General features: G+C 42.1%; 7 protein-coding genes across 7 annotated transcripts; 3 read left to right on the forward strand and 4 right to left on the reverse strand.

Moving 5' to 3' along the window:
* Positions 1-1392: 1392 nt before the first annotated feature.
* On the reverse strand, positions 1393-5070 carry LOC102702576 (leucine-rich repeat receptor-like serine/threonine-protein kinase BAM1). The gene is made up of 2 exons (XM_006657366.2): positions 2389-5070; positions 1393-2257 (listed from the first exon to the last, which is right to left on the reverse strand). The coding sequence occupies exons 1-2, from the start codon at positions 4991-4993 to the stop codon at positions 1773-1775; spliced, it is 3090 nt and encodes a 1029-aa protein (XP_006657429.2). The 5' UTR covers positions 4994-5070; the 3' UTR covers positions 1393-1772.
* A 9859-nt stretch (positions 5071-14929) lies between these two features.
* Positions 14930-17637, reverse strand: LOC102703792 (probable UDP-3-O-acylglucosamine N-acyltransferase 2, mitochondrial). The gene is made up of 10 exons (XM_015839517.2): positions 17484-17637; positions 17174-17375; positions 16992-17068; positions 16645-16694; positions 16203-16267; positions 15876-15927; positions 15735-15805; positions 15593-15659; positions 15329-15400; positions 14930-15232 (listed from the first exon to the last, which is right to left on the reverse strand). Exons 1-10 carry the CDS (start codon positions 17602-17604, stop codon positions 15158-15160), a joined length of 852 nt encoding a protein of 283 aa, XP_015695003.2. The 5' UTR covers positions 17605-17637; the 3' UTR covers positions 14930-15157.
* A 6528-nt stretch (positions 17638-24165) lies between these two features.
* Positions 24166-32177, forward strand: LOC102702861. Its single transcript, XM_006657367.3, has 16 exons — positions 24166-24348; positions 25291-25704; positions 25784-26009; positions 26123-26374; positions 26449-26558; positions 27029-27124; positions 27206-27293; positions 27545-27774; positions 28004-28188; positions 28394-28593; positions 28856-29188; positions 29313-29414; positions 30239-30536; positions 31004-31152; positions 31235-31519; positions 31731-32177. The coding sequence occupies exons 2-16, from the start codon at positions 25394-25396 to the stop codon at positions 31929-31931; spliced, it is 3066 nt and encodes a 1021-aa protein (XP_006657430.1). The 5' UTR covers positions 24166-24348; positions 25291-25393; the 3' UTR covers positions 31932-32177.
* Positions 32178-33910: 1733 nt separating this feature from the next.
* On the forward strand, positions 33911-38450 carry LOC102703135 (probable LRR receptor-like serine/threonine-protein kinase At2g16250). The gene is made up of 4 exons (XM_006657368.3): positions 33911-35632; positions 36584-36712; positions 37553-37575; positions 37838-38450. The coding sequence occupies exons 1-4, from the start codon at positions 34053-34055 to the stop codon at positions 38404-38406; spliced, it is 2301 nt and encodes a 766-aa protein (XP_006657431.2). The 5' UTR covers positions 33911-34052; the 3' UTR covers positions 38407-38450.
* A 1238-nt stretch (positions 38451-39688) lies between these two features.
* Positions 39689-43819, forward strand: LOC102704073 (transcription termination factor MTERF2, chloroplastic). Its single transcript, XM_006658196.3, has 6 exons — positions 39689-40265; positions 40994-41399; positions 41875-42090; positions 42345-42452; positions 42978-43252; positions 43368-43819. Exons 1-6 carry the CDS (start codon positions 39721-39723, stop codon positions 43621-43623), a joined length of 1806 nt encoding a protein of 601 aa, XP_006658259.2. The 5' UTR covers positions 39689-39720; the 3' UTR covers positions 43624-43819.
* LOC102704350 (succinate dehydrogenase [ubiquinone] flavoprotein subunit, mitochondrial) lies at positions 43695-48995 on the reverse strand. Its single transcript, XM_006658197.2, has 16 exons — positions 48755-48995; positions 48385-48540; positions 47420-47507; positions 47091-47237; positions 46866-47006; positions 46454-46539; positions 46272-46364; positions 46124-46187; positions 45819-45962; positions 45547-45734; positions 45284-45458; positions 45030-45200; positions 44668-44737; positions 44456-44576; positions 44321-44358; positions 43695-44075 (listed from the first exon to the last, which is right to left on the reverse strand). The coding sequence occupies exons 1-16, from the start codon at positions 48872-48874 to the stop codon at positions 43973-43975; spliced, it is 1905 nt and encodes a 634-aa protein (XP_006658260.1). The 5' UTR covers positions 48875-48995; the 3' UTR covers positions 43695-43972.
* A 5323-nt stretch (positions 48996-54318) lies between these two features.
* On the reverse strand, positions 54319-56091 carry LOC102704629 (proline-rich receptor-like protein kinase PERK1). Its single transcript, XM_040525832.1, has 4 exons — positions 55491-56091; positions 55354-55424; positions 54884-55267; positions 54319-54820 (listed from the first exon to the last, which is right to left on the reverse strand). The coding sequence occupies exons 1-4, from the start codon at positions 56089-56091 to the stop codon at positions 54527-54529; spliced, it is 1350 nt and encodes a 449-aa protein (XP_040381766.1). The 3' UTR covers positions 54319-54526.
* Positions 56092-61175: the final 5084 nt, after the last annotated feature.

A 61175-nucleotide genomic window follows, 5' to 3' on the forward strand; every position in this document is an offset into this window, starting at 1 on the left:
TGATGTCTTACCTCCTAGGAGATAAGATAAACATCAATCCTAGGATTGGTGGGAAATGGATGGTGTGTTGCCAACATAGGCTTTTTCTGAAGATGACAACATAGCTTAGGCATATTGGTTAGATTTCTTGTCACCTTACAGTAGGAGTGCCATGTTTTCTTCTTAGGACGACAAGAGCATCAACTTGGAAAGGACCATGATAATTGTGCAACTACAGATACTATCAGGAACCCACTTAACAAGAGGACCCTCAAGTTGTTGGTCTGCATATATTTTTGTCTGAATGATTGAGTGATGGATAAGATTAGAGCAGTTGTACGGGGCTAAACACATGCTGCTGCTTCCTTGAGACTGTTCCCGGGAAGATCTGATGCTGATGAAATTGTGTTGGTGACCAATGTGGGTGTCATCATCTTTAGATCATCCCAAAATTTTCCAAACAAATGGTTGCAGAAAAAACTGAATTCATCTCAATGTTCAGCACTGATGCTTTGCTGAAGGATTTTCACCAACTGGAGTATTGTTTGATTTGTTTCTGTTGAAGCATGATAGTTCAAGGATGTGTTCATGGACTTTATGGCCCGGGAGGCAAATGCCAAATGGGCAATTAGTAGGGTTTAGGTAGAGTTGCAGTTGGAGCCTCCTAGGCTTCTCTGAAGAAACAGCAGAGCTGCTGTCCACTATGAAAAGTCAATGACATGTGGGCCCACTTTGGAGGGAGAGAAGGCTGGCATCAACCATGTTATCATGACTCATGCACATCCTTCACAGCTCACACATTTTGACCTATTAACAGATCAAGTCAAGATGCTGAGTGTGCTACTCTGGAGAAAAAATCCTCTCGCTTTCACTTCACTTTTAAGTTTTGCTCCCATGCTGCTGTGCTGACCTGATCCTGACTTGCAAGTATACAACCACAGGTTGGTAGGTAGTTGTCAGTTTGTTACTAAACAAAATACACCTGTTTGCCTCTAGTAAAGTTTCACTGTGAATTTGGCCCCAGGTCCTTGTGCAGTTATTGCTACTGGAGTCATTCATGTTGATGATCCATCGGAATGAATGGCATGTGATTTACTTGGTAAAAATGTAGAATGGTATGAATTTAGCAAGAGAATGAACATAGTATAATCTTCAGTAAGTTAAGTTAACAAAGCAAAGTCATTTTAAGGACAGAAGCATTTATATCAGCAGGGTACCTATGAACAGTTGATGGGAAGCATCCTATACAGTATGGAGCAAGGATCAAGGGATGATATGCATTTACTGGCCATATCTGAATGAGTGGTGCTTGTTCACCAGATGTGAGAGTACCTTTGTTCTTTGCCTTAAGGCTTGAGGTTAAGTACAACTCTTGAATGCAACACCTGCTCACTTCAGCAGTTTAAACTCAAGTACAGATAACAGAACACCTTAACAATCATAATTCCACAGTTAAAGGTTATGCTGTCACATTGGATGGAGGTAGCATTTGACATTTTGGTGCTCACATTGAAAGGGAAAAAAAAAAGAGAAAGAACTAAAAAAGCTGGGCATAACTAAGCTCTTAACTCCCTACAGAGTTTCTTGATTGTAACAGGAAACTGGAGGTTAAGGAGCTTATATTTACAACACAAATACCTGAAGATACATGCCACACAAGAAATTCAGTGGCCTACAATTCCACACTCTAAATGCAAAGGCCTACATACCACACACCCTAAGCATTCCAGATTAAACACCCAAATCTCACCAAAACAAACTGAAGTACTGTAACACTTCAGTTTGACAGTTCTTCATATGCTGATGAGATCAGGAGGTGGCGAAGACGGTGAATTCAGCTGCTCCTGCTGCTGCTGCTGCTGTTGATGTTCTTTGGCTTCATTGGCCTCTGCAGATTCAGCTGGTACTACAAGATCAGGCACAGCGCCTTCACCACTGGGAGGCTCCTCTCCTTGCTTTGATGCCGGCTTGGGAAGTTCACTGAGGATCTGCACCACCTCCCTCATCGTCGGTCGCTGCATGCTCTGCTCCTCGACACAAAGCAACGCGACATAGAAGACGTGCATGACCTCATGCACTGGAACAGTTGAGAGCCTAGGGTCCAAGATCTTGATCACCTGTTCCTTGTTCGAGTCCGTCATCGTCTTGACCCACTGAACAATGTCGACACCGTCCCCAAACTCCCCTACTGGCTTCTTTCCAGTGATCAGCTCGAGGAGCACAACACCGAAGCTGTAGACATCACTCTTCTCATCGACCTTAAGTGTATATGCATACTCTGTAAATCCACAGTTCTTAACAAGTTAAAACAAGACTACAACAGATGCAACATATAGTGGTATATCAAAATCAACAGAATTTAGTTCATATATGCAGGCAGCAGAAATGAATCAAAGATTAATCTTTTACCTGGAGCAATATAACCATAAGAGCCAGCAATTGCAGACATACATTCTGATGTGCCAGAGTCCTGCAAGAACTTGGCTAGACCGAAATCCGCAACATGCGCTTCGAAATCGGAATCAAGGAGAATGTTGTTTGATTTGACGTCACGGTGCAGAATCGACGGTGAGCAATCATGGTGCAGATAGCAGAGCCCCTTGGCAGCCTCAACAGCAATCTTGTACCGAGTGTCCCAGTGTAGATGGCCACCCTTCTTGCCATGGAGTAGCTCCCCCAGGCTGCCATTGGGCATGTACTCGTAAACCAGTAGGTTCGTCTCATTGTTCGAGCAGAAACCGAGCAATCGCACAATGTAGCGATGTCGGATCCTCCCAAGCGTCTGAATCTCTGCAGAGAACCCATGGTCATGAGAAGAACCACGGCTCATCGCAGGAAGCCGCTTCACCGCAACATGCTCACCATCTGGCATTGTCCCCTTGTACACAGTCCCAGCTCCACCTTTGCCAATAATGTTCTCCTCCTTCAGACTATCAAGCACATCGTCGCAGGTGAATTCGAGGCGCTGGAAGGCGGTTAGCTTCCAAGCACGCGCCTCGCTGGCTTTCTTCAGTGACCGCGCCTTCAAGATCGCCATGGCAGCAAATGCAATGGACAATGCAAGCAAGCCAAGGACAATCAGCAGCTTCAAGCTATTGGACAGTCCACCATGGCTGCGGCCACCATGGTCAGTGCCAGCAGCACCAGGATGGCATGGCCCGAGGTACGGGCCGCACAATCCCGGGTTGCCGACGAAGGACGTCGCATTGAAGTAGCTGAATTGCCCCGTCGCCGGCACGAGGCCAGACAGGTTGTTGTATGAGAAATCCACGGCGGTGAGGCTCTGCATTGCAGCGATGGTGGCCGGAATCTCGCCGTCGAGCTGGTTCCTTGACAGGTTCAGATAGTTCAGTATCCGCATGCCGGAGATGGCCGGCGGTATCTCCCCAGAGAGATTGTTTCTACTGAGGTCCAGGTAGGTGAGCAGCCGGCATTTCCCAATCTCCGGCGGCACGCCGCCGTCGAACAAATTGCCACGAAGGTCAGCCTTGGAGAGCTGCTGCAGCCGCCCAATCTCCGGCGGGATTGCGCCGGTGAACGCGTTCTGATCAAGAAGCAGTTTCTGTACCCCGGAGAAGCTCCCGATGAACGCCGGCAATGCTCCGGTGAGCTGGTTGTTGGAGAGGCTAATCTGTCCAAGGTTGGGCGCGCCGGTGCCGGACACCGCCGGGAAGCCGCCGGAGAGGAGGTTGTCCTGCAGCTCCACCTGCGTGAGGTTCGGGAGCTCGAAGAGACCCTCCGGGATGGAGCCGTTGAGGTAGTTGTCGCCGAGGCGGACGCGCGTGAGCGACTTGCATTTGCCGAGGGAGTCCGGGATGGCGCCGAAGAGGGAGTTGCCGAGCGCGATGAGCGTCTCCAGCTTGCCGCCGGCGCAGAGGTCCGGCGGGAGCGTGCCGGTGAGCCTGTTCGACGAGAGGTCGAGCAGCTGGAAGCGGCCGTTGCGTCCGAGGCGGCGCGGGATGCCGCCGGTGAAGTTGTTCTCCCACAGCTGAAGCACCTCGAGGCTGGGCAGGTCGCCGACGAGCTCGGGGATGTCCCCCCTCAGCTTGTTGCGGAAGAGGTTGAGCAGGGTGAGGTTCTTGAGCCCCGCGAACGTCGCCGGGATCTCGCCGGTGAGCGCGTTGTTCGACAGGTCCAGCGAGCTGAGGCTCACGAGCCTCCCCAGCTCCGGCGGGATGCCGCCGGTGAGGCCGTTCACCTGCAAGAACAGGGTGTCAAGGTTCGCGAGATTCCCCAGCTCCGGCGGGATCTCGCCGGAGAGGCCGCAGTTGGCCGCGTCGAGGCGGACGAGGTCAGTCATGTTGCCGAGCTCAGGCGGTATCCCGCCGGAGTAGCTGTTGAAGTAGCCGATGTAAAGCTCCCTGAGGCTCGTCAGGTTGCCCAACTCCGGCGGTATCTTCCCGGACAGCTCGTTGCCGGAGAGGGCGAGGTACTGCAGCCTCCCCCACGTGCCGTACTCGGGCGGAATCCCCCCGGAGAAGAAGTTGCCACCGAGGTGGAGGTGGCGGAGCTGCGGCATCGCCACCACCTCGAGCGGGAGCGGGCCGGTGAGGTTGTTGTTGTAGAGATCGAGCACCCGGAGCGCGCGGAGGCGCGAGAGCTGCGGCGGGAAGCTGCCGTTGAGGCCATTGTTGGAGAGGTTGAGGTGGGTGAGGAACGGCGCGAGGCGGGCGAGCGACGCCGGGATGGGACCCGACAGCGCGTTCGCGGCGAGGTCGAGCCGCGCCAGGTGCTGGAGCCTGGACAGCGACGGCGGCACGCCGCCGGAGAGGTTGCGCCCGGACACGTCCAGCCCCACCACCGCGCCGCGGGAGTTGCACGTCACGCCCGACCACGCGCACGCGCCGCCGCCGCTGGTGGCGGTGGTGTTCGTCCACGACGCGAGCGCGCCGGTCGGGTCGTCGAGCGCCGCCTTCGCCGCGAGGAGCGCGTCCGCGTCGCCGGCCTCCGCCGCCGTCCCTGCCGCGGCGAGGAGGACGGCGGCGGCGGCGAGGAGGAGGTGGTGGAGGCGCATTGCGCGGCGCGGCGAGTGGAGACAAGAGAGTGCGACGAGTGTGAGCAGCAAAGGCGAGACCTTTAGCTCCCTTCGCAATGGAGGCTACTGCTATTATAATAAACTCATGTGATTCCCCCTTTTTTTAATTTATTTTTTTGCTAGGAAAAAAACATGTGATGCTTTGTTGGATTTTATGCTTGAATTTTACTCAGTTTTATGGATTTTCTCTCTCTTTTATTTCTATATAAAAAACATGTGATGTCTTGTTGGATTTTATGCTTGAATTTTGCTCCCTTTTTGATGGATTTTCCCTCTTTTCTTGCATAAAGTTTGTATCTTTTCTTTTTGAGGTTTTGGGCTGTGGATGGATGGTGTGTTGCTGTTGAAATAGTGTCTGGTGTCTTTGGGTGAATTGGGGTGTTGTTAACTTTTTAGGATGGGACAAGTGTGGATTTGTAGTTCAAGTGGATTTTTATTTATAAAAGTTGCTTTCTGAGGTGACACTATTTCTCTCTCTTTCTGTTTCTTGGATATATATTTTGCTGCCAAGTTTCAAAAAGCTAGGTAGGATTATTGTTTTTTTTATATATAAAAGGCTTATTCAGCCCAGCTTTTTCATTAAAGCCAGATGGTAATGAAAAGTTTTAACCGGGGTTACCGGCTTATGAACACAGTCCAAAAGCCTCATTAAGTTTCATAATCCTACCTTGTTAGGTAGGATTATTGTCATGTACTCATGTTTTATGCATCAATGATAATCTTGATTTAGCTTGATTGGGACCAATCAAAAGCATAACTTTTCTGTTAGAACATTGTAAGGGTTGTTTTGTTGCTATTGTATTTTTTATTAGGATTAATTCCTTCCCAATGAGCTTTGTTAAGCCTCCGTGGTCATGTTATACGTGTCATTTTGCCCACAATTTCCCCTGACAAATGTTGATTACCTTTCTCTGCAGGGACTGAAAAATCAAATACCATGAACAAGACATCACTTTCTAAACTAACAAGACATCATTCCATAATCATCATTAGAATCCACACTTAAGAGACAACTGCATACTTAGCAGTACAAGCCATTTTCAGAGGCGGATATCCATTTAAACCCTGTCAAATTCACACAACGGCCTGGTCTGGTAAGACCTCACATCCAATACCAGCTTTCATCAGCAATTCAGCATAACCAATTTTGGAGGGGTCTCTCCGATCCATGGTTAGTATTATACTACCAGTAAACTAATCTCAGACATTAATTAAAAATAATATTTTTATACTTTATTAATTAATTGATTAGTAGTATTTGTAATTTTGTTTTTTAGGCGATAAAAATCACAATAAAAGGACGATATTATCCTTTAAATTTCTACTATGCCTAATATTATTAGTAATATAATTTAATTATAGTTGTCCGATAAAAATAAATGAACGGTATCGATTAAATTTTACTGTTAGTAGAATACATCGGAGACGGATTGTTTTTTTAGTATGTTGGTTCAGGTTCTAAGGCTTGGCCATTGTTACAAGCTGAGAATCCGATGTGGTCCATTTCTGATCGTGTTGGTAGCTGCTAATTGCTATAGCCATGATGCAACCTTTGGTACTTTGACAGCTCTGTCGGCTAACTCCATACAGATTCATGTATATACACATCTTGTTCATTCGAGTTTTTATATCTCTACCAACATCTTTGACTCAGCAGAAAAATAGATGATCACTGTACGTATACCAGCTAGCTATGTTCCATGTATTCCTCCAAAAGAAACAGTACTGTATTATGGTGCTACATCTCTGTACCAAAGAACAGTATTGTAGAGAACATGGTAACAAAAGCAAAAGAATTGTGGTGTTGTTTAGATGCTGCATTGGAAAAATGTTGGACTTGGTAAGACTGATATATACAAGAAGGATTTTTATCTTCATGATTTCTACAAGTTGAACTATTTTAAAGGAATTATTTGACATATACATATTTGTTTGTTTAAAAGGAGATAGAGAAATATCTGTATGGCTCTGCTTGGTTGAGCTATGGATAATAAACCATAGAAATATGAATGAAGCAACTGGAAGTAATTTGTGGGTAAAAAAACATATATGTATTTATTGCAGTTTAAAAAGACAATGCTAGAAAAACATAATATAGTGGAAAACCATCAAAATCAATTCTAAAATTATATTTCAAAATTGTTATTTTTGGTTAGGTAATCCAATGAGCAAACGATGAGAATCTAATACCCATAATAAATTCATCCATCTAATTTTCTTTTGTTTCAAAGAGAGCCATAATCTTCTATATTTAAGCTTTTGCTCGGAACACTGAAATTGCACACTGATTTTAAGAGAATATTGAATCCCCCACAATCACTTTGAAATGAATAAATAAGCAAGAATTTCTTACTTGATACCGAACAATGCTGACAAGCTAGTCAAAAGTTATACAACCGAAAAGAACACAAACTGTGTTTGGAAGCATAACAAAGGCCATCATTGGAAAGTAGCTTTGCTTAGTTTATGTGTTGTTACTCCTAAACAAAATATACTTTATGTGCCTTTTGCAGGTTCTTTACTTCACAGAGCATGCACGCTTGATACCTTGCAAAATGTAGCGTCGTTTTCTGCTGACATCTTGACCATTGTTAGCTGCTCCCGTCTGATCTCTTTCTCAGTAAATTTACATGTAATGCTATTAATATAGTCAGCAAGCCTACTATAAAATTCTTTACAGTTTTCTCTTACCACATATATAGTAATCTCTTAACACACATATATTAGTTAGCTCTTCGTCATTAATACAAGGCTCAAAGAGTTTTTTGGTTTTTATACCAAACCGACTAGCTATAAGCTTATAACATGTTTATCCTCTCTTCTCTCATCTTTTCTTCACTTCAGTATTTAATCGGCTTACAACCTATTGTTACACAGGCTCGTAGAACGGTCATTTTTGCTAAGGAGAGATCAATCCTTCCCATGGTTAGATTTGCAAACAAGTCCAAGCTATGTCTACGTACACGTACTGTTGCCCACCAACCAGCAATTAAGCGTACGTTACGGCTGTTTCACCAATTTAGATGCCTGACGAAACCTGATAAATACAAGCTCTCCACATGCAGTTATAAATATTAGGAAAAAGTATGAATTACCTCCTGAACTATTATGGTCGGTCGAATTACCCCCTAAACCCGAAAACCAGACATTCCTCACCCTAAACTTTTAATACTGGGCAAATTACCCTCTTGACCCAATCCAAGGCGGTTTTGTCCTACCGGACACGTGGGAGCTCAGTCAGCATTTTCTTCTTTTTTATAACCATGGGACCCACATGTCATAACCCTCTCTCTCCCTCTCCTTCTCCCTCTCCCCCTCTCTCTGGCAAACTAGGCGACGGCGGCGGGCGCACGGGGACAGCCGGACGACGGGCGGATGCCTGCGCTGCGTGGGGACGACTGGACGGCGAGTGGACACCCGCGTCGCGACGAGTAGCAAAATGGGGAGGAGGAAGGCGGCCACAGCAGGTGGGGATGGCCGGACGGCGGGAGGGCGCGAGCGAGCGGACGACGGGCAGAGGATGTTGGCGGTGACGAAGCGGAGGACTCATCGCCAGCGGTGGCGGAGGATGGCAGCGGCGGGCGGCGCCATCAGTCTCGGCCTGTGGGGATGAGGGCGAGGGCGGCGGATGGCGGCGCACGGGAGAGAGGACGGCGACACCGCTGACACCGGAGCCGACCCGTTGCCCCCGAGCGACGCCGACTACCTGCCACTCGCCTGCTTTCCTCCGCTTCACCGCCGTCACCATCCTGCTGCTCCACCTCATTGTCGCGGCGTGGCCGTCCTCCCGTTGCTCGCACGCCCGCGCTTGCCCACCGTCTGGCCATCCCCGCGCAGCCGAGCGCCCGCCGCCGTCGCCATGTTGTTTGCCAGAGAGAGTGAGAGGGAGAAGGAGAGGGGGAGGGAGAAGGAGGGTTATGACATGTGGGCCCCACGGTAAAAAAATAAAATGTTGTCTGGGCTGCCACGTGTACGCCACGTAGGACAAAACCGTCTTGGATTAGGTCGAGGGGGGTAATTTGCCCAGTATTGAAAGTTTAGGGTGAAGGATGTCTGGTTTTCGGGTTTATGAGGTAATTCGGCCGACTGCGATAGTTCAGGAGGGTAATTCATACTTTTTCCTAAATATTATTCCCACCATCCTAAACTAAATACATTCTTCTTCAAGACTCCATATGTATGGAAAGAACTTTTATGAAGGTGTTTGTAAATTGCTATGATATGATAGATTGTTTAGGAAAAAACATAACTTAGCATGGATGCCCAGCAGATTAGTCCCCACATATTTTTATTTGAAGGACCCCTAAAAATATTCCCCCACATATATGTTTGTACTCTACCAAATCATCCATATCACACCTAACTATATTTTTTTAATATATATCAACCATCCATTTCTCTTTAAGCATATATTGTCTAAGAAATAGTCTTGCTTTGGAGTAAGAAGAGAGAAACCATATATAAATGATGGCTAAAAATAGAGAATTTATTGGCTAGACCATTAATTTTTATCTTTTGTTGTTTATTTTGTATGACCTTCATTTCATACTGTAAGACTTTCTAACTATATCTAAATTTATTAATTAATAAATATTATATATATATATAGAGTCCTTCTACACGTACGACGGTAGATGTACGAGTCGTACGACCTAACGACGCGCGCCTGCTCGCTCCATTCGTCCTCCGTCTGCATGCACGCAGAGTACGTCGTGATCATACGTGTGCGTCCTACTGGTGCGGTTGTACGCGAAGCAATTCCATATATGTTTATATTTATTAGCATTCATATAATTTTTAATAAGATTATAAAGTTACAGTAAAACGAAGGGAGCAGATCCATGAAATATTAGCAGCACGGTCGGTTGAATTGGTTTGAAATGGGACATAGGAAGTACGTGTCCAATTTGTCGAGATCCGAGATTGGCCGTGCAACGGGTGCAAGACAGCCAGCAATTAATCGATGAGACATGGCATGTGAGACAAAAAATTTGGACACGAGTTTTTGTGGCCAAGCGCGACTAATCAGGTGTCTTTACCCTGTAGATCTCATGGCTCGATTAGATTAGATTAGTGTGCAAATTACACCTACAATATAAACAAATGACCATAGTGAAGTGAGCTACTATACATACTCCACTAGCACTAGTAGCTATGCCTAAAACTTGGGTTACGTAGTGATCGATTTTAATTAATTTGTAGGAGTTGTACTGCCTCGAGCCAGCCGTATCTTGTCCCCTCTTCCAACAACCACATGCCCGGCCTGCATCGCAGCCTTGAACCCTTATTAATTTGTTGTTTTAGATAATACTAAAATCAAAGATTTAGACATTTCTATACTATTTTAAATATTTCTAAGAGCAGGTACAATAGCAAGATATAAGCTAGCTACAAAGAGATAAGAAGATAGAGAAGAGAGATGGACTACTAATTTATAGCCAGCTGCACACAGGCTCCAAGACAAAATGTGTATATGACATGTGGGACCATATATTTATGTTTTGCAGGTAACTACTATATGAATTGACTATTAGATTGACTATAGATGAATTGAAACTAGTAGTTGGCTATGCTATTGAACTTGCTCTAATGGTGGGAGTGAATGTACCACCACGCTTATTTCTACCGTTCTTTTGCAAATTAGCTTATAGAGTTTCTTGATACTGTGGAATAGTACATATACAAACAAGTGATATTAGTATAGTTGATAAAAAATTTCTATAATATTTTGTAATACATTTTTATAGCAAAGCATGGGTATATGCTGGTGTATATAAATAACTTAAAATATTTGAATACTATATGTATAGTTTAATATTGAAAGATACTACAAAATCATATGTTTAGTGATACTTTTTATATACTGTCGTAGAAAATACTGGTCAAAATTATTTTTTGAGGATCATATTTTTAATCTAAAATGGAACAGTAGGAGTACAAGGTTTTGTTCTCATTATTTGATGATCACTAGCTACTAAACACGTCGGATTGATTTATTCTAAGCCTAATTAGTGTTTAGACACTATAGTACAGTTTGGACTAAAACGGACTGATTGTCGAACAAATCTTTTAATGCTACGGACCTGAATATCACTATCTGCCGGAATAATATTATGAGCATGATTAATCATGTTCATGAAATTAAAGACTTGACATATTTAACTACAAGAGTACTAAAGGCATGTTTAGAGAACTATCTTAGCTTGCAGGTTGTGTGTGTATATATATAATAATATTTAGCTTCTTAAATAGTCTACATTTTTATTTAGAATATTTTGAGAATAATATCACTTCTTAAATGAAAGTAGTGGTGGTGATGATAAGTTGTCTATCTATCACCTACCATTTCACGATCAACTCCCAAAAATTCTGACACGTGAGACCATTGTGTGATCTATTCTCTTTCTCAACTATAAACTCGGCAACAAAACACCTCAAATTAACTTTAAATTAATCTCTAAAGTTTAAAATATGTTTTCTTTGTAATACACAGATGTGACTTTTTTTAATTCTGCAACAACAAATAGACATTTTGCTAGTGGGCAACTCTCCAGTGTATTTTACTTGTATTATTATACTACCAGTAGAAAAAGAGTATTTTTTTATTTTTTTAATTACTTGATTAGCAGTATTTCGTGATTTTGTTTTTTTTGCAAAAAAGATCACAATAAAAAAGACAATATTACCCCTTCAAATTTCCATTATACATAATATTATTGGTAGTATAATTTAATCACAGTCATCCGATAAAAATAGATCCACGATATGAATTAAACTTTACTACCAGTAAAATACACCGGAGTCGGTCCCTTTACTAGTAAACTAAAAGCTAATAAACCTAGCTTCTTCAGATTCTCGCTGGCTGCTCCTCAAATCTTATCCCAAACATGGTATCAAGTAACTGCCAAATACTTCCTTCTGTCCCAAAAATAAGCCCACTTTTCAGTTTTTAATACAATATTTAACTATTCGTCTTATTTAAATTTTGTTATTAATATTTTTATTATTATTTTATGATAAAACATGAGTAGTTACTAATTTTTAAGTCTTTTTTATAAATGTGTCAAATAAGATGATGTTCAAGCGCTGAACACAGTTAAAAAAAGGTCTTTTTTACGGAGGTACTACTAATAATTCGTGATCTATTACTACGACCACGACGCCTGTCGTCGCAGCACGTACTACTGGTGGCGATATGTCAGCATCTATGATCTTGTTCATATCATCCCATCGATCAGAGCCACTATATTCGATCATCAACTACTACTCCATAATTAATAAATCGAGCCCTAATTAAGCTAGTGGTACTAATTATATGTTTGATTGCATAGGAGTATGTACAAGTAGAACTCTACTGTTCCAATCCACGGGACGATGCGTGCTAGCTGCTCTTTGGTAGGAGTAAAATACTCTGAATCTTGCACGGTCTTTGACGCATGCTTGCAGGTCTTCAGAAACCACAAGTTCAGAACCCCATCTCATCATCTCTTCCAATATTCCGTACGCTGTCAAAGAGAAGAAGAAGAAGGAGAAGAACAGTCGAACAATGCTGTACAGCTCGATCGACAGAATCGATCAGACTCATCAGAGTGTTGTTTGGCTAGCTGGGATTAATCAACATACTTAACTTTGCTCACACAAACTTTATAAATACTTGAAAGTATGTAGTGATATGAATATAACTATACAATTTTCAGTCATGATAACATAATTATCTCATTAATTTGGGATCAAAGTGAGACTAATTCAATAGTGCCAATTATTCGAGAACAGGGAAAGTACTGCAAGTTTCAGAGGAAGACAATGTAGTACAATTTGGCAGGTATGCACTGGCAGATTAATTCAACAAAGCTAGCTGATAGCCTAATACATACGGTATGCTCCTAATAATGATGATGATTGCCATGATCATAATAATAAAATCTGAATTGTTTCCATTCAGTTGCTGCTCCTTGGCGAAGTCTTTAGCTAGTTTGGCTGTTTATATCAGGGCCTACATAGCTAAATTCATGAAAATGATTGTCCTTTTTATCTGAAGAAGTATACTGTTGCATTGCATGCAATGAACACGCAGTCGGTAGCGGATGGGAGAGTAGATGGATCTGAAAGAAACTACTGATCATCCAGCCTTGCATATGTTGCATCTCAAAGGACAAGACAGGCAGACAAGAAACAATCAATCAGACGAGAAGATTTGCAAGCTTCCAAATAATCGCCGCGGTGATCTCGATCGTTTGGTTCTCAAACCGCGCTTTAATTTTGATTCATCTGCTCTCCAATATCTGAATCTGTACTACTCACTGTTTGCTTTTTCAATCTTCAGTATATACTGCTCCAACCCACTGTTTGTTTTCTTAATTTTCAGTACTTTTCAGATCGCTTTAGAGCACAGTTCATCTATCTTATATTTCATCTATAAAATAGAGATTGAGAGGTAAAAAGATATGGTTTAGTGGTTCATTAACACATCCTCTATTTTTAAGTCATGATCGGATGAGAGATACTTTAACTGGTGATGTAAGATTATTTCTTGAGTAGCATATATACTTAAGAGGAAAATGTGTTGTAAGTGATATGGATAATTTGCTAGAGTATAAATAAATATAGATAAGGAATTATTTTAGATGACCATTTAAATGGAGATATGAAAAATCAAATTTCATATTAGCTCCATTTCGTCGAAGACTAGGGTCATCTGTTGGCATATTAAAAGAAAAAGGTAAACGATAAATTTACAATGAAAAAATTATAAATACAACTTGTATATACGTGTTCATAGCGATAAAAAGCCAAAGCTAAAAAATAAACTCAAAAAAACTCAAAATCATCTTTAAATTTAAAATTCAAAATTTTAGCTTATAAACATAAGCGGAAGTCAAACCAGATTGGCCTTTTGTGCCGCTAGCGATCCACTAACGTTTGCATTTGATGGATTTTTATCGGCCGAGGAGCAGCAGGAATTGAGGCGAAAGTTGGCTATGCATCATCCGTTTCAACGAGATGGCCGGCAGTGCTGAGCCAATGGTGATGCATATCAATATGTGTGCGTAAAAGGCCGGATTGGCGCAGGGCGGTCGGCCGGCCGGATTCGCGCGTCGGAGCATGGGCCATTACTGTACCCACTTTTCCGCGCATGCATGCATGCGATGCGCCATTCTCTGCAAATCCATCTGCATCCATGTTCTGTGGCCTTCTCCCCTGCTCCATATATCCACGAGAGCAAGTTCAATAGTCCAGCCAACTGCTTAATTATAGTTAATCTAATAATCAATTCATATAATAGTTTATATATAAAATATCAATACATGGTCACACATGTCATACACATATTATGTATAGTAGCCTGTGCTACAGCTGGCTATAAATGAGTAGTTCACCTCTTTTCTCTCTCTTCTTATCTCTTTAAAATATGCTTATAGATGGTTTATAGCTTGCTATTGTACCTGCTCTGAATATTCAGAGCTTTGCACATCCGTAGCAGGAGGTATTCCAGGTGAAGTTGATGAGAAAAGATGAACAGGTTACTTCCACCTCGTAAGAGCAAGTTTAATGGTATAGTGATTTTAAAAAAAAGTTCAATAGCATAGTTAATTAATAGCTACAATTTATTTATAGTCAATCTAATAATCAATTCATACAATAGGTATCTATAAACCATTAATACATGGTTTCATATGTCATACACACACCGTGTATTAGAGCTCATGTTGTAGTTAGCTATAAATTAGTAACTCACTGCTCTCTCTTCCCTATTATCTCTTAATCCCTATTATCTCTTATCTCTTAATCCCTATTATCTCTTAAAAATATATTTATAGTTTGCTTATAATTACTATTGTACCTACTCTAAGAGAAGTACCTACTCTAAGAGAAGTGGGTAGTACGTGAAGTTACTTCCAGAAACGTTGTTGATACAACCAGAAGATATCAAACCAAATTTTAAATACTTCTCAAATGATTGAATATGCATGTATATTCTCAAGGACTATAAAAAGCCTCTTGAAGTAAAAGATATATTGATTCCCCTAGACAAAGAGGTATTACATCAGCCAGCTTCAGTGGGCAAACTACAAGCCTAGATTACCAACAAAAAAAAATTGGACTATAACATTCTGTTTCGGCGTCGCAGGATTTGTGCACATACTATCTTCTGTCACCATTTTTCTTCGAAAACATGCGCAGGTTTGCAGTTTGCCTGCGCCATTCATTTATAGGGACCTAAATTCAACAAGCATAGCAAACATTTGTAAGGGAGTGAAAGGAGAAACAAGTGTTAAAACATGCAAGGTCATAGTTATAAAATGAAAGACTTACTGCTGGAAATCCACCATAGTCACCGGGCTTCTGTATATCCTTTGTCACTGAACTGTTTGCTGCAAGTCGAACCTGTAAAAGGATTGAGGAAAAATGAATTTCTTATTAGCGAAGAACCTCTTAAGTCTGTCCAGGCTCAAAATAATACACCGAGCAACCTAGTTAAACTTTTAGCACATCGACACAAAACTGGAGAGCCTGAAGTAATATTGAATCATGCGAACTGGAAGCTATTCCAAAAGAACAGAGCTGGGAGAACAGAACCTTTGAAGCAATGGACACATGATCCCGAATTGCCACCCTTCCGCCCAATGTTACATAGTCCCCCAACCTGTAGAAAAATGCTCATGGTAGGATGGATTTTCAAAACACAGGCATCTGATAAATGAGGTCAAGGTATACATACGTCGCAGAACCAGCGATTCCTACTTGTCCGCAAATCATGCAGCATTTTCCAATAACCACATTGTGACCTATCTGCAACAGGAACTTTCAATTTGCAGGAAAGGGAGGGGTGTGCAATCACATAAAGCACGAAACGCAATACCTGAACCAGATTGTCAATCTTGGTTTCATCTCCAATCACCGTGTCTCTCCAACTGCAATTAATAAATATTAATCAAAATTTTCAGCAAGAGTTATGTGCAACCAAATGTATAAACATAGAATCAGATAGAAAGAGCTGATATTCCTTAATGTTGGGCATATCAAAATCAATCATGGACTGGCTTAAAGGAACATTTGCCTTCACCAAGCTACACATTCTCTGGTTATCTGTACACTAACTGACAGCATAGGAATATAGGATTGCCCAAAATATGAAACAGAGTACTAGAACTTGTGGGCAAGATTATACAGCTGACAAATTAATTACCTGCCTCTGTCAATGCATGTATTTGCGCCTATCTCCACATGATCTCCAATTCTTGCATGCAACATCTGGAGAAATAAAAAGCTTTCACAATGTGCCTATTTGATACCAATTGAATCCATAACAAAATATCTAAATAACACCATTTGCGAGAGTGAATGTATAGTCATTAAACATCAGTTATTCTGTTATGGCAAGTACTTTGCACATGTCACAGGCATTTTCTCACTTTTCTTTATTGTTTATCAGATGTCACGTAAGCCCATTGGGTAGACATGACAAATGACAGACCGAGATTTTCCTTATCGTTGCAATAAAAAACGAATCTTCTCTATGATCTTAGAATACTTCACTTAACCATTTCACTGCCCTTAAATTTGAAAACTAGTATCCCGTCATGTGCACAGAAAGTTTACTAAGAAAAGGATTATTACAGAACACTAACCTGTGGTTTCTTCTTGACCTGTCCATCCTCCCCCACAAAGAAACCAAAACCTGCAATAGATACATCATACATAAGAAAAAATAGCATCAGGATGCAAGTTGTAATAAAAAAATAAATGAAACTAAATGGGTTAAAATAGATGGGCTGGAGCCTGGAGGTACAACCCGAAACTATTATGTAATTAGGCAAAAGTACTAAAACTCCGATTTTTGTACCCAGTACTAGTATCACATGTGCAAGTAGCAGAAAGAATACAAGATTGCAGCAGTCTTACTAATACCCTCACCAATTTGTTCATGAATCACAATATGTAAATCTTTCAGAACTGAAGATAGATCTAAGCTCACCGTCTTGCCCAATGCAGGAGCCGTTGTGGATGGTGCAGAACTCGCCCACCGAACAATTGCTCAAAACAACATTGTACCTGCACATACCACCAACAACAAGAAGCAGAAAGCTCACTACCAGCAAAATCAAATAACTAAATCGAAGAGAGTTTTAAGCTTTATTTTGAGATCAAACACCATACCAAATCTTGGTGGACTGCCCGACGGACACCGAGGGCCCGACGACGGCACCTGACGCGACGACGACGTCCTTACCAAGAACAGCACCGGAGTGCACGACGGCGCCGGCCTCCACCACCGCCGTGGGGTCAACGGACGCGGCCCTGTGCAGGATTCCGCCGCCGTTGTGCCACGCGACGAACTCCCCCGAGCCAATCCCAGCATCTGAACATCCAAGAAGCTCACAACCCCATCGCCAAAGCAGAGATTTTCAAGGGAACGGAAGCTAGATTAAGATGGGCGCCAGCGTCGGAGCTTAAAAGCGGTTACTACCGGAGGAAGCAGCGGAGGCGCCGCCCAGGAACCACGCGAGGCGACCGGCGGCGTTGCGCGGTGGCACGGAGCGTAGAAAAGATGACGCCGCCGCCGCCGCCGCTGGCGTCCGGGCGGCCATCGCAAATCAGTGGATTTGCTGGAATTTCATTGTTCATGGCCCTTTTGAATCACACGAACAAAACAGACAAATAAAAAAAATATAGGATTCTGATAGAAAAGTAGATACAAAATAGAGAATTATAAAACATAGGAAAATATAGGAATAACCATTTGATTGTACCACAGGAAAAACACAGGAATTTGAGGAAAATTTTTTTCTATGAGGTTCAACCTCTTACTAAATTTTCTCCAAAACTTGTAATGAAATATGCATTCCATACAAATTTCATAGGATTTATTCCTTTAATTCAAAGGGTTTTGTAGAAAAAAATCCTATAGAAATAAAATCATCTAAAATCCCTATGAAATTCCTTTGAATCAAAGGGGCCTTAAATTGGTTTCGATAAAGCACACCACTCCCAACCAGGATGTATTATGCTAACAAGCATCCCCAACATCTCATCTAAATTTGGTCATCCATATTTTTATTTAGATGATCATCTAAAACACTTTCATCTTTCATATCCCTTTGTACTCCAGCAGATCATCTATACATGACATCCCTTATATATATTTAGAGGATTGGAGAGAAAATATCTAAAAATAGAGTTTCTCTCTTCTAATATGGATGACATCGAAAAATAGATGATATGATAGATATTCTGCTGGAGCTTAACTTTTACTCTTCATCCTCTATTTCTAGGATAAAGGATGGGATAGATGAGCCGTTGGGGATGCTCTAAGAAACTTTATCAGTAAGCTTTCTTTTTCTTCGTATAATACTAAGCTAAGGGCCCATTCGTTTTAAATGATTTGTAGAAAAAATACATAAATATAAATTTTGTTGGGAACAAATACTCTACCAACGTTTTAAAGTTTGTTTAAAGGAATATACCAAAGGAAAACTATAAAAAAAATTCCTATCACTCCACTTTCGGTAGCAAAACATGATGAAAATAAGCCACTCCAATCTTAGTTTCTCAATCCTTTGGTTAACTTGTAAAGCATCTAGATAATTTTCATGTGTTTTTCAATCCTATATGTGTGCACATACATTCTTATTCTATTCTAATGTTTCTACTATTCCTATATTTCTATGGTTTAGAAATCCTATGAATTGAATATGTCCCAGAAAAACTCGTCGACCGTCATTCGTCATAGCAAGAGGGGAGCTCTGGTGATGGAGGAGAGGTGGTCAGCAGCAGCAACAACCATAACATATAAAGAGTTAAGAGCGGTGGACTTGGAGTTAGTAGTGACAAGTGATGCAGCTTAGGCGAAATCGGAGAAGAACTGAAGATCAATCTATGGTCCCATAGACGGCGTGATGAGGAGTCGATCCCCGACGATGGCTCTTGTCTCTCGTAATCTCCAACGAGAGGGAGTAAGGACACAGGGCTCCAAGCGACGACCATGAGAGAAGGTCGGCTGGCAACGGATTATGGGCATGAAGGGAGTCAGTTGATGGCCTAGAGTTGGAGAGGTTGAGATAGACTGTGAGAGTGTTGGAAGTGGAGCCAACGTCGTCATGGCCGTGACAAAGAAGCAATTGTGCAAAGTGGAGGTTGGGGGCAGCAACCTCCCGCTACATTGGAGGGCGGTGGCGTCTATGAAGAAGCAAAGGGTGACAAAGAGGTTGACCGATCCCGCTACATTGGAGGGCGGTGGCGTCTATGAAGAAGCAAAGGGTGACAAAGAGGTTGACCGATGATAGAGAAGGAAGAGATAATGGAGGGAGCAAGAAGAATCTCAGGGGCAAAATGGTCCAGCACGTTACTTTTGTATATAGATCCCGGTTGAAAGTGACATTTTATAGGAACCAATTAAAATGGTTGCATTCCAACGAAATCATCTTTCCGGTGGTATAATCTCAATTTTCTATCCATCAGCGATAGGTTGTGTGGCAGCGTGAGATGTGGTTCACCTCAATAGCGAAGGCAGAGCGGCAGAGAGGTGGAGTGAGGGATGGTGCAACAGTGGCGTGGCTTGGCTAGATGGGCTGCAGGAGTCCTATGGCAGACAGAGAAAGTTGGACTAGTTTGAAGGCACGTGGGCTTTCAATAGGTAGAGACAAGGAATGGAGAAAATGAGGAGAGAAGGAATGGAGAAAATGAGGAGAAGGAATGGTGAAAAGGGGAATTTGGAAAAAAAGGAGATGTAGGACACGGGAGGGTGAAAAAGGAAAGATATATCTGTTAAAGAAGTTAAATACAGTAATATGCCTCTACAATTTACAACTTAGTTCTCTTTAATTTTTTTTAAATTATTGTTAGAGTGTCTTAATATTGAGAAACAATGAGCCTCTAAATGACCATATATAAAATTAAATGACCATAAATATTCCATAAAAAGATGGGTGATACATTTCATTAAAAATAAAATTATATTTATTTTAAGAAATATTAATATTTTTATCCGTAGCAAAAGACAGTCGTTTAGTAAGTAATATAAATAAAAAAGAAAGAGAATGATGAAGTCTAAAGGAATTTATGAGCACTGTTTCGTAACAAAATTTGGAAATCGAACTAAAACAATAACACAAAACAATGTGACGAGGGACGGACTTCCCATGAATTTACAAAATATCTAAAAGACAAATTTTGCTACAAGACATCGTGATTTCACGGTTTTAGCTATAGGACACCACATTGAGTGATTTTAGGAAATGCACTGTATATAAATGTGAGAATTAGCTCATGGACACCACACACATTGGAATATTCATTTCTAATTAAATACGAGAGAAACAACGTGAAAGTTCTTAATTACCCTTCGGCCAACATGCCAGATCTCCCATCTATCTATCTCTCTTTCTTTTACACACAGGACCCACATGTAAAGCCCCTATATTCTAAAATATCGCCGCTGGACACCAGGACACTCCCGTACCTCGCCTCTGCATCTTCGACAATGTCATCCTCTTACGCTACTTTATTGCGCCAACAATGTACCAATGTTGCATTGCCTTGATAAGGGTTTGCCCTTCCTCTTCTTTGCTATGGATGGTTGCCCTTTTGCCCATATTGACACCACCATTGCCAGGTACATTCGAGAATAAATAGGCTACATGCCACTCTAGTTGAGCTGTCACCATTTTGAGCATAAGTTATTCATGCTGAATTCACTCAGTTTTGCTTAGAAGAAAACATAGGACTCCTAAAACATAGGAGTACTCCCATCGACCATAAATATTTAATATTCAGAACATGAATTACTCCATCTTTTAAAACTTTAATCATCAATTCTATGAAATATAGTAAGCTATTTGTATTATGAATTTACGATGACACTTTCATTGTTTCTAAATACACGTGTCACTACGCGTTACTCATATTTAACTTTGAATATATTACCTTTTCATATTTTATAGAAAAGCTTCAAACGATATGTATTACCAACGTGTTCTGAATCAGAAATATAAGCATTGAGTATTTGTTCGTCGTAATCCATCATTTTGGTCAAAGTTACTTTTCAAGGCAAATAAATCTACGGTAGTTATTTTGTTTTCGAACAAGCATTTGATGAGAACCATATTACCAAACTTTATCCTAAACATTAAATATATATGACTAGAGAGAGCACTAGGAATATACAGAGTAGGTTACTCTGAGGAATTCCATAGAAATGTTTCTTTAATGACAGTTTTCACAGCCCAAGAAAAAAAGAAAAGAAAAGAAGAAGAAGAAAAAGAATCTACAGCTCGTTAAATTTCAGCATATACTCTTTTCGTTATAGAAAAACGAATATCTGAGTTTGAGTCAGGACGCATCGTATGTTAGCTTCAATTTCAGTTATAGAGAGGGAGTAAAAACTAGCGCCAGATCATGTTTTTTAAGTTGGCTTATTAACTCATAATGAAAATTATATGAGTGAATTAACACATGATTAATTAATTATTAGATATAGAAAACTTAAATATAAATTAATATATTAGTAAGGCAATTTTTATGTAGAAATTTTTGATACTTTTATCAGCTATTTAGCAGACACGTACAAAACGAAAGATCTACGACCAGTTAGAAGAGTGCCGAACGCGTCCTACCCATGCACATATATGGTCACCGGTGAGGTGAGCATATAGCGTTAAGGGTAGGTTCAATATGTGTTTTAAGAAGGTGCATTGAAACATACCAGAGAGGTGCAAGCAAGAGTATTAAGCTAGAAATTCTAATTACCTATATCTTATTTTGGCAACCGGTATTTAGATTAAGAAAATATTTTAGCTAAAACATTTAATATTGCATGACAGAGAAAGCTAGGAAATAATGATTTTTTTATTATAGTGGGACCCATGTTAATATAACATGGAGCTAACTTATATAACAGTTACACAAAAACATATGCTACATCATAAATGTTGGTCTACCTATTATACACACGATATGTCTTAGAGTCTATGTTACAGCGGGCTATAAATATGTATCTGTTTTTTCTTCCATCTTATTTCTCATCTTCTCCATATAAGCATAAATGTAATGTGTTAATTTCTAAAGTCCGTTTACGTCATTTGTTTTACTACTCTTAGAACATCATTAACTAAACTAGTACCCATAATATAATATAAGCACTTTTGGTCAGCAGCCAACGATGGTCGGCGACCTGCTGTGCCACGCGCGGCGCGGAGAGGTTGTGCACCTCCGTTGCTAGGGTAGCCACACGTCCTTCTCTCTTCTCTTGCCGTCTTGATGCTGCACTCCACGTTGCTGACACGTAGACCGGCAAAACTGCAACAAAGCTTTCTCTTTCGGCCACGGTCCTCTTTCTTTTTACCCCTCAGCTGCACATGCACATCAGCACGTCACCACGTGTCATCCTTGTTATTTACTCTCTCCCTTTCACTTTTTAGATTCATCTAGATATAAATTATATACATTCATCACTCTATAATATAAAACGGATATAGTAACTTTTCATATTTTAAGGAAGTGTTTAGTTGGTGAAATGAAAATTTTTGCATATCAAATCAGACATTTGATCGGATATCAAAAGGGGTTTTTGGACACGAATGAAAAAACGAATTTCACGGCTGGCCTATGAACCGCGAGACAAATCTTTTGAGCCTAATTAATCCGTCATTAGCGCATGTTGGTTACTGTAGCACCTATGGATAACCACATACTAATTAGGCTCAAAAGATTCGTCTCACGATTTCTTACATAACTGTGCAATTAGTTTTTCGTTTTGTCTATATTTAATACTCTATTTAGGTGTCTAAAGATTCGATGTGATATTTTTGGGTAAAAATTTTTAGGAACTAAATTACCCCTAAGTTATAAAAAAACATAGTAATATTTTTACACCAAAATAAACTAATCTGGATGTCGTAGATGTTATTATATTTTTCTAAACAATTTTGATTTGGAATAAAGTTAAAGTGAAATGCAGTCTATGAAACGGGAAGAACAGTATAATGTGTTTGTAATCGTCTTATCTTTTCTCTTTTATTTATGTTTATAAACTAAAATTTAAATTTTTAACTTGATTTTAGGACTTCGTACCAAAGCTTATTTTTTAGTCAATGGCTTTTAAACATTAAAAATATGTATATAGACGTTTTAGTCGTAAATTATTTTTTATTTATAAATATGACGTTTGGTTTTTTATAAAAATACCAAACAATCACCGCAATGCTTATAGATAATCAAGCTTAACAACCAAGGACCTTATTTACTTATTTATTATTTATTTATGTTTTTTAAAAGTCAAATGACATATTTACAAATGAAAATAATTTACAAATAAAAATTTTATATATGTGTTCTAAGCGGTCTAAAAGTAAAGTTAGAAAATAGACTCGGATAACAAAGCCCCAAAACCAAACCAAAATTTAAGGATAAAAATATTAAATTTTACTTTATAAATATAGAAGAATCCCCCAAAATTAATTACGAGTTGTTCATTCAGTACCAGCAGTTCAACTGTTTGAGAAATTTCCATAAAACCTAAAGAGCATCTCTGGCTGTAAAATTTAAAGCGCAGAAAAGTGCAAAAGCCTGTCTGAGACTAGAGGCTGAGACCAATTTGACGACGCAATCAATCAACAAAACAGCATCTATTCCTTCCAAGAGAGGAATGTGCTGTGCAACACCGCTGCTACCATCCCATTCCCAGGTCGAGGCAGGGCGGCATCAATCCAATCTCGTTGTCAACTCCTCCACAATTAAGCAACCCAATAAGCTGTGGTCTCCAACGAAACCACGCACTAATCCTATGTCTCCGAATTGCTGCTCCAAGCATCGCTCCGCTCAGCTTTAATCCGGTTCTTTTCCGGTTTATACTTATAAGCCAAACTTTAAAATTTACTAATTTTAAGTAAAGTTATTTTAACCATAATTATTTTTCAATCCGACTTTTAGATTACTAAGAATACATATATAAATATTTTATTTATAAATTATTATTTATTTATAAATATATCGTTTAAGCAATGTCGATGATGGCAGTAAGAAAGGGAATCAAGGGAAGATTCGCTGCTTTGAGATTCGTGCTCGCTCAGATGAGCGTGGGACGGAAGCTTCTTCCCAGCCTAGTTTCTTCTTCTTTCTTCTCACCCACCTTCTCCATTTCGTGTTTGCTTCCCTCTTCGGAGACGAGACGACAGCGAGCGCGAGCAGCAGCGTCCCCCTCCGCCGGCATCCCCCAATTCTCTGCGGCCGCGCCTCTCCTCGTGCCGCCACGTGGCTCCCCCGCCGCTGCCCCAGCCCAGATCGCTGCGCCGCTCACCGCCTCTTCTTCCCTGCCCTCGCCGCGGCTCCGGCCACAGGTGTGCGCTTTCGACTTCGCCGAGCCTTTTTTCCCCCCATCTGAATTTCCCACCACCCGTCCGCACCTGCACAACACCACCGCCCCTCTCTCACGTCGTGCAAAGCGCCCACCTTAAAAAAAAAAAATTCAAAACCTGGTTTCCGCTACCGGGGCAGTACCCGGTTGGGGCACCGGATTGGAGCTTGGACATGCCTCGCATCATGCGATGGTTCGGAATTCGGATTTGTTAGCGTCGGCATTTGGCTGTTTGCGAGTGTACAAGGCAGGCTTTCCTTCTGTATGACTGACTGTATCTGTACAAAATAACAAACTTTATGTCTCTCTCTCTCTCTCTCTCTCTCTCTCTCTCTCTCTCTCTCTCTCTCTCTCTCTCTCTCTCTCTCTCTCTCTCTCTCTCTTAATGTGTGTTCTTCTTCCTCTCTGAGAATGAGTAATCTGAACAAATTTAGGAAGACCTGGTACTGCCGTAGCAGCACCACTACGGTGGAAAGGAATGGATAACCTCATAACCATGTTGACAGGCTTTGGTGTAGAGCTAGTGAGATGATTGTATCCTGTAGGATATCATGCAAATCTGTTTGTGGAATCACAATTCTTTTTAATCATCGTGTGCCTGTGCCAGCATACAGAAACAGTCTGCACAGTAGTTTTAGGATCGACCCTTTAAGTTAAAATTCAGGGAACAGTATCGAATAAATTGGTTTTATCTGCTAATTCATGAATAGCGGCAAGGCACATTCTAATTTTGTATGCAGCATTTAGATTTTTTTTCATGTGTTTGTGTCTCTTTTAGAACTGTTTTGCTTTTGTTGGATGTCTCTGAAGACAATTTATAAATTATGTCTGATGTTGATGTTTGACATGCTTATTATTACTTGCTGAGTTAACTACTTGTGCAGATGAGTTTACACATCAGCATTTTTTTATCTAATTTATGCAGTACTGTCCACAAAGCTGTAACATTTCTCCAGTAACAAAGCGCCTTCAGTTTCTGCTTTGGTTTCGAGTATGACATACCAGTGAATCCAGGGAGCCATATTTCTATGGGAAGAGAAAAACTGCGCAAGCAACGTTCTGGTCGTCTGATTGAATCCCTCAAAATGGAGAGGGTCAGGACTATCCTGACTCATAGATATCCATATCCACATGAGCACTCGAGACATCTCATGATTGCTGTATTTGCTATCTGGCTTTTCTTCGTTTCATCGGATAACTTGCAAACTCTTATAATGAAGTTGGATAAGAATTTCAAATGGTGGTCGATGTATGCCTGTTTAATTGGTTTCTTCTATTTCTTCTCCTCACCTTTTATTAGGAAGACCATCAAACCAAGCTATTCAAATTTTAGTCGTTGGTAAGCAACCTCACTCTGTGAGTAGGTAAATTAAGTAAACATGGTGTATTTTGTTCTCTAAAGCTGTTTCCGGATGCAGGTATATTGCTTGGATATTCTTGGCAGCACTATACCATCTCCCCAGTTTTCAGTCAATGGGGTTGGATTTGCGGATGAACCTTTCTCTTTTCCTCACCATTTATATCTCCTCTCTAATTTTCTTGATCGTATTCCATGTCATATTTCTTGGCCTGTGGTATTTGGGCCTTGTTTCTCGTATGGCAAAGAAAAAGCCGGAGATGCTTACTATAATTCAAAATTGTGCAGTAAGTTTCTTTGCTTTCGATAGTTATATGAGTATTCTGTACTTTCACCTAATCTTGTTTAGTTATCTGTGCATTTGTCCCTTATTGTTTCTGCATTTTGTGTTGTGTTGCAGGTTATTAGTATAGCTTGTTGCGTACTTTACAGCCACTGTGGTAACAAAACTATTTCAAGAGATAAATCTATTGACCGTAGAACTGCTAGCTGGATTGCATTTTCTCTATGGAAAAAGCATGATGACAATTCACTGATTTCAAAGCTGTTGCGTATGCATAAGTTTAAAGAGCAGATTTGCTCATCCTGGTTTGCACCAGTTGGCTCTGCTAGTGATTACCCTCTTCTATCTAAATGGGCCATTTATGGAGAAGTTAGTATATTTCACCTTTTCTGTTTATCTTGATTATTTTTTTGGTTTATTCTTATCTTTTATGTTTGCTCCAGTTAGCTTCTAATGGATCCGGATATTCCAATGACATTTCACCTGTCTACTCTTTATGGGCTACATTCATTGGTCTTTACATAGCCAATTATGTTGTCGAGCGGTCGACCGGGTATGAAACTATCTGAACATATCCACCTGATAGCTTACTATTGGTGTGTATTATGAAAATTCATATGTCAATGATATGTATTCTGTCATTTTGAGAAAGCGACATTTGATATCGGAAAAGGGTATTAAGTTCACCATTTGTTCATCTAACAGAGCAGTATATATTTGAGGTTTTAACCTTCTTCATCTCTCTCAAAAATGTCAATGACTACCTGCATAAGATATTTGGGAAATCTATAATATGTTAATGTTCAGTTTCTTTAGTTTCTGCTACCTGAATATTTAGACATGTTCACATACTGATGAAATTTCTGAGGCAACCAAAAATGGAAAACCATGTTCACTCTGTGTAATTGTATAATGACCAAATGACAATGGAAGCTAAAAGGGAAACCATGTTCACACTGTTAATTGTATAACGACCAACTAAAACTCACTTTCATATCTTTGTTTCATTTGAGTTGTTTATAGATGGGCTCTAACTCATCCTTTGACAATTTCGGAGTACGAGAAATTGAAGAAACAGCTGAAACCAGATTTAGAGGACATGGTTCCTTGGTACTCTGGGTGCGGTGATGACACTCTACCTCTTGCTATCTTGCTTGGTGCAGTATACAGTGGCTAACTACCTGTTGATTTGCTCTGCAGGACATCAACTGATTTATTTAAAACTGTTTTTGATCTCATGGTATCTGTGACTCTCTTTGTTGGTCGGTTTGACATGCGTATGATGCAGGTAAGCAACCTGTTGATGTTGAGACTTATTCCTTTCTTATTTTGATTATTAGTTTTCAGTTTTTCCTTATCACATGACCCCTTTCCCCCATGTTTTATTTATTATTTTGCACTGTGTTGCCTGTTGATACTTGATAACACTAGAATGATCTATATATGTCCTTTCACATTGTGGTTTCTCTTTGCACTTCTTATTGAAATGGCTGATCCTGTTAACTGAGCGATTGACCTTTTCCTTTTATTCTCGACCAGGCTGCTATGAACAAAACTCCAGATGAATCTAAGAGCAGTGACTTGTTCTATGATCATCTTGATGGAAAAGACGAACTCTGGTTTGATTTCATTGCAGATACAGGCGATGGTGGCAACTCAACTTATGCTGTAGCACGGTTACTTGCACAACCTTCTTTAGCCATAAAATCTGATGGTTCTAGGCAAACATTTCCCCGTGGACAACTACTCCTTATTGGTGGAGACCTAGCGTATGTTTCTATATTCAGTCTTAAAATTCACATTATGTAGACACTACGAGCAAAAGAATTCCTCGCAGACTGTTATAGTTCTGCAGGCTGATATTTTATATATTGATATCATGTCACACCATTAGTATCTTTTCCATTGTTATAAAGTTAACTTACACAGTTTTGGATTTTCCATATTGATATAAGCGTATTCCACAGAAATGTTGATTTCCCCCCCTTTTCTTCACAGATATCCAAATCCATCCTCCTTTTCGTATGAACGGCGTTTTTTCTGCCCTTTTGAATATGCCCTCCAGCCTCCTGCTTGGTATAAACCTGAACACATAGCATTGGAGAAACCTGAACTTCCCCTTGGAGTTTCTGAGCTCAGGAAATACCGTGGACCACAGTGTTTTATGATTCCTGGAAACCATGGTAACTGTTACTCATCTGTAATTTAATGCAGTACCATCATGGCTTACAGAATTTCTTATCATGAATTCCTTGCCATTTGCTTATGTGTTTTATTGGTTATGCTAATGTTGTTTTGGCATGGAATGCTCAATGATGTTTCCAAGACACTTCTTTGGGTTGATCTATTGAAGAATAGGTCTGACAAAATCTACATTGTTTTGAGCAGATTGGTTTGATGGACTGCACACATTCATGAGGTATATCTGTCATAAAAGTTGGCTGGGTGGGTGGTTTCTACCTCAGAAAAGGAGTTATTTTGCATTAAAGCTTCCTAATGGGTGGTGGGTTTTTGGCCTTGACCAAGCTCTTCATGGTGACATTGATGTCTACCAGTTCAAGTTTTTTGCAGAGTTATGTCAACAGAAGGTAATAATATTATGTTCTAGATATTAGCAAATTGTTGTTTTACCAGATGCTGTGGTCTACATTTTTATGATTCAGTTATTCTGATAGAAATATAATGATTGTAGTACTAGTACACCATAGATATTACTCTACAGATCAGTAGTACGTACTAGACATTGTAATCATAATCAGAAAATTATGCATAATTCTTTACTCAAGTGGCCATGTGAAGTTTACTGCGTGTGGATATTCTTACTGACTAATACTATTGTTAATTATGCAGGTTGGAGAAAGTGATTCTGTAATTCTTATAACTCATGAGCCCAATTGGCTTCTTGATTGGTACTGGGGTGATAAAACTGGAACAAATGTTGCATATCTAATTCGTGAATACCTTAGGGGAAGATGCAAACTGCGGATGGCTGGGGATCTGCACCATTATATGCGTCACTCTTGCATTGAATCGAAAGAACCAATTCATGTGCAACACTTACTTGTAAATGGTTGTGGTGGGGCGTTCTTGCATCCAACACATGTCTTTGAGAATTTCAGAGAATTTTATGGGAACAAATATGAGACGAAAGTTGCATATCCTTCTTATGATGATTCTAGCAGGGTAAGGTCAATTCATGCATTTGTGCCTTCATTTGGATTGATACATAGCAGAGCTTGATCTTTCATGTTCATGATTTGATTTAGTTTATTACCAATTGACTTTTATTCATTATTTTTCCTTCCAGATTGCACTTGGTAATATTTTGAAGTTCCGAAGAAAGAATTGGCAGTTTGATGTCATTGGCGGTTTTGTATACTTTGTTTTGGTTTTCTCGATGTTCCCACAGGTGAGAGACTATTTTTTTTATGAATTATATTCATAGAAGTTCGTTAAGCTTATGAACTGTTTAGTTAATGCAAATATAAGTGCTAAATTATAGATTTCATGAAATTATTGTCCTCCAACAGTGTATATGCTTGTCCAATCAAACTAATAGCACAGAAAATACCTTTGGTGGTATAAGTTCATTGATGATTATGCCCTGCTACTTAGCATTGACGTTCAACATGACTTATGCTCTCTGGAGTACTTTAGGATTTCAGATATCAGAATAATTCCTGATATCCTTTGATTTTTATTTTGTTTTGTTAACTACTACCTCTATCTCACAATGCTAAAGCCTAGTACTAGATTTGACGTAACCTAGTAGAATGAATCTGAACAAAGGATGTGTCTAGATTCGTTGTACTAGATTGTGTCAAATCTAGTACTAGGTTTTAGTATTTTGAGACGGATAGTATTTTAAGACGGAGGTAGTAATATTTAAGAAAGTCATCGGGGCTTTGCTCATAGAATCATTTGAGGCCTATTTCCAAGGGTGCATTAACATATCTGAGACTTCAGGAGCACATTTAGTTGTACGTTGTAGGGATAGTTGCCTGTACGTTTTCTTTGTAGTCTGCTGCTTGAATTCTATGGACCAACATTTGGTGATAAATAATGCTTATTTAGATGATAAATGCACTTGTACCATATTATGGAAGCTAGAGCGACAAGAGCAACATTACCAATTTTGAATCACTAGAGTATCAAACTGAAATTAGAGCAGCGCTAAAAGTTTCTCAATTACTGTTCTTTTGTGGTCTGACATGAGTATGGTTTGATGTTCAGTGTGACTCCTTCCGTATCTTACATGAAGACTCTTGGGGTGACCGTGTTAATAGTTTCTTCACCGCAATGTGGAATGTTGTTTTTGAGATTCTGGAGCATTCCTATGTATCCCTGGCTGGTGTTGTTACTCTATTGATGGTATCATTTTTCTTCGTACCCACAAAACTATCACGTAGAAGACGTGCCATGCTTGGTTTTCTTCATGCTGCTGCTCATCTAACTTCAGCAGTGCTACTGATGCTTCTTATGGAATTGGCTATTGAGATATGCATCCGCAATAATCTATTGGCAACATCAGGTCAGTGTTTCATCTTTCTTTTTTTGGATGCATCATTGCTTGATATATCATTTAATGTTTTGTCATCTTGAACCCTTGCAAGCTATAACCCTGTGTTCTCTCTTGGTTTGAGAAGGGACGCACCATTTTCACCATGCTTTATCATAGCTGTCTGAATTTTAATGCAGCTACATAGTAGTTTCAGTATTTACTGCCAGGTTCTTTGGTTCTAGCTCCATTTTTATTTCAGAAGAACTTGTGTCTAACTTTATCATTGTGATATGTGTAATGGTCGTCACCCTAAAGTTCTCTGCCCAAGGAATGTTTGTAGAAGAGACAAGGACAGTGTACTAATGCAACCATTGTATTGAATTGATTTCTCATACCACTTTATCTGTTGCAACGTGGCACATGTTTATTCCTACAGCTATTTTTTTCTCTGCTATTTAATGCCTGAATGTTCATTTTCTATTCCTGTCTTCCTCCAGGCTACCATACCCTCTACGAGTGGTACCGCAAGGTCGAAAGTGAGCATTTTCCTGATCCTACAGGGCTTCGCACTCGTCTGGAACAATGGACTTTTGGTCTTTACCCTGCATGCATTAAGTACCTTATGTCTGCATTTGACATCCCTGAGGTTATTCTTTATACATACAAGAATCACTCTTTCTAACGTCCTGTAGCATTTTCAACAATATAATGTGTATTTGCTGTTTCAGGTTATGGCAGTAACCCGGAGCACAATCTGCAGAAAAGGAATAGAGTCTCTTCCTCGAGGAGGAGCTATCATCTACTATGTTTGTGTGTTCCTGTATTTTTGGGTCTTGTCAACACCTGTTGTATCGCTGGTGTTTGGGAGCTACTTGTACATCTGCATAAACTGGTTTCATATCCATTTTGATGAGGCCTTCTCCTCACTGCGCATAGCCAATTACAAGGCATTTACACGGTTCCACATCAAGAAGAATGGAGATCTTGAAGTTTTCACCCTGGCTGTCGACAAGGTAAGAAGCCTGCTGAGTTAACTTCTGTTTATCAACTAAGCAATGTATCGATTAAACACTCTCTCTCTCTTTCATTTGTCATGTATCTTTAACCCCAATACTAAGATATTTACCCCTGGTAGCCATCTGCAAAACATCATCAAGTTATGAATTCCACATGCATCTCTCTTTAGAAAGAACCAAACATTGTTGTGCTTTTGTGAATCAACAGGTGCCGAAAGAATGGATGCTGGATCCAGACTGGGATATGGAACCAAAGGAGCCATTCCAGATGAGCTACAGCAGGAAATTCCCTAGCAAGTGGAGAGCCGCCTCTGGCTCAGACCCAACCAATGCGGTGCGGGTCGTCGACCACTTTGTCATCTCTCGGACACCCCCAGATCCCACAACCCCAAGATCTTCTTCTACTTGATGAAGTGTAGCATAGCTTAAGGCCGTAATTGTTGTAATGTACAGTGTAGTCATCTTGTTCTGCCTCCTTGTATAAATTGTACAGCAACACAAGAAGCCAGCGCACTCTGACATAGCATTAGAAGAAACAGGGTAAGAAACAAGAGAGAAAGGCAAGGGATGGGGAGGAATCTCTGCTTGTAACGCTACATATCTTTTGCTCAATGAAACAGACAAACAGTGATGACTATTGGTTCAGTATTGTTCAGATTGCTGTTTGGTGCACATATGTAGGTGGCCTGATGGGGAATGTGTGCTGTGAGTTCATCAATTGTAATGTTTATGCTAGAGCAATTTGTTAAATAATAACTCATGCAAATGCATGTAATATAATGTTTCCATCAGATGATGATCCTGACACTAACATGCACAGATTGATTTTGCCTGCAAAGTTCAGTTTAAAACTGAACAACAATCAGGTCTATTTAGTAGACAGATTTCAGACAACTTGGCTAAGATTCTGACGGTAAAACCAGAGACCAAGAAACTACGAAACAAACAACGATTGCACTTGCATACAGACAGGAGGAAAGATCAAAGGCAAAAAGAGCAAAGAGCCCGACTTGTAAAACAGTAGAAAAAATCGTCAGACGATACGGTGACCGGAGGAGAAGCCGGTGAAGAGCCAAGGCGAGCACCTCGCCGGCGATCCCAGCGACATTATTGCTCCCCAATGGCTGCGCATTGTCTTTTGGGTGTTCAGTGTTGCAGCTGTGCAGCCCACTGCGGCCCAATTAGAGCCCTATCAAATGATGATTTTTTATTTATATATTCTTTATAACAAATTAATAAAAATAGATTTTTGTTTGAAAAGATTGTAAAACTAGATCCCAACGCCTAGCTAGTGGGTGAATATATAAAACACTTACCGGCTGGATGATATACGTAAGATGGAGGATGTATCAAGTAGAGATAAATGTAGAAACCACGTGACAAAATTAATGGTGTCAACTCGTTAGTGATTTGCCCCTACTAACCTCTAGACATGGAGTATTTACACGAAACACCTTTAACATAAATAATGTATCTTTTTAAATGTTGTATACTCTATTACTTGACTTTTTCTTTTAATGTTTAACCATTGATCTTATTTAAAAAATTAGTATAGATATAAAAAATAACAAGTCGTTCTTAAAATTCTTTTGATAATAAAATAAGTCACAAGCAAAATAAATAATATTTTTATAATTTTTTAAATAAGACAAATGATCAAATATTTTATATTATAAAACGGAGGGATTAATTCTCACTTCTCTAATGGGGTAATCCCATGATCTATGACCTCGCAATGTCAACTGAACAGTATTGTACTTGCCTACAATACGTGTAGGAGTTGCCAGCCACAAGCCCACACAACAGGAACGTTTGCAACTTTTGCATCCAATCCAACCACCATGCATCGTTCATCTCATTTAAGAATAAAATAAAATTCAATTGAACTAGAAACGCGTAAAATTTGGCGAAATTCATACGAACAGATTTACAGCTCAGTTCATCTCAAAAGAAACCCCCAAAAAAAAATTACAGCTGAGCAGGAGTAAAAGCCAACCAAAAACTCCCCAACGGAAAAAGGAAAAAAGGGACGGGGACAAAACCGAGCCGCCCGTCTCCATCCGTCCCAAACGAAACGGTAAAACCTGTCCGCCGTCATCCCGAACGCCACCGACAGGCGGGCCCCACCGCGCCCCAGCCGGCGCCGCCTCCTCCGGCCGGTCACTGCCACGTGGGGCCCACGCTAGCCCCACCGTCGCCCGCCTCCCCACCAGTCGGGCACGGGCGCATTGAAAGAGCGTGGCGGGCGGCCCGTGGGCCGCGCGGGCCCACCAAGCACGGCTGGCTGCCATTGGGCCCCACCAAACCGGCCTATCTCTTTTTTTTTTCTTTTTTTGGCTCTGTTTAGTCGCTCGCACACATGCCGGTTTCTTGTCGCGTCTTCTCTTCTCTTCTCTTCTCGCCTCGACGCCTCGTCGCCACCGCGCCGCAGTCAACTCCCCCCCGCACCAACGCATTTCCGCGAACACCTCACGCGCGCATCCATGGCGGCCGCGCCGCGGTGAGCTGACGGAAGCACGGCGCGTCCCCCATGGCGGCGCGGCGCTTGGTGGCGGTGGCGGCGGTGGTGGTGGTGCTTGCCGTCGCTGTGGAGGTGGAGGCGCAGGAGAGGCTGGCGTCGGCGTCGGATTTGGCCGGGCTGCTCAGCCTGCGCGCGTCGCTGGGGCTGCGGGCGAGGGAGTGGCCGGCGAGGGCGGACCCGTGCGCGCGGTGGGCTGGGGTCACCTGCCGCGGGGGCCGCGTCGTCGGGGTCAGCGTCGCCGGGTTCCGCCGCACCCGGGTCGGCGCCCGGGCGCCGAGGTTCGCGGTCGACGGGGTGAGGAACCTCACGGCGCTGGAGCTCTTCAATGCGTCCGGGTTCGCGCTTCCGGGGGAGATGCCGGCGTGGTTCGGGAGCGGCCTCCCGCCGTCGCTCGCCGTGCTCGACCTCCGCTCCGCCGAGGTCAATGGCACGCTCCCCGCCGATCTTGGCGTGTCCGGGAACCTGACGAGCTTGCTCCTCTCGGGGAATGGCCTGTCTGGCCCGGTGCCGGGGTCGCTGCTGTCCATCAGAGGGCTTCGCTTTCTGGACCTCTCCGGCAACAATTTCACCGGCGGGCTGCCCAATGTCACTGCCATCAACGGTGATGGAGCCGCCTCGTTGTTCAACATTTCCGGCAATTCTTTGTATGGTGTGGTCAGCGATGCCATTGGGGCCCTCAAGGGGAGGTTCCAGATGGTGGACCTATCAAGCAACTACTTTGATGGGGTTTGGAATGTGTCTGATGGAAATGTAGATGTTAGGATGAATTGCTTCTCTGGTGTGCCAGATCAGCGCAACCGTGCTGATTGTGAAGAGTTCTATAGGAGGGTAGGGGTGGGGCTTGTTGATGCTCTGGCACCCGCAGCTTCGCCACAGACATCACCGGAGCCGATGAAGAAGAAGAGTCGGATATCCAAGGGTTTATTGATTGGAGTTATTGCAGCCGCGGCAACGCTGATGGTTGTGTTTTTCTGTGCATTGGTATTCTGTTTGGCAAGGCATAAGAAGGCGGGAAGAACAGGCGGGCGTGGGAGAGGGGTCGATACAAATGAGGAAAGCACACGCGGCGTGCGTAGGAGGGATAGTAGTGTAAATCCGGTGACATCATCACCCGTAGCAGTGTCATCAAGAGCCAATTCTGGACATAAGGATGCGGTTGTCGTTTCTGGTGAGTTCAACTATGAGCAGTTGGTCCATGCCACAGGTGGGTTTGGAGATGACAACCTCCTCAAGCATGGCCACTCGGGAGATATTTACCATGGCGTGTTTGAGAATGGATCCCACATTGTTGTGAAGAAGGTCAATACACAGAGCATCAGCAATCATGCGAGTGAATTGGACTTCTATAGAAGGTATTCACATGAGAGGATTGTTCCGTTACTCGGACATTTGTCAAGGGATGAAGAGGAATTTCTGGCTTACAAGTATATGCCTAAGGGGGACTTGACTAATGCATTGCACAAGAAACCTGTGGACACAGAAGATAGCTTGCCATCATTGGATTGGATAACAAGACTGAAGATTGCAACAGGTGTAGCTGAGGCGATGTGCTTCCTTCACGATGAGTGTCGCCCACCATTAGTTCACAGGTAATTCAGTATTCTATATGATCCAGACATCTAGGAAATTCATTTGGTACACCCTCTAGTATCCTATTGGTTGGTGCAGCCTAATATTAGACTGTCTGTCCTACTCTAAATAGTTACAACGGTGGGTTATATTCGATTATGATGTAGCCATACTCGGTGTAAGTTTTGTTGAAGACTGGAAATGATATAAGAATAGTGAAGTAGAAGAAGTGTTTAATTAAAATTCAATTGTTTGGTTTGTGATTTCTGGGACTCCTCTATGTGTCTGTTGTGCCTTTCTTGGATTTATTTACACAGCAGTTTACTTCTTATTTCACTGAGGCACTTTTGCTGAATGGAGAAAAACTTGCATATGAAATTTCTTTGGGTGACTGCATATGATTTATCTGTGCATGTTGTGTAGTTGTCTAGAAGCATTGACCCACTGTAATTAAAAGTATACATTTCGATATGACTTGTCATTTTCTGGTAACTCTTATTGGTAGATATATAATTGTTAGTTCTGTTCGTGTCTCTTTCTGCAGTTGGTTGGTTTGTTTGTCTTTTTCTTCATTCGGTTATGTGTTCTTATTATTTGAAGATGTATATGGTTTCTTTTGACTAGTGATCAACTATACCAAGGTCCCAAGTCTCAATCAAGGCATTAGATGTGCATTTGATATTTTACCTTTAGTGTTCTGTGTATGTCATCAACAATTTCAGGAAACTGTAGGTATGGTGCTATGGACATAACTGGTAGCAGTCATTTTTTTTGTTCCCACTTGCCTGTTTAAAATTCTCATATTTGCTGTCTTATGTTTCTTTGACTAGGGAATTTTTATTATTATCTCAACTTTTCTAACTCAATAAGCCATCTCCAAGTTGATACATGTTTTGAATACCTGATTCTTCTATGATATTAGTGTTCACATTGTTATTTATTATGTTATGATTTCTTTATTGTAATTGCAGAGATATCCAAGCAAGTAGTGTTCTTCTTGACGATAAATTTGAAGTGCGACTTGGGAGTATGAGTGATGTATGTGCACAGCAAAGTGGGGGAAGCCAGAATGTCTTCTCTCGTTTGTTGAGATCATCAAGGTAAGATTGCGACCTGTGCCCTCTTCTTCTACATACTATGGGTTAGGATGAGAAACTGCACTGATGGCGATTGAATGTGTTGGTTGTACAGTTTTTTGAATTTTCATAATCACTGATGACCATATTTGCTGGTCTTTTTTTCTGAATTTGTATTTTAAATTAGAAAAGAACAATAATATAAAATGGAAGGCGAGAATAAAAACAAACAGTGATATTGATAGATCACAGATGATCCTATGTAAAGAATGCAATTCCCTACTGATGTTCTTTTTAAATACACTACTAGGTAAATAGGGAATTGCATGCTCTACATAGGATCATCCGTTACAAAAATAACAGAAGCACCCAAACGGGTTTGAACAGTGACATCTTGGTCTGCAGTCAAATGCTCAACCACTGAACTGTGGAACTGTTTATCCTTATTAACATAAATTTTGCGCTCATGTTTTGCTTTCTCCCTTATATTAGTTGACAGATACTACAATATGTACAACTTGAGTTCTGTAGTAAATCTGGGAATAGCAGAGAACTACGAAGCCGTTTGAGTTTCTTTGTTCTGTTGGATGGCAGACCAGGTGATACTCTGCTGTGAAAGGGGTTGGTGATTAGAGATAACCTAAAATAACAACTTATTCTCTATAGTAGTTGCATGATAGTTGGTAGTTGGTACTTGTTAGTCCACCACACAGAGCACACACCTACTTCTAATCCTGTTGTCTTTAGTTGAGCAAACTTCTATCTTTATGTGCTTGAAACGAGTAACATCTTTCTAAAAGCTTTTGCTTACTGCTTAGCTAAAGCTCCTAACTGACGATGATATTTGGTTCTTTCTTGTCACAGGTCTCTTGACAAGAACACATCAGGTACAGAAATCTTACGCATGGCTATTTATTATTGCCTCTGTTTCACATTATAAGATGTCATGGTTCTGCCTAGATTCATATGGACGTTAAATATAAACACATATCTAAAATATATTCATTGATCCATAAATAAACCTAGATTAGACCAAAACATCTTATAATATGAAACAGATGGAGTAACATTTTATTTGACGTGATACATGTGCATGCATACAAGCAAGTTTCATGGTTAACGTTCCCCTTTGCATTTTTTACATGACAGGTCCACCAGCAACTTGTTCTTATGATGTTTACTGCTTTGGAAAGGTGATGCTTGAGCTAGTAACAGGCAACTTTGGTGTAAGTGGATCAAACGATGCTGCCTCCGAAGAGTGGATGACAAACACCCTCAACCGCATCGACATGAATGACAAGGAGAGCATCTCCAGGATCATTGACCCTCTGCTCATTGTCGACGAGGACCATCTCGAAGAGGTGTGGGCGGTGGCAATTGTCGCAAAGACATGTCTGAATTCAAAGGCATCAAGGCGGCCCTCTGCTCGCTATGTCCTGAAAGCCCTGGAGAACCCGCTGAAGATTCTGAGGATGGCGTCCCGCTCCAATTCAGCAAGGCTCAGGAGCTCATCATCCCGGAGCTCCTGGCAGTCTGCTTTCCTTCAAGGAAACCGGTACCAGAGCCTCGAAACCGCATCGTCGTCAGGGCAAATTCTGGACCGGAAACACTCAGCCAGATCACATGGAAGTGGGGGAGAGACCTCCTTCTCCTTCAAGAGAGCCTCTCGGGAGATCGCTCCAGAGCCAGAAGGTTTCGAGGAGAATGTTTTTGTGTAGGACTGAAATTACACGATTCATTCGAAGAATTCGTGATTCTTTCATACCTGTGTATAATTCTGATATTTTGATGAGCATGATTCAAGGTCTCGAAGTGAGAATTGTGCATATAGAGAAGTTTTCGGGGGTTTTCTTTCTTTCTTTTTTGCTTCATATGTTCAAGAATTTGTCTTGGTTTATTGGACAGATGGTACTTGAATGTTTTATTGTGCACATAGCATTTGCTCTTTTTTTTCCTTATCATATCAAGCAGTAAGCTTTTTCGTTAGCAAAAATACTTCTCTTTTGGGAATCACTAGAAAAATACTTCTAATAATAACTATGAGGCGTCACATCTTTTTTTAAGTAAATACTCGTCCGTTTTAAAATGTAACACTTTCTAGGTATCCTTATCTAGTTTTATATGTATGCTAATAAATCTATAAGTCTTATAATATAAAACAGAGGTAGTAATAATTTGCCATGATTAGGGCTCACAATATTGTTTGAATCCCATCGAATTGTCATTCAAAATTCCACGAATTTATCATCTAGCCGAACAAAATCGATACAAAAATATCTCTATGATGTGAATGCGTGGAGTAAGGACAAAAAGAATGAATGAATCATTCAGGCTGATATAGAAAAGAGTAGAGGAGGAGCAGTACACTGGATATTTTGTTGCGTGGATTGGCGACGGCGAGGCTCACCGGCGGCATCGCCTCGAGTGAGGTATCCGCGGCGGGGGTCGGGGGCTCGCCGGAGCCGGCGGAGGAACGGCGAGAGGGAGAGGAAAACCAGAAGCCAATCCGACGTCGTAGGGACCAATTTCAAAATTCCGATGCAAAACAGAGACTTATCTGTAAATTTCAGGATCGGTTATCAATAAATAGGCAGCGCGACCCAAGACACTGAAACAGGGTTCATTTGTAAAGTTTTGGATCGCTACCGTCCAATCTTTTTATAAGTTACTCTAAAATTAGAATTAATTTAGGATTCTTTTATCGATACATATATAAAATACTTATTTATAAACTATTTTATTTATAAATATGACGTTCGACTTTTTCATAAAATACTAAAACAATCGCCGTATAAATAGTAGCGATCACAATTAGGGACATAAATGCAAAACATACTTATCCTCTTCGGGAGTACATACCACCGTCGGATCCACAATGCACGGCCCAGATTGAGGCATTGACCGCAGGATGCCAAAAAAAGTGACGTTTCTAAAAGAGTCCCTCACAATAAAATAATTTATTTTACGGTCCAATCACCTCCCTTCGAAAGGATAGCGAGCTCGAGCTCAAGCAAGCTCCGCCTCCCGCTCCAATGGCGGCCACTCTCCCGCCATCTCACCACCGCCTCCCACTCCACGGCCGCCCCAAGCCTCCCCCTCCGCCTCCTCGCCGCCTCCGCGTCTGCGCGTCGCGCCTCCAGAACCCGACCACAACCCACTACCCGAGCCTCCCGCCGCCGGCGCCGGGGCCCTCCACCTCCCTCGTCGCCGCCGAGGAGGCCTCCCTCGCGCCGCGCCGCACCTACCGCTTCCCGGGATCGGTGTCCTCCCCCACGGTCCCGGACCCTGCTGCAGGAGGAGGCGCGGCGGTGGCGGTGGCGGACGACGCCGTCCTGCGCCGCGCGCTCGAGGTGCGGCGCGCGGTGGCCGCCGAGGCGCTCGTGGCCGCGCTCCGTGGGGGGAAGGTGGGCGGGATGACCTACATCAGGAACCTCACCTCCCGGATGGCGCCGTTCGTGGACCGCGTCGTCGTCGAGGCCGCCGCCATGCGCCGCGACCGCCCCGAGCTCGCGCACCAGTCGTTCAACGCGCGGGCGCGGGCGTACATCGACGAGTCCGGCCTTGTCGCTCTAGTCAAGTAAAGATGCCGCTTTTCCTTCTCTTTTTTTTTTCCTGTTTCTTTGTATAACTCGTCAGTTCATTTCTGTCTCGAATGCACGAGAATCGGATTGGAAATGAATGATACCACTGTCTGAAGCATAGCGAATCATGCAGCTGCAGTTTTGCTAGGTTATACCTTTCTAGATTAAGGTAGATTATGTATTGGAAAAAATTCGAGGGAAGTGACAATTCCATGTTCTAAGTAGGTCTGAGCATGACTTGCAAACGTAAAGCATTCGAGCTTACGAATATGCTGATGGATTCTTGTTTAGTTAGGCCTGAACATATGCTGATAGAACTAATCGATCATGATAGCCACCATGTTGGCAACGACTTCTGAGCCCTCTCAGGTCTCATTTGAGGTCTTCGGAGCTGATTCTTTGATGTATAGTTAGCAGCTACAGCACTTGATTTGTAGATATGATTGTGGTTTGCGGATAAACTGACCAGGCTTGAAAACTGTACTAAAACAGTGTGAAATTGAATCTATTAGATGTTTTTATCTCATTGTCAGAACTGCATTTATATGATGCACTGTAAAATTATTAGTACCTTTTTTATAATTTGATTTGAACTAACAGACATGATTTATAACTTTTCTTAATTTCAAATAGAATCATTCCTGGCACCTTGTTAAACTCCTAAGCTGTTATGCTTTTATGGTGTTTTCTAAATAGCACTAAATCCTAAAATTGCATATTTCAGGTGGTTCAAGCACAACTCCATGACTTATCCCCAAATTGCAAAAGTAGTTTGCTCATCTTCTGGCAATCTAGAGAAAGTGAGAAGGATGATAAAGTGGTTGAGGTCTATTTATGTGAAAGGAGAGTACTTAGGACGTGTGCTTGCAAAAGGTGATGATTTTTTGAGCCGCAGTTTTGAAGAACTGGAAGAGATTATTGACTACCTGGAAAGTTGCAGTGTTAGAAAAGATTGGATTGGCTATGTGGTTGGTAGGTGTCCAGAGTTGCTGAATTTGTCCATGGATGAACTGGAGACTCGAGTGAGATTTTATACAGATATGGGAATGAATGATCACGACTTCGGTACAATGGTTTATGATTATCCAAAAGCTCTTGGATTTTTCAGCCTAGAAGAGATGAACAGTAAGGTGTTTGATGTGCATTAAAATTTGCTTTGTGCTTTTCTTTTGGTCATCTTGCTCATTCAAAATCCATTTCATGTGTCTTAATATGAAGAGGGTGTTCTTTGATAACTATGAGCAAGAGTCAAACTAAAATTCAGGTGGTTAAAGATCGATTTTTGATTAAAAGGGAACTATTAGACAGAGCAAAATTGATGTTACAATTGGTTCTGTGCCCTTTTGGTGTATGCTGTTGGGTGCTTAGTGCCATATGAATATAAGATTATATAAATGTAGCTAGTTTACAATTGAACTGATGATGAGCTAGTTAAAATTTACTTTTCTTGTACTTCTGGAGGTTGTTCGAATAAAGTTACTGCGTATAATCAACATTCTTTTGTTTTTCTATGAACTTCAGTTTCTAGTTGTAGTAGCATCATTTATTTATTCTCTATTTTTCAGATAGGAATTTCATTAAAGATAATGGCGTTATGGATCACAGGTACAATATCTGAAAGAATTTGGACTAAGCACTGAAGAACTTGGAAAGTTGCTGGCTTTCAAGCCACAGCTCATGGCCTGCAGCATTGAAGAAAGGTGGAAGCCTCTTGTGAAATACCTTTATCATCTAAACATTTCACGGGATGGCATGAAACGTATGTTGGTGGTCCAGCCTACAATCTTTTGTCTTGATTTGGAAACAGTAATTGCACCAAAGGTACTCTTTTGATTGCTTTGCATATATTGTATTTCCAAATTTTCACACCACTTGGGTATATTCTATTTATTATTTGATTATTTCACAACAAGATCTTATGGACTTGTTAGTCTGTTCACTAAATATAGTCTTGATGATTACATAAAGGGTAACAGTATAATGTTTTGGGCAAAATTTTAAAGCAAATCTGTAGCTCTTAACATTCTGGGATCTAAATAACATGATTCTTCTTACTTCTACCCTATCATTTTCAGGTACAATTTCTACAGGATATTGGTGTGAGGAGTGATTCAGTTGGCGGTGTGCTTGTGAAGTTCCCCCCTGTGCTCACTTATAGCCTATACAAGAAAATACGCCCAGTGGTTTGTTCTTATACCAAGCTTATCAAAATTTCAGTTCTCGATGAATATTGGTTTAGCATTGCTGGTTCTTTTGTTTTTAAGGTCCCCTCGTTTAAACTCATTTCAGTAGGAATAGTTTTGACAAGCTAAGTGTATAGAACATGGAATGCCAGTTTGTCAGAACTCATGAAATCTCCATCTGAAATTCTAAAACTTTCTTTTAAACCTAAGTTGCCACAGTAACTGAACATACAGTGGGCCGTAACTTAAATCGTTGTCAACATTGTTTCACCTTGATGAGTAAGCACATAGGAAGTATAAAATGGTGAGTGCACAGTGCACCTTGCAGCAAAGATATATCACTGAAATTAGATGCACCAAGTGCCCTGTTCTTATGCACAGAAGTGGTGGTGTTTGGATAAACAGCCAAATAGTGAAAGCAGCCCATCCACATGTGGTGTTTTCTCTTATTTTCTTTTCACATAATCATATCATATGTGCCTTGTTCTACTCCATTTGGCTTATGCTTATTTATTCCACCTGTAGGTAATATTCCTGATGACAAAAGCTGGAGTGAAACAGGAGGACATCGGCAAGGTCATTGCTCAGGATCCACAGCTCCTGGGCTGTAGCATCGTGCGCAAGCTGGAAGCTAGCGTCAAGTACTTCAGATCACTGGGCATCTACCACTTCGTGCTTGGCCAGATGGTCACCGATTTCCCAACGCTTCTCAGGTACAATGTGGATGTTCTAAGGCCGAAATACCAGTACCTGCGGCGCGTCATGGTGCGACCCCTGGTAGATCTTGTTGAGTTCCCCAGGTGAGTTTGTCTAGGGTTCATGTTTGATTGCACACCAAAGATGAGATCGTTGTACAATTGATTGTGAAATATTTGTCGCTTTTGTGATGCTCACCACTACTGCATTTTTTGTCAGGTTTTTCAGCTACTCCTTGGAGGACAGGATAGAGCCAAGGCATCAAACATTGGTGGCGAACAGGATCAACATGAAGCTGCGATACATGTTAACTGGATCAGATGAAGAGTTTGCACAAAGGGTCAGAGAGGCTGTTGAGAGGAGAGCCAGGTTTGAAGCTGGACATGCTGCTCAGGATGCATCAGACGTGCCTGTTGCATCCAATGAAGCAGAAGTCGCAGCAGCATCTGAAGACGACAGGGAGGCAGATACATAGATTGGGTTGGTTGGGCAAAATTGTAATACTCCATTGTGCTGTAAAGGAATAGAAAAGGAACAAAAAAGGCCTTTGCTTCCATGCCATTAACAAGCATAGGGGACCATGACCAATGTACTTGGCATGGGGTTTTGATCATTGGCAAGCAGTACAAAATTTCATTTATACAAGTTGCCCAGAAGGGACCAGTTAGGCACTAGCATTAGCATGAGTTTTGTATTTATTTTCTAGCAAATTACACGGAACACAGAAGGGAAAAATGGATGGAATTTCAGGTCGCACTTTCAGCTAGGAATGCCCAGCCCCTGCTTTATTAACACCATAGAATTACTGGGCTGTGAAGCCTGAGCTAATAAACACGGGCCTTCGGTGGGAATGACTCGACTTCAGCATCCAATGTGTTCATGTGGACTGGCCTGTATGCCAACCGAACCTTCTCATTCTCCCAGTACCTGTATAACAAGTAACATCATGAATTAGGACCAGATAGAAAAGATTATACCACCATAGATATAAGTTGTTGATCTCCGATCTATACTGTTTTAAGAAATAAGATGCATGTCATGTAACAGTACTATAATTTGACTCAACATTTAACTTTGGTGGTGTTGTGACGACGTCTAAAGCTGCAACTCAACGAGACCATCAAAACCACCTCATATTATTGGAGGAAGCTTAATGAACAGAATATGCTTACCCCAACGAGTGCTTCATCCACTGCTCATCATCTCTTTTCTGTAATCAATGATTTAGAAACAATTGTTACTACAACATGGAAGCATGTGGGTGCAAGGAACCAAAAAAAAAAAAGACAAACAAGAGAAATACAAACCGTGAAATCTTCACGAGCATGAGCTCCTCTGCTTTCCTTCCGAGCCTCCGCTGAATGCATGGTTATGCACGCATTTATCAAGAGATTTTCCAACTCAATGGTTTCTATCAAATCTGAATTCCTGTGAAACAAATAACAAATTATAGCTAGTCAGTGAAAGATAACAAGCAAGCAAAAATAAGCCAGTGCAATCCTTGCAAGAAAATGCATACCATATGAGACTCCGATCACTGATCTTCACGTCATGATAGCTTTCCCATGCTTTGGTAATCAATTGACAACCTAATAAAGCAAGGTCAAAGTCAGTGGGAATACAACGATTAATGTATTTATGAATCATGTCTCTAGGTATATCCTAACTATTTATGCATCATGATACTAACCGCCTAATTCCGTCAACACATAGATACAAAAGAATCACAAATCATAACTTTCTACCGGTATCAAACTTTGCTGTTAAATCCTTACTTCCTAGCTTTATACCGCTAATAACTAGGATGATCTATGGTGACAACAGACATTTCACCAATATTGATGCATGAAGTTACAAAGGCTATGCGCAAAACTGCATTACCTTCTTCGAGTGTTTCTTGTGTACGGAAGACAGCAGCATTGTTTTGCATAACACGTTGCATGTTTAGACGGATCTTGGAGGTTGGCAATGATCCATTTGCATTTCTCAGCTTGTCTAACCAGGCTATGGTCTTTTGTCCAGCACTTTTTTCAAGAGGTTTCTGCTTGTCACCTATAATGTTGCATCAAAGACATTAGGTGCATCACGATGAGCAAATCAGTCAACGAGTTATGTAGCACATGAGAAGAACTTGCCTGGTTTAGAAATTTCAGCAACCCTGTTTGCACAAGCTCTGCCAAACACAACTATGTCAAGAAGTGAATTTGCACCCAGACGGTTTGCACCATGAACGGATGCACATGCCGCTTCTCCCGCAGCCATCAGACCAGGAACAACAGAATCAGGATTGTCACCCTTGATAGTCACCACCTGATATATAGAACAGAACAACTTCTATTAAAAATCAGCAAGGGGAAATGTTATCCATGATAATGCCTATCTGTCACTCAATGCAAACCTCTCCATGGTAATTTGTTGGGATCCCACCCATATTGTAGTGCACAGTAGGCAGGACAGGAATGGGCTCCTTGGTGACATCAACACCAGCAAAAATAGCAGCAGTTTCAGAAATACCAGGAAGCCTCTCCTTAAGAACTTCAGGAGGCAGATGGTTAAGGTGCAAATAGATGTGGTCCTTCAATGGCCCTGAAGTAATCAGAAAGAAAGATAAGTTTCAAGAGCTAACACAATTCTGAATGTAAGACATAAGGTGAATAGAATTGAGCATACCAACACCACGGCCTTCTCTGATTTCCATTGTCATAGATCTTGAAACAACATCTCGAGAAGCAAGATCTTTTGCAGTAGGAGCATATCGTTCCATGAAACGCTCGCCTTCACTATTCCTAAGGATACCACCTTCACCACGGGAACCTGATGATTAAATGAGAATTAAGACCCAGAGGTTGTCAGCAAAAGAATACAAGTGCAACATCAACAGAAGAAACTATCATCCACAAACTAGAATACATAAACAAGATTACAAGAGAATTCCTAAGACACTGAGCGCATGAATGAAAAGTTGAATATACAACCTTCAGTGATGAGGCATCCAGCCCCATAAATGCCTGTAGGATGGAACTGCACAAACTCAAGGTCCTGCACACATATGTCAGGCAAGTGTAATCAGGATAGAGGCATGGAATAGTAACTAATAAATCAGCACTAAGTAACAAGACTAACCTGAAGTGGTAAACCAGCACGTGCAACCATAGCGTTGCCATCTCCAGTGCATGTGTGAGCTGAGGTTGCTGAGAAGTAGGCTCTGCCATAACCCTGTTTCCATAAGACAAAGAGAGGCATTGCACAGTCAAACAAAGCTAGCACATTTGTCATCCAGCATTCAAACCTGTGAAAAATCTTACTCCTGTGGCCAGAATTGTATTTGAAGCACGGAAACGGTGAAGGGTGCCATCCTCCATGTTCAAAGCAATGACCCCCTGACAGGTGCCTGAAAACAGCATTACAAAGTAATCAATAAAACTTCTATGGAGTGCTTGAATAAACTTCATACACCCCCAATGTAAGAAGGAACAAGAAAAATACATGGATGTGAATGAGATATTTGCAACTACAGAAGAGTGTTCTACAATGCTAGGTGCCAACAACTTGTGTTATGATTGAACAGACACACACGAGGAACAACACAATTATTAAAATGAAACAATTTAAACAACGACGGATTGCACCTAGGAATAAGTACAAGATAGATTACAACTGAGTCTTGTATAAACACAGCGTAGAAAGATACAGTATCTAAAAAACTAGCTGTCTTACCTTCACTGTCCATAATAAGGTCTAGTGCAAAATATTCTACGAAAAACTGAGTATTATGCTTCATTGCTTGACCATATAGTGTGTGTAGCATAGCATGTCCTGTTCTGTCAGCAGCACATGCACATCGGTACGCCTGTCCACCTGCAGATGGCAGACAGTTATAGGGACAGGAATAATACTATAGGTCAAGGTTGTCTTTTCAAAATAATTTTAGAAAGTTATGACCTTTCCCAAAATCTAAGCTCTGGCCTCCAAAGGCACGCTGGTATATCTTCCCATCTTCAGTTCTTGAAAATGGCAAGCCATAGTTTTCAAGTTCTATAACTGCTTTTGGTGCTTCTCTGCACATATATTGAATAGAATCCTGGTCACCTGGAAATGGATAATGGAATGTTAGGCAGAGAATAAATGGATGACACTATAGAACAAAAGAGTAGTTGACAAACGATGCCACTCCATATTAACTCTCTAAAACAATTATAACCTCTAGGTGTTTTGTAGACTAAATGAAGTAAAAAAAACCACGAATAAGAATTCCTGATGATGCAGCTTACCAAGCCAATCACTCCCCTTGACAGTGTCATACATATGCCACCTCCAGTCATCTTCCGTCATGTTTCCAAGAGCAGCATTTATGCCACCCTGCATATAGTCTTGCAAATAAATACATGACTGAAGCTCATAAACATTCCAAAGCAATTCAAAAATAAGAGAAGGCTCTAATGGTGCATATCAATAGAATAAAATACATCAGTCCAATTATTTTGAAAAGAAGAAATTTATATGTTAACCTACATGTTTAGACATACCTAATACAGCTGCTGAAAACACAAAATAACTTGGTAGGACAGCAATATAAGCATCAATCGATTTAAAAGTTTATTTGTATAGTATCCATATCACTACAAATAACAGAAACATGGCAAATCAAGGAATACATCAGATCTGCACACACAATGCATTGTGAAATTAGCACCTGACTCAAAGGGTGGAGAACAAGAAAAGCTTAAAAACAGACAAGCAGAAGTGCCAAAACTGAAAGTTATAAATTCATACAGTGCATTTATTCTTGCTAACAGACTGTTGGATATAGAATCCCACCATCGTCATCATACCTCCTTTCACTAAATGCTGATCTGAAGAGCACATCTATATTCAAATTTGACCTTTTCTGTTGAGAAAGCAGGGCATTTCTGCTGATCATTGGTGTGCTGTGAATTTCCCTGATAGTGTTCAAACTAGCAGTCTAGCTCTCTAGCTACTACCTAACCATATTTATCTCTTTATTCATCTGACTAGAATACTGCAGTACACAAAAACATTACATAGGACAGAGACACAACGCGTCATATCAAGCCCAATCTAAAACTAATCAACCAACCAACACAAATTGCACGCGCATAGTAATCAGCATCTGATAATGTCCATCACCCAATGTTTGTACGATGCACGAAGTCTTCCGTGTCACCAAAATGCAAATCCTAAGTTAGTTGTCGCAGCAAGCGATGCGTGGCAGTACCTGCGCCGCGACGGTGTGCGACCGCGTGGGGAAGAGCTTGGTGATGCAAGCGGTGTTGAAGCCGTGCTCGGAGAGCCCGATCGCCGCGCGGAGCCCCGCGCCGCCGGCCCCCACCACGACCGCGTCATACGAGTGATCCACCACCGTGTACGACGACTGCACATCACACAACCATCAATCGCCGCCCATTTCTCGAAGCAAAACCCTCTCAACATCACATCGGAAATCAAACCCACACACACCACAAGCAGACAAAAAAAAAACTACATCCCGAAACACATCCGGGGTTCTAAACCCCCAGCAAATCGATCGATACTCCCTGGAAACACTCGCGCCGATCAACCGACGCTGCAAAGGATCAAGGGAGTACCGAGGTCGTGGTGGAGAGGAGCCTAGCGGCGGCGGCGGCGGAGACGGAGACGGGGTCGGAGGAGGTGGCCCTGCCCTTGGAGAGGCTCCTGAGGCCACGCGAGACGCAGCCGCGCCACATCTCGGGTAGATCTCAGGGCACCGCACGCACGCCGGCGATGGAGAGGCGGAGGCGGAGGCGGAGGCGGAGGGGGACGGGAGAGGGCGGCGGAGGAAGGAGACGAAGGGGGAGGGTGGTAGAGAGCGAGAGGGAGGAGGGGGGTAGGTCGTTTATGCCCTCTTGACGTCAAGAGGGCGGGTTTTGACGGGACGATTATGCCCTCGATTTTGAGTGTTTATTTACGATAATGTCATTGGTTAATGCTTTTTCATCGAAACGCTCTCTCTCCGTACTTGACGTCATTGATTTTTTTATACACGTTTAATTATTTATTTTATTTAAAAAATTATATAATTATTAATTATTTTATTTATTGTTAAATATATTTTTATGTATATATATAGCTTTACATGTTTTATAAAAATTTAAATATGACAAAAGGTCAAACGTGTATAAAAAATCAACGGCGTCAAATATCTAGGAATTGTGGTAATATTATTTTAGTGCTACTACTGTATATTACTATAATGAATCTAAAACTATATACAAATTATATATATATATATATCTAAGCATATAAGTTTAAAACATGCCATTGACGAAGGTAAGTTCAACGAAATGTCATCGTATAAATGGTTTGTTTAAAAAATGTTATCGTCATTAAGGTTGCGTACATTTCCACAATTAAATACATTACTCATATTACACGAATTTAACAGGGAAATACTGACGGAACGCTAATAATGATGATATTTCTCAAACAAATTTGTTTATATTGTGACATTTTTAAGAACTTGCACTCATCGATACATCGATTGTATTTCTTAAAATTAAGTATTTGTAAATGCATTTATTAGATTTTCTCCTGTTTAATTGAATAATAGTAGTCATAATTATGGCAATATTTCCTTCTAGGAAGGTAGTTATCATATGTCACTAACTTAAAAGGATACGACAAGATTTCGTTAGACTTGCTATGGTGTGGTTAAGAATTTTGCCACCACTGATGGTGCAAAATAGAGGTTTATCATATTTTACTAGCAAGACAAACTAATGTATGTTGCACGGTTTTAGTTACGTAGCAAGACCAACCAAAATAGAGGTTTATCATATTTTACTAGCAAGACCAACCAAAATAGAGGTTTATCATATTTTGCACGGCTAATTAACTAAAAGAAAAACAAATCAAGTTTTGGCCAGAAATTAATGAAGTTCCCAGCTCGATCGGACAAGGGCAGAAGCGTAATGTAAATGGTTCAGGCGTAATTAGCAGAGTGGATTTACTTGGAGAGAGGCACTTGCACACGCTGTTGAGACAGTTGCAACAACATCAGTGGAGGGCGGCGTGTACACGAGTATGGATGGGGAAAGCGGAACGCGGCGCATCCGCCGCCCAACCAAACGACGAGCCAAAGTAAGTACTGCCATCGCCATCTCGGCTTGTCTGATCGGCGACTACTTACCTCCTACTCTCTCCGTGCAAAAAAAAAACCAATTTTTTTTGGTTTTTTCCTATCGTTTGACCATTCGTGTTATTTAAAAATTTTTTAAGAAATTAGAAAAAATTAGTCACATGTAAAGTACTATTTATGATTTATCATCTAATAAAAATAAAAATATTAATCGTAAAAAATTTTTAAATAAGATGAAGAGTAAAAAATTATAGGTAAAAAATGAAAAATTGGTTTATTTTGTGATGGAGGAAGTACGTCGTATGGAACTGTGATGTTGCCTGTTAACTTAGCACTAGCTCATTGCTGGTTTTTTTTTCTATTGGTATATATGATGGTGCTGATCAACATCACAGGTCTGATTATTTGCGTCAGAGACAACTATATATGATGTATGTGTTCACTTGAATACTTGATGCTGATGGAAGGTACAGGCAGATAACTGGTCTGGAAATTCTGAACCATGCTAATTTCCTTCAATTTTTTATTTAACACTATTGATTTTATATCTATATTTTTGCTATTCGCCTTATTCAAAAATTTATATAATTATTTGTCTTTTTTATGATTTGATTTATTACTATATAGGCTCTAAACATGGCTTATAATTTTACATATTTTGACATAAATTTTAAATAAGGACAACAAAAGTAAATTCAAAAGTAACGACGTTAAAAAAAAAGATGAAGAATCATACAAATGCAATTAGCCGCTGGCTAAGCCAGAGGGAAAAGTTGAAACGGATGGGGTCTAAGATGAGTTATAATGCTGTAGAGTAAAATGCTCCCCCCGGTTTTATAAATGACGATTTTAAGCACACATTTAACCACTCTCTCATTTAAAAAATCTTACGCAATTATTATTTACTTTATTATTATTTAATTTATTATTAAATGTGTTTTAAGGATAAATTATATTTGTATATTTTTTAAATAAAACAAATGATTAAACATGTGACAAAAAGCTATATGCGCCATTTAAGTATAAATCAAGTATAAGCATACTAGCCGGTTTACTTGGGTCCATAAATTTGCATTTTGTAGTTTGAGATTCTAAACTTTATCTACACCGCTTACTATAGTTCAATTCCAACCATTATTTGTGTATAGCAATCGAACGATGTAAAGGTAATCACGAGTAAATCTTATTTTTAGCTTTCTTAAAGCATAAAGAAAATGGACATCCGTCTGAACGGGAATAATTAATGAGGTTGCGTCCGGCCACGCCATAAGTTAACTAAGCCTCCCTCGTTTTCTACGCACACGTTTTCTGAACTGCTAAACGGTGTATTTTTTGCAAAATTTTTCTATAGTAAAGTTGTTTTAAAAATCATATTAATCTATTTTATATTTTTAATAATTAATAATTAATTAATCATGTACTAATCTATTACTATGTTTTTCATACCAGGGCATAAGTTAACTTATGCCCCACTGCCGAATAGGGCCTGAGTCGTTGGCGTGACCACAGGAGCGGGAGTAATTAGTGAGCCGCTCCCCCGCGCTCGTGCTGCCGACACCGCCTCCCCTATACGCCCAGCCGACGCCGCCTCCCCTATACGCCCATGTCACGTTGCTCCCTTCACGCAAGACCACAACGCCGATGTCCACCCATGATGCCGATCTCCGTCCACTCTACTCCCCTCTGTTGGCCTTGCCGTTGGCGCCGATCTCCGTTCGCCCTCCGTGCCTCCCCTGCACGCCATTGCGCCATTTGTACTACCCTCGCCGTGCAATGGTGATGATATTAGATGTTATTTGTTGATATTTTCTGATATCAGGTAATTTGCTATCATCTGGTTTATAATTTATCATGTTTGAACTGATTTTGTTCGATAATTAGACTGTTTGATTAATTGGTGTAGTACAGTGCAGCCCTGCGGGAGAAGGAAAGAATAACAGAGCGAAACAAGCCCTAAGCAGTTGCTTCCCTCCCTCGATCTCACACCCAACAACCAGAGTCATCGGCATGAATATGGCTATGCGCTCTCTCCCTAGGAAGTTCAGGCCGGTCTCATTCACTCTCCGCCTAGCGTCGGCGCTCCTCCTCCTCCCACCCTAAGGTTCTTCCTCTCCCTTCCCCTTCTCCTTATTTCTCCATATTTGACTTGAGGACATATAAGATCAACCGCATTACATATGGTTTTCCCCATTCAATTGGAAAAAAGTCCAGTCTTAATAAGTTATTTTAAGTTCTTTAGTTGTCTACAATGTTCTTGTATATTTGCTATCTTTAAGCCAGATTCTTTCAAAATGTTTAAATTTCTCGTGGGAACTCTGGACCAAAATTTGCTGATTTGGGTAGTTTTGATGCGCTGCCAATTTTTTTAGCAATGGACAAAAAGAACCCTGATAGAGAGGGTTGGGGAGAGAGATTCGCCTAGGTGGCTGGGTCATATGGCCCGTGCGTTGTTTATTGGATGATTTGTGCTTTTCTTACAACGAATTTAATACCTTTGTGCTTTTCTTACAGCGAATTTAGTAGCTTTGTGCTTTTCTTACAATGATTTTTTTTTATAGAAGGCAGTTTCATTACCTGGCTTTGGAATAAAACGCAACAGGAAGCAGAACAGAGTTTACAGAACAAAAACAATCAAGCAGCTTAAACAGAAAAAAAAAACAAAACAAAGTCCACTGCTAAACAAGAGCAACAGCTAAACCAATCGGAGCAGAAGCTAGAAAGCTAGAAAGCTAAAAAGCTAGACGAACTCAGGTCACCACTCTAAGGACTAGACACCCTAAAATCTAAACCATGTCTAAATGTCATCAGCCAGAACATTCTTAGGCCTCAGCCGCCTTAAAGTATCCCTAACAGCTCATCTAAATTTGGTCATCCATATCTTCATTTGGATGACCATCTAAACTAGTTTTATCATTCATATCTTTATGTACTCCACTAGATCATCCATATATGACATCATTTATATCTCTTTGGATGATGGAGAGAGATCACCTAAATATGAAGGTTCTCTCCTAATATGGATGACATCTAAAAATAGATGATAGAATAGCCATTCGGTTGAAGCTTAATTTGTAGTCTTCATCCTCTATTTTTCAGGATAGAGGATAGGACATATGAGCTGTTGGGGATGCTCTTAGTTGCCCCAGGAAAAGCTCATGCGAATTGTCCAGCCTCCCACAATCTTATTTTTTGAGCAAACTTTTGACGGTCGTCTCTTGGACTCTACTAATGCTGTAAAGTCTGGGAAAAAAATCTTGAGAGGGGCCTGGCTACACCACACACCACTCCAGAATTTCACACTCTTCCCTCAATGAGCCATTTGTCAACCAATTTTCCCAGCCAAAAACTCTGCATTCATGTAACATAAGATAAGTGACCCCATAAGATAACAGTAAGTCTTTTTTTTCCAGCTTCTGCATAATAGGTTGCAAATCTCTCATCCCCACTTTCTCTTTATTCATAGGTAGCTACGGGGGAAACAGTTTTTAGCATACGGGTATAGGTACACACATGTGCTTGTATCCAACTAAATATCCATTAAAAATATGAAAAAATTGATAAGATAGATTAATATGAGTTATATCACTTCACAAACATGTAAGTTTAAATTCAACTTCTATAAGTTATAGAAAAAACAAATAAAACTGAAACTAACTATACGCATATTCATAATTGTTTTGTTATTTTTGCTACAACTTGTAGAAGATGAATTTAAACTTGCATGTTGGTGGAGTGATATAACTCATATTAAACTATTTTCTTAAATTTTTCCATATTTTTTAAGAACTATTTAGATGACATGCAAGCAACAGGTATATATATACACCCGTGTGCTAAAAAATTGCTTCCGTAGCCATAGACATAACCCCCATCCTACAGTTCAGCTTGTTAGCAATGTCCCACTCTCTCTCTCTCCACTCCTAGCACATACACCTCACTCGTATGATAATTAATCTTCAAGCGATTTTAGCATCTTAAGAAAATACCGTGGGACACTTCTTTTATCATTTTGCATATATTTGTATAAAAAATTAAATAAGATGAACGGTCAAATATAAATTCAAAAGTCAATTATGCTAAGTAAAAAAAAAACGAAGGGACTATGACTATCTAGCTCTGAATTGAAATGTAATATAACAGTGTTTTGACGACTATTTTTTTTTACTGCTTTGCCTATATCGAAATGCTTATCAAAAGTCAAGATATTCCTAACGTGTTAAGAATTATGACGTACACCTGCCGGCCGCATGCATGATACAGTTTACCGGTGACCCTGATGCCGCTGGTTAACACGCTCACTGGAAGGAACATGGCCGCCGGCGCTGCTTGCCGGCGACGGGTAGCCGAACTCCGGGATGGAGCCGGGGTACTCGGCGCTATAATCCGGGCTGGGCAACGCCGATGCCTTCCTGATCCGCTCCATCTGCGCCGTGTACGATCCCGACCCGTACTCCGACCCCGAGCTCGAGTCGCCGCTGGAAATGGCGCTCTGCCCCGGCCGCACGCCGTCGCTGAGCTCCTCCGGCGACACGTCCCCCTCGAGCACCTTCACGATCTGCAGGCACACGATCAGCGACGCGACCGACTGCCAGTGTCCTGCGCCCGCGCGCGTTCTCACCTGGCTCATCTTGGGGCGCCTCCTGCCGGCGTGGCGGACGCAGGCGGCGGCGCAGGCGGCGACGCGCGCCGCGTCGGGCCGGTCGTAGTCGCCGCGCAGCCGCGGGTCGACGAGGGCGTCGAAGCCGCCGTCGGCCATCGCGCGAGGCAGCGCCTGGCGCGCCCAGTCGACGAGGCAGTCGGCGCCGTAGGAGGAGCGGTCGGCGGGGCGGCGGCCGGTGAGCAGCTCGAGCAGCATCACGCCGTAGGAGAAGACGTCCGACTTGTCCGTCAGCTTCCCGCTCGACGCGTACTCCGGCGCCAGGTACCCGAACGTCCCCATCACCCTCGTCGAAACGTGCGTGTCATTCTCGCTCGTCAGCTTCACCATCCCAAAGTCAGCCACCTCAACCAAGCACCATTTCAATCAAAATCAAGATCCAATCCCCAACAATGTCTGCAGCTTGGTTCATCAATTGATCGATGATTTACCAGAGCCTCGAAGCTGTTGTCCAGGAGAATGTTGGCCGACTTGATGTCCCGGTGAATGATCCGAGGATTGCCTGCAACATTTGAACAGCCATTGATGAAAACTGAACGAAAATGGCTGCGAGAGCAGCTGAGCTTACACTCCTCGTGCAGGTAGGCGAGCCCCTTGGCTGAGCCGACGGCGATGCGCAGCCTCGTCGTCCACTTCATCACCGGCGACCCCTTCCCATGGAGGTGGTGCTCGAGGGTGTTGTTAGGGACGAAGTCGTAGACGAGGAGGCGGTGCGCGCCGGCGATGCAGTAGCCGACGAGGGGGACGAGGTGGCGGTGGTGGACGCGGCTGATCATGTCCACCTCCGCCTGGAACTCGCGCTCGCCCTGCCCGCTCCCGGAGCTGAGCTGCTTCACCGCCACCTCCTTCCCGTCGGGGAGCACGCCGCGGTACACGTACCCGAACCCGCCCTGCCCCAGCAGGTTCTCCTCCGAGAAGTCGCTCGTCGCCGCCGCGAGCTCCTCGTAGCTGAACGCGTTCTTGTCGAGCCCGGCCGGCACGGGAGGCGGCGGCGGCGGCACGAGCGGCGGCCGGCCGTGCGGGCCCGTCGAGTGCATGTTCGGCACCGGCCGCCCGGGCGCCGCGTGCCAGTTGATCGGCGACGGGGCGATCTTATTCTGCGGCGCCGGCTTCGTGCCGCCGGTGTAGTGGTAGTAGTACGTCGTGTTGTCACCTGCGCCGCGCGCCATTGCCGTCGTGATGGTCAAGAAATCACGGCGAGCACGACAGGTCACAGCAACGGCGTGCGTGCCTCACCTTGGTACCCGAAGGCGTCGTGATGGTTCTGCCACCGCTGCCTGGCCTTCCTCCTCCTGCTGCTCCGGGAGCAGCAGGCGCAGGCCGCGAGCAGGAGGACGAGGAGCAGCGCGGCGCCGACGGCGGCGACGACGACCTCCGACGTCACGTTGAGCCCACCGGCCCCTTTATGGTGGCTGTCACTGAGGCGTCTTGCATCGTGCGACGGCAAGTAGACATGCGCCATCGAGGCGGCGGCGGCCAGCGATGACGTCGACGCCTCAGCCACACAATCGGTGGCCGTCGGCGACGACCGCGAGGGATCGGAAGACATGCCACGAATTGGACGTCCAGAGATCGAACGATTCACGGACGAACACAAACAAACTCGGTTTCAACCTTCAACGTCGAATCAAACGATCGATCTGAGAAACCAAAAAAAGAAGAAAGGAAGATCAAACCCCTCGCATGTCTGAATTCCGGTGCAATGGAAGAGCGCGCAAATTGCCATAGGACGAATCAATCAAGAGATCGAGACAGTTGATCAATCACCGGAGGCGGAAGGGCCATGCGTGGTGGAGGTCAATGGAGGAGGAAGAGGGAGATGCGGCGGCGCCACGGCGGCGGGCGATGCCATTTGGCGCGCTTGCTATTCTTGCACGCCTCTCGTCGTTGTGGAAGTAGGAAGCTGCCTTGCAGCGAGCGAGCTGACGTGGAGGAGAGGATGGTTACACTTCTGTGTGCGTGGTGCGGGGGATGTTAGATTAGCTAAGATAGGGTTGTTAGCTTATAGATATAATTGGTTTCATTGTAATAGGAGATAAGCAACAACCCTGACTTGTGCTATATATTCTTCATGTAAAGATGATTGCCGGTTAAGGCTAATTAACACGCAGCCGCCCATCGAGGCGTTCCACGCTTGCGCCTCTGAGCTTTACATGGTATCAGAGCTTTCTCGTGTAGATTAGATCATGGCGAGTTCGTCCTCCTCTCCTGCAGCCTTCGCAAATCCACTGTTTGGGCTTCAAATCTCTGAGAAGCTAACCAAACAGAATTACTCCCTCTGGTCGGCGCAAGTTCTCACGGCTCTCAGGGGCGCACGGCTGGAAGGGCATCTCCTCAGCACAGCAGCTCCGCCTGATGCCGAGATTGACAAGAAAGAAGAAGATGGAGGAAAAACCATCAAGATTGCAAACCCGGCGTATAGCGAGTGGATTGCCACGGACCAGCAGGTTCTTGGTTTCCTATTTTCTTCAGTAACCAGGGAAATATTGTCTCAGGTTGCTAGTGCAGCGACAGCAGCAGCAGCATGGAAGACAATCGAGAACACATTCTCGACTCGATCACGCGCAGGCGCGATCAATGTTCGGCTGGCTCTCATAACAACACAGAAGGGTCAAGCCACTGTTACCGAGTACATCAACAAGATGCGATCACTCGGTGATGAAATTGCAGCAACAGGAAAACCAGTAGATGAAGAGGAACTTGTTGCTTACATTATAAATGGTCTTGATGCAGATTATGATCCGGTGGTTGAGGCACTTGTTGCCAAAAACGCTCCGATCACAGTAGCAGAAGTATACTCACAACTTCTTGGCTTTGAAAACAGAATTAAGATCAGGCAAGCATACTCGGCTACATCTGGCGGCCGTGGTGGAAACAACAGCAACAATCGTGGTGGCAGTAGCAGTGGAGGCCGCGGCAACTTCAACACTCGCGGTCGAGGCAATCGCGGCGGTGGTGCACGCGGCAGCTATCGCGGCCGTGGTGGTGGTCGCGGTGGAACAGATAACAGGCCGACTTGCCAGTTATGTCACAAAAAGGGGCATGTTGCCTCTGACTGCTGGCACCGCTACAATGAGAACTATGTTCCAGATGAGAACCTAGGAGGAGCCGCCACACACAGCTACGGGTACGACTCAAATTGGTATGTCGACACCGGAGCAACAGATCACATCACCAGCCAGCTGGACAGACTAACTACACATGAGAAGTACAAGAGAACCGATCAAATTCATACGGCAAGTGGTGAAGGTATGGCTATTCATCATATTGGTCAATCCTATGTTAATACTCCTGATCATACTCCTGATCGTTCCCTGCATCTCAAAAATATTCTACATGTACCAAAGGCATCTAAAAACCTAGTATCTGTTCATAGACTTGTTGCTGATAATTATGCTTTTCTTGAAATTCACCAAAAGTATTTTTTGATCAAGGACAAGGCAACGAGGAAGATCATTCTTGAAGGTCCTTGCCGGCGTGGTCTCTACCCGCTGCCAACAGATGCTAGAACAAAGCAAGCTTTTACTGTTACGCCATCATTTGAACGATGGCATGGTCGTTTAGGGCATGCTTCTAAGTCCATAGTTCTTAGAGTTATTAATCAAAATAAGTTGCCATGTAGCAACAAATCTCCTAGTGAGTCAGTGTGTGATGCCTGTCAACAGGCAAAGTCTCATCAATTGCCTTTTCCTAAGTCTACTAGTATCTCAAGTCATCCTTTAGAACTTATTCATTCTGATGTTTGGGGCCGACCTCTAATTCTGTTGGGGCCAAACATTATTATGTTAGCTTTATTGATGATTATAGTAAGTTTGTGTGGGTTTATTTTCTCAAGTACAAATTTGAGGTGTTCGATAAATTTCGTGAATTCCAAGCTATGGTCGAAAGACAGTTTAATCGCAAGATTTTATCCATGCAAACAGACTGGGGAGGAGAGTATCAAAGGTTACATTCGTTCTTTCAGGAGATTGGTATATCTCACCAAGTATCCTGCCCTCACACACATCAACAAAACGGTACTGTCGAGAGAAAACATCGTCATATTGTTGAAGTTGGGTTATCCCTCCTAGCTCATGCCTTCATGCCACTCAAATATTGGGATGAGGCCTTCCTTGCAGCCACATACCTTATAAATCGCCTCCCAAGCAAAGTCATTAACTTTGATACACCCCTTGCTCGTCTCTCACATCAAAACCCAGATTATAATTCTCTTCGCACTTTTGGCTGCGCGTGTTGGCCAAATCTCCGCCCCTACAATACACACAAGCTACAATTTCGATCCAAACAGTGTGTTTTTCTTGGCTTTAGCAACCTTTACAAAGGTTTTAAATGTCTGGATGTTACTACGGGTCGAGTTTACATATCCAGAGATGTCACCTTTGATGAATAAGAATTTCATTTCTCAAAACTTCGTCCTAATGCCGGTGCTCTCCTTCGGGCTGAAATTGCCCTCCTTCCTCCTGATCTTGCACCATCCGCATATGACCAAGGGGGAGTATTAACTAGTATTGATCATATGCATGCCATACCTGTTGCTACTAACACTTGCACTGAGCATGCTCCTGCAGAACAGGTTGATGGCAGCACTGAAGTTCTGGGAAATCAGGTCCAGGATGCAGCAGCCGAACGTGACAACAGTGCTGGCGAAGACCCTGCTGCACACGCTAGGATACCTGCAGCAGAATCAACACAGCAACCATCGGGATCGATGCTACCTCGTCCTGATGAGACTGGAGACCGGGGGCTGCCTGCGGCGAGTCGGCAGAAGCGCCCACCTCCACCACGACAAACCTGTCTCCAGCGGCTGCATGGCAACAGCAGGCAGGCGCACCACCAGAAGGAGGGATCTTGCCGACCATCGCCAGTGGATCTTCAGCGTCGCCCGGATCTCTAGCACTCCAAGGTGAGCCAACCCTTCACAGACCAAAGACTAGATTGCAAAGTGGCATACGAAAAGAGAAAATTTATACTGATGGTACAGTGAAGTATGGTTGTTTTACATCATCTGGAGAACCGCAGAATTTATCTGAGGCATTGGGTAACAAAAATTGGAAGGAAGCCATGAATACAGAATACCAGGCACTAATAAAAAATAAGACCTGGCATTTAGTCCCCGCTAAGAAAGGCATTAATATTATAGACTGCAAATGGGTTTATAAAATAAAGAGAAAGGCTGATGGGAGCCTAGATAGATATAAAGCTAGATTGGTTGCCAAAGGTTTTAAACAGAGATATGGTATCGATTATGAGGATACATTTAATCCTGTTGTAAAAGCTACAACCATAAGAACAATGTTGTCTATAGCAATCTCTAAAGGTTGGAGTCTTCGTCAGCTTGATGTGCAAAATGCCTTTCTGCATGGGATCTTAGAAGAAGAGGTTTATATGCGCCAGCCACCAGGGTATGAAAAGCCTGATGCTCCTAACTATGTCGGTAAACTAGATAAAGCCCTCTATGGTCTCAAGCAGACACCCAGAGCATGGTACTCACGGTTGAGCACAAAACTAATTGAATTGGGGTTTGTGCTATCAAAGCCCGACACATCTTTGTTTCTCTATAACAAAAATGGCATTACAGTATATATGATTGTATATGTTGATGACATTATTGTAGCCAGCTCTTCAGAGAAGGCCACCTTAGGCTTACTACAAGATCTGAGTCAAGAATTTGCTTTAAAAGATCTAGGTGATCTTCACTTCTTCCTAGGGATTGAAGTAAATAAAGCTCATGATGGAATTATATTGACACAAGAGAAATATGCTTCAGATATTCTGAAGAGAGTAGGTATGATGGACTGTAAACCAGTCAACACACCGTTATCCATATCTGAAAAATTGTCAGCGCAAGGGGAGCCTTGCTTGGTCCTAATGATAGCTATCAGTATCGTAGCATTGTTGGAGCTTTACAATATTTTAACATTAACCAGACCCGATATTTCTTTCTCGGTTAATAAAGTATGCCAATATTTACATGTTCCAACCACAGATCATTGGGCAGCCGTTAAAAGAATATTAAGATATGTTAAACATACTATGAAGCTCGGCTTAAAGGTTACAAAGGCTAGCTCGCTGCTTGTAAGTGGATTCATTGATGCAGATTGGGCAGGTTGTCTTGATGACAGGAGGTCTACTGGAGGATTCGCAGTTTTCATAGGACCCAATCTTGTCTCATGGAGTGCACGAAAACAACCTACAGTGTCAAGGCCCAGTACAGAAGCAAAATATAAAGCTTTAGCCAATGTGACAGCCGAAA

This window comes from Oryza brachyantha, chromosome 7, assembly GCF_000231095.2.
Source record: "Oryza brachyantha chromosome 7, ObraRS2, whole genome shotgun sequence".
Classification (NCBI taxonomy): Eukaryota; Viridiplantae; Streptophyta; class Magnoliopsida; order Poales; family Poaceae; genus Oryza; species Oryza brachyantha.

What these genes read in the sequence shown, in the direction of transcription:
- LOC102702576 (XM_006657366.2), bottom strand. Translation starts at nt 4,993, where the DNA reads ATGCGCCTCCACCACCTCCTCCTCGCCGCCGCCGCCGTCCTCCTCGCC. An exon ending in TTATGGTTATATTGCTCCAG is followed by an intron (nt 2,258 to 2,388) that starts GTAAAAGATTAA and finishes GTGGATTTACAG; the next exon opens with AGTATGCATATACACTTAAG.
- LOC102703792 (XM_015839517.2), bottom strand. Translation starts at nt 17,604, where the DNA reads ATGGCCGCCCGGACGCCAGCGGCGGCGGCGGCGGCGTCATCTTTTCTA. An exon ending in CGCCTCCGCTGCTTCCTCCG is followed by an intron (nt 17,376 to 17,483) that starts GTAGTAACCGCT and finishes TTGGATGTTCAG; the next exon opens with ATGCTGGGATTGGCTCGGGG. An exon ending in ACATGCATTGACAGAGGCAG is followed by an intron (nt 15,928 to 16,202) that starts GTAATTAATTTG and finishes TATTAATTGCAG; the next exon opens with TTGGAGAGACACGGTGATTG.
- LOC102702861 (XM_006657367.3), top strand. Translation starts at nt 25,394, where the DNA reads ATGGGAAGAGAAAAACTGCGCAAGCAACGTTCTGGTCGTCTGATTGAA. An exon ending in TTGACATGCGTATGATGCAG is followed by an intron (nt 27,294 to 27,544) that starts GTAAGCAACCTG and finishes ATTCTCGACCAG; the next exon opens with GCTGCTATGAACAAAACTCC. An exon ending in TAATCTATTGGCAACATCAG is followed by an intron (nt 30,537 to 31,003) that starts GTCAGTGTTTCA and finishes GTCTTCCTCCAG; the next exon opens with GCTACCATACCCTCTACGAG.
- LOC102703135 (XM_006657368.3), top strand. Translation starts at nt 34,053, where the DNA reads ATGGCGGCGCGGCGCTTGGTGGCGGTGGCGGCGGTGGTGGTGGTGCTT. An exon ending in CGCCCACCATTAGTTCACAG is followed by an intron (nt 35,633 to 36,583) that starts GTAATTCAGTAT and finishes TTGTAATTGCAG; the next exon opens with AGATATCCAAGCAAGTAGTG. An exon ending in CGTTTGTTGAGATCATCAAG is followed by an intron (nt 36,713 to 37,552) that starts GTAAGATTGCGA and finishes TTCTTGTCACAG; the next exon opens with GTCTCTTGACAAGAACACAT.
- LOC102704073 (XM_006658196.3), top strand. Translation starts at nt 39,721, where the DNA reads ATGGCGGCCACTCTCCCGCCATCTCACCACCGCCTCCCACTCCACGGC. An exon ending in ACAAGAAAATACGCCCAGTG is followed by an intron (nt 42,453 to 42,977) that starts GTTTGTTCTTAT and finishes TTCCACCTGTAG; the next exon opens with GTAATATTCCTGATGACAAA. An exon ending in GATCTTGTTGAGTTCCCCAG is followed by an intron (nt 43,253 to 43,367) that starts GTGAGTTTGTCT and finishes ATTTTTTGTCAG; the next exon opens with GTTTTTCAGCTACTCCTTGG.
- LOC102704350 (XM_006658197.2), bottom strand. Translation starts at nt 48,874, where the DNA reads ATGTGGCGCGGCTGCGTCTCGCGTGGCCTCAGGAGCCTCTCCAAGGGC. An exon ending in CGCACACCGTCGCGGCGCAG is followed by an intron (nt 47,508 to 48,384) that starts GTACTGCCACGC and finishes GACTATATGCAG; the next exon opens with GGTGGCATAAATGCTGCTCT. An exon ending in TGCTGAAATTTCTAAACCAG is followed by an intron (nt 45,201 to 45,283) that starts GCAAGTTCTTCT and finishes GCAACATTATAG; the next exon opens with GTGACAAGCAGAAACCTCTT.
- LOC102704629 (XM_040525832.1), bottom strand. Translation starts at nt 56,091, where the DNA reads ATGGCGCGCGGCGCAGGTGACAACACGACGTACTACTACCACTACACC. An exon ending in ACAACAGCTTCGAGGCTCTG is followed by an intron (nt 55,268 to 55,353) that starts GTAAATCATCGA and finishes TGCTTGGTTGAG; the next exon opens with GTGGCTGACTTTGGGATGGT. An exon ending in GGCGCCCCAAGATGAGCCAG is followed by an intron (nt 54,821 to 54,883) that starts GTGAGAACGCGC and finishes GTGTGCCTGCAG; the next exon opens with ATCGTGAAGGTGCTCGAGGG.